Raw genomic sequence first — 72,089 nt, forward strand, 5'->3', positions numbered from 1 at the left:
ATAATAATAATAATCTTTTCTACTAAAGGTACAAGGCCTGAAGTTTTGGGAGAGGGGGCTAGTTGATTATACTGAGTCCAGCACGTAACTGGTGCTTATTTCATCGACACCAAAAGGACGAAAGGCAAAGCTGACCTCAGTGGAATTTGAACTCAGAACATAAAGACAGATGAAATGCTGCTAAGCATTTTGCCCCACATGCTGACGATTCTGTCAGCTTGCTGCCTAAATAACAACAACAATAATAATCCTTTCTACTGTAGGCACAAGGCCTGAAATTTGTGGGGAGGGGACTAGTTGATTACATTGACCCCAGTCTTTGACTGGAACTTAATTCATTGACCCCGAAAGGATGAAAGGCAATGTTGACCTCGGCAGAATTTGAACTCAGAACATAGCAACAGGTGAAATACCACTAAGTATTTTGTCCAACATACTAATGATTCTGCCAGCTCACCACCTTAATAATAATTAATAATAATCTTACTGTATACAGTGCTCAGTACAATTCATACGAAAAGGTTAAAAGAGGGGATAATTGACTATTTCTAGTCAAATTTAATCAATTGTCGCTGAATAAAAAAAAATCATCAATGTTATGACTTTAAAAAATAAAACCTATTCAAAACTGCATTCACTCAAGTTTTATAACAGATGTGCAAATAAGTTAAACAGAAGAAAAAGAAATAAGTTAAAAATTGCAACCAGAACACTTTTATTGAAAAGAATACAAACAGTTGGAATGCTAAAAGCAAGAAATTTCATGACAAAACGGCTGCACACACACACACACACACACACACACAAACACTTAAATATATTTTTGTATGTATATATGTATGTAGTTCTATTTATGTATAAAATAAGAAAACCACAGCGGTTTAGTTAGGAACTTATAAAAACTGGGCTTTTTATTGACAGTAACAACAGTGCTACAACATAGGATAGCTGCAAAGGAAAGAAATTGTCTAAAAGCACATTAAATTATTTAATTAAAACTATAATAATCAAAGCTCAATAACTACTTTTTGAAATTTAATGATTGCTTATTACACAGGTTACATACATAACAATTTAGCTGCATGTGTGCATATGCATATAAATATGTATTTACAAATGCACACCTATAAATATTTACAAAAAGATTTCAATCCAATATTTTGATGGGGTCATTTCATTATTTCACAACCAGAAATTACTTTACAAGGCAGGTTAAACTGTCTTTACAGCAAATTTTCGAAAGAGTTATATATATATATATATATATATATATATATATATATATATATGTGTGTGTGTGTGTGTGTATAGATATTATGTATGTTATATGTGATTCAATGAATAAAATTCTATGCCAAAAGTTAGTGATAAAAAGAACAAAGATAAAAAAAAAAGCATCAGAATACAGAATTCTCTACTCTACAGATGCTAAGTTTGACCATACTTAGTTGAATGAAAATTCAGATTATTAAAAATTCTTTGTATTAACTGATATTTTGGGGAAATTCCAAATATATACATATATATATATATATATATATATATATATATAGTAACAATAACATTGTGAAATAATTAAGAAACTACCTTGTTAAACAAAATTAAACTGAAATTATTAAGTAGTATGAAAGCAGATCAATGTTGCCTTTCATTTTTTTCAGGTGGGGTCAATAAATAAAGTCCCAAGTGCAGGGAGAAGGATTGGTGAAATTGTTAGAATAGTGAAGATGCCTTGAAGTATCTTGTTCCAACTCTTTACATTCTGAATTCAAATTTTGCCTAGATGTTGATCACTGCTGGAGTACTCTGTCTGACCCACAATTAGCCAGTGTGTGGACAAGTAGGCCTACAAGCAGCATAAAGAAGCCAGCAGTGGCATGCTGAGGTTTCATCCAGCAGTGGATTTAAAACAGCTGAATGGAAGTGAAAACGTAAGCAAGTATTGAAGTAATTTAACAGCATTACAATAACTCAAAGTTATTTTTTTTCCTAATCTTCACTTGCAGATATTTCAATCACTATGGAATGTCAACTTGCTGAAACGTTTTAGAAAATCTGTATAGAGAAAATAAATATCATATTCATCTTTCTCTTATTTAAAAAAATTAAAATAAATATACATACTTTTAGAAAATCATTTTTTTTTCCATGAAACAAAAATAAAATTAACAAAATAGAATATAAAGAAATATTTTATTATTAAACACTATTTTATTATTGAAAAGTACAATTTCTTTCAAAACTTGGAAAATAAAATATCTAAGAATCATTTCTAATGTTTATAATACAATATTTATGTAATCAGATGCACAGAACAAATCAATTTCCTCCAATGAATCATTAATAACGCATTGGCTATGATTATAAGCAAAAATATTAAAGAGAACCAAAACTCTACAATCAAATATACAAGGATTTATTCAGTGTACAAATAGAAAAAAAAAATTTTAGTACTTTTTATGGTAATATATCCTTAAATATTTTTATATCATTTGGTAAGAAAATTTAAAACAATTAGTGAAACAAAGAAAATATGACTGAAATGTATACATTGGAGAGAGAGAGAGTAAAACAGTAAGCTATCATTTTAGTTTATTTGCTCAATACTTTGACCTAATGTAATATAAAGTGTTTTGCATTATATGAGTATTGGTTAAAATACGTATTTAGGGTTATATGTCTAAACATCTAATAATTCGTTGCAAATATACACTGATGTAGGTTGATCATGATTAATAAACAGAATAAAACAGTAAAAACAAAAACTAGAGATTATGATTCACATAAAATTTTCACAGCATGTTGTTTATGTCCAAAACTTCCAACTTGTGCAAAAATGTTTTGTGATCATACAACCCATATGTAGGATCACTACCTGGTGGATGTCTGGCACGAACTGAAAAAGAACAGTGGAAAAATATAAGGGAAACATAAATATAACCTTTTTTAAACATTTTTTCTTTCATAATAAGTGGCTGACTTTTAAAAATCTAGATATTTTTAAAAAGTGGTTTGACTTATACTGGTTTTCACAACTGTCCATTTCTCAGTTTTCCAAAGACACTAATGTAAAATGTAGATTCAATTCCAGACAGCTTGACTAAGACAAATTAACTGGCCTTGCACATTGGGAATTGTATGAAAGTAGAATCTAAACCATAATTTACTCTTTAATACTTTTTTGACAACAGAACAAAATATTATTGTGGAGGTTAAAACATTAATATTTGTATGAAAGGTTGTGAAGTTGAAAACTGTCCGACGTGGGGAGAAAAGCAGAGAAAGCAACTGTGTTGGGACTGGTGTAATGAAAATTAACGTCAACACAAAGAAAAAACATTATGCAGGCAGTGGCAGTAACAACATGGTGTATGACAGACCTGTCAAATTCATGCTAGTAGAGGGGAAATAGAAATGATGATGATGAAAACATCTGACACTGGGCAAGTTATTTTTCTTCTTCTTTTATATGGATAGTTTAGAGAATACAAAATACTGTTACCTATCTACCTAATGAGCTCTGACATAAGTATTCATTTTACATGTTTTTCCATGCTGGCCTGGTTTAGACACACTTGAGGTAGTAGCTTACAACCAGATGCTTGTTCTGTTGGCAACCCTCTTCTGTTTTTTCAAATAAGAGATTTTGTTTGTTGCATACATTAATGACATAGATGCCAACTTAAAGAATGCCACAGTGCTGAAATATGCAGATGACATCAAGCTATACCTTGAGATAAAAAGGACAGATCCTGAATGCTATAGATCTTTCCTGCAATCAGACATGGACACAATGCAACAATGGATCATGGACTGGCAACTCAAGCTGGCTGTGGACAAGTGTATCATCATGCATTTGGAGAGGAAAAACCCAGAGTCCACATATTCTCAACACAACACTAGTATCAAGAAGTCTTCTTGTGAACGTGACCACAGCATTACTGTTAGCAGCTATATGCACTGGACAAAGCACATTTCTAAAATTGTCAAGAAGGCCGAAGGTGTCTTGGCATCACTCAGCAAGACCTTTGTCAGCCATTTTCCAGCTATGTATTTAAGGCTGTATATGGCTATGATGTGGCCACACTTGGAATTTGCATCACCAGTCTGGAACCCCCATCTTGCTCAGGACATTGACCTCCTGGAAACTGTTCAGAGATGTGCAACCAAGTGAATACTCTTCATCAGGCATCTGCTATACTCTGAATGCCGCCTTGCTTCCCTGGGCAGCTCCAACGCCTGGCAACTGACTTGGTAAACACTCACAAAATTACTAACCATTGTGCCAACAACCACCTTGAGTACCTTTTTGAGCTCCATGTATCTATCATTTTAGTTTATTTGCAAGCCCACAAAGTCAGAAAACAGCACAGCTCCCATAACTTCCAGAAACATTTTTTTCACAAGTAGAGTTGCATCAGTTGTTAGTTGCCGAGACATTGCATACTTTAAACCTCCATAGTTCCTGAAATATGCCAACACTACACTTGATATCCCTGCCTCCATATGCATGCACATATGCATATCATAACTCATACACTGTTCACTTTCCTGACTTTTGTACATAATTCTGTGTACTGTACATGCACCTTTGATGAATTGTAGTGCACCTGAGCAATATACACAATAATTTCATTATATCATTATATTGTGTATATATATATATATATATATATATATATGTGTGTGTGTGTGTGTGTATTTTACTTGCTTTAGTCATTTGACTGCAGCCATGCTTGGGTATCCTTTGCACTTATTTTTAGTAGAAAGTATTGACCCCAGTACTTAGTTTACACACACACACATAAATGCACAAGGACATAAGTGCAAAACAAGGTGGTGAAAATACTCAAATAAATGTTAGAGTAGAATGTTATTTTATTACCCCCCCCCCCCCCAAAAAAACCTCAAGTTTTAACGTGACTATTCACCAGACTTGTGATAATACAAACTAGTAAAGAAATTTTATAAATTGTGAAAATATATAAGCATTTATGGGTACCAGTTCAATGAATAAGCATTTAAAGCTGATTGGGCAACTATTTAAAAAAGTAGTGGTGTATGGTGGGGATTGACTGTAACAGATAAATATATATGAACACTAGTTGAATTGAAAAACTGTGTAAAAGATATGCTGTAGGTACAAGTGAAAAAATAATAATCAGAATGAGATAGACTATGTCAAGGGTATTGCAAGGATTAAACAGAATATAACAGAAGTGGGCCAAAACTTGTGTATGTGTATGTGTGCGTGCATGCAAGTAAATATATGTATTCATATGTTTTTTGTAAAAGGTATAAGCAAAAATAGATTACTCGTCTGCATTATCACAACTGTCTGAAGAAGGGTCATGTGATACTCTGAGAAACAGTTTGGGAAGATTTTTCTTAGCTTTAATAGAATAACGTGTGTGCACAGATATATATCTTTTATCTTTTACTTGTTTCAGTCATTAGACTATGGCCTCGAAAATTTTTTAGTCAAATGAATTGATCCCACTATGTTTTTTTTTAAAGTGTGGTACTTATTCTATTGATCTCCTTTGCCAAACCTCTAAGTTACAGGGATGTAAACAACCCAACACCACTTGTCAATCGGTGGTGGGAGAACAAACGGACCTAAAGACACATGTGTGTGTGTGTATATGTGTATATATATATATATATATATATATATATATATATATATGACAGGCTTCTTTTATATATATATATATATATATATATATATATATATATATATGACAGGCTTCTTTTATATATATATATATATATATATATATATATATATATGACAGGCTTCTTTTATATATATATATATATATATATATATATATATATATATATATATATATATATATATATATATATATACATACACACACACACATACACATACATACACGAACATCACCATTTGACAGGATTCAACAGGTCAGGGAGCTAGGTCTTGCTCCAATGTCTCAGTTTTGGCATGGTTCCCATAGTTGGATGCCCATCTAACTGAATGCATTAGTATTTATTTTTTATTATTATTTGTGGTATCTTCAGAGGTATCGTCTTGCTGTCAGCAAAACTAAAAAACCCTTTCAAGCTCTGCACTGTCTTGTTGCTGCTTGAATCAGTTACCAATCACTAAGAGTTAACTGAATGCTTTTTAATGGTACTGGCATGTTGGGGTTATATTGCAGCTTGCAATCTGAAAATGTCCCCTTGACAGAAAGAACAGGCTTATTGTTAGAGGATGATTATGGTACAAATAACAGAGGAAACAATGTGGGGTGGTAGTAAAAGAGATAATGGAGAGCAAGAGAAAAATAATGTGAGGGATTAGTGCGAAAATGATAGGCTGAAGAGGAGAACCCAGTAATTGGATGGGTCAGCCCATTTTATATGCCTAAATAGGTATAAAGTGGTTTGTTAGGATCCAAGACAATTCTTACAAAAGTTTATAGTTGAGAGAGCATAGGAACAATTATAGAGAAAGGGATAATAAGAGGGAAAGTGAAAAGTAGTATTAGGGATTGGTGAGAGAGTGATTCCACAGTAGGAGATGTAGTGCTAGCTCAGGCTGCATATGGGTGGGGATTAGTGAGAGCTTAAGGGTGATAAAGACAGTGAGAAGAGGAATGGGGTTGAGGAGGAGATGCAATGCTTCTCCACATAACAAATGGGTGGGTAGAGTGGTGTAGAGGAGAAATAGATATGATAAAAAGGGTGTTTTTGGACTAACAACACTTGCAAAAGGTTCAGTGTTTGCTCATTCTTCAGGTAATATTTAATCTGAGTGATGTCAGACATTGGGTGTGCATGAAAGAAACAGATACATTGCTCTGGTTACAATCTCTAAAACCTTACCTGCCATGAATTTTTTTAATTAAATCATCACATAAGCTATTGCTTAAAGTATGATTAGAGCCTATTTCTCAGAAAGTTTCAATACAAAAAATAACTCCAGAAAAAAAAAAAAAGGAGAAAATTCAATGATAATTAATTTGTTACAAGGTCAGCAATTTCAGGGGAAGGGATAAGTCGAATACATCAGCCCCAGTGTTTAACTGGTACTTATTTTATCGACCCTGAAAGGATGAAATGCTAGGTCAGCCTCAGTGGAACTTGAACACTAAATGTAAAGACAGACAAAATGCCAATGACTGTCAGCTCACCACCCAAATGACACTTTATATTAATAGCAAATGTTACAGAAGGTAATTAAATGATTGAGGAAGGGATTAAAGCTTTCCCCCTTAGATTAGAGAGTTCATAACTCCCTTTAAAACAAATGTAAACAAGGGAAGTTTGATTTGTCTGGTGGTATAGAACTGATAGATGCAGTGTGGTTGTGGATTCATGCTGTACAGCACAATAAGAGTTAAGATGGAGGGAGTGTACAATGATTTGTTGAGTGCAGAGTATGTAGCGGGATATGTGCAAATAAGTAGCAAAAATCAGTAGGTGAATATCAAAATCATTTTCCAATGTATGTGAAACAACTGACTGTAAAGATATGTGGTAAATATGCAATTTAGGGATTTAAAAAGTGAAAGTAAATTGATTGGCAGTAATGTTAATGGAATCTTATAATTTCATGAGCACAATCTAAAGTGAATTGACAGGAACACCACCACTGCTTCTCATCGGTTCTTTCTGAACAGCTCAGCAGTTGTGCAGGATTACTGCCTTGCTTACATGTATTGGCTATCACAGTAAGCCACTGAATTACCTTCTGAGAGGTATTTGTTGTTGGGTACAGCACATTGGAATAGTGTATCTCAGCTGTTATTTTTGAAATACTTAAAATATCACTAGAAGGCACTATACAAGTGGATGCTAGTGGACACATCATAACGAGAGAATTCAGTTAATACAGGGGTTTTCAAACTTTTTGACTTGCGGACCCCTTTATATTTCAGGCTTTACCTTTCATAAATGCTTATGAAATTTAAACATAAATATTTGCTTAAAATAACATATTTTTACATTTATTTACTTAACAGTATTTAACAAATAGGTTTATTGTCAATTAAAAAATTTCGATTAAAAAACATATATAAAATCAAATTGCCCATAAAAAGTATTTGCTGTCCACGAACCACAGTTTGAAAACCCCTGAGTTAATAGAGTTTAGGATTTATCAGTTTTCTCTACGCTGTCTATATGAAGTTAGGAAAATGTCACTGTTGTCAATTCTGGCCAATTTACTTTCATTGTTTGAAACTAATACACTGCATTTTAATTGGGTATGTAATATAACTAAAAAAAATAACATGGAATGGTTAACAGGAAGTACAAGAGCAAAAACTTATAACGAAACACTTAAACAAGACAGGGTTGGGTGTTATGACGTCAGGCAAAAAAATATTCTCAAGGGTGTCAGCATGTTAAAAAAAAAAAAAAAAGACAATTAATAAAACAAATGGCAGATGATGATAGTAATGACCAGCAAAACTTACACTTGTCAAGCTTTCTCAACATGTATGTATCAAATGTACCACATTCCTTTCTTACTTGCTGTCCCAGTATGCTCAGATCCTTGGTTGCTGGATGTACAATAGTGTAAGTCTGTCTTACAACAGTAGCACGAGGAACATAGTAGCCACTCTGCAACAACACAATAACAACACTCAGTTTAAAAATAAAATATAAAAGAATTGGTTCTTAAAGAATATACTCAATAACTAACTTTCACTGTCAACAAATATCTGAATGATTTAATCAAATATCTATACTAGAAAATGATACAAATGTATATTTTACTAACAAAGATTAAGGAATATATTTAAATTTAGAATTTAATACTTTAATTATTCTATAATTAAAATTTAGTTATTTTTCATATGCCTGCTTTCCATGGTTTATTTTTATAATTGCAGATATTACTTGTAAATATGCTAATTCTTAAAACTACTAAAAATCCAAACATTTATCAGACTGGTAAAGGCAAACATCAAGCAAAGGACAAAGAGCAAATGTAACCATCTGTTACTACAGTGACTAGGTATCTGGGTTTATTATATTCTCAATGGTCAAAATGAACCAAAATATACAGCAAATGTAACTATCTCCTGCTAAAGTGACTAGTTATCTGTTTCATTGACTGAACTGACAGGAAACAACAAGACTCCTGTTAGAACCAACAATGATAACAAAAATTTATTTGTGCCAGAATATACAAAGAATTTGAAAACAGCTTTGCTTAGTTATTTTTAAGAAGACACTAGACCTAGCCACAATCTTTCCAAGAAAACGAAACCATAAGATTATTATTTTTTAAAACTTTTTCCTTTGAAGCATTTACTGTGGAAACAAATCATTATACAGAACAAAAAACAAAAACAGGTAGTTTGAAGTTTCCCCACATATTTATAAGAAATCCAAATATTTTTAGGAACATTGTGTGTGTATGCATATATTTAATTTATATATATATATATATATATATATATATATATATATATGTGTGTGTGTGTAAATTTGATTTATAAATATATGTTTGCGCTTTTATGTATGTGTGTGAGTTTATTTCATTTAGCTGATGGCATGTATATTCTATTCTATAGTTTTCTTCAAAGATAAATTCCAGTATTTTGTTGTTTTATCTTTGTGGTACACTTGTCTTATATGAATTAAGTTCAACTGATAGATAATCCAGTAATTTAAAAAATCCTTCTATATTAAAATTTTGTTATATACTCAATGAATATTAGCTGATAGCTCATTTTCTATGGTGATGTTTGAACAGAATTTCAATAATTTTGTATTTTGCTGAATTTATCTATATCTACCAGAAATTAGATTCAATTTGAGATGAACATTATGCAATAGATTTGGTTAAGAACCTTGTTAAATTGTATTCTAAAAATCATATGATGATAAATAACAAAGTCAGAATTGTTTTACGAAACCAGTATAAATTCACAATTATTTTAAAATTTAATTGAAACTCATAAGGAATGTATTTTGGTAAGAAATTCAATAACAAAAGAGATAAGGTTAATCCTGGTAAGCAGTGTACCTTTGTGCAAAAGATGCAGCAGGAAACACTCATACTTTACAACTAACATTAAGAAATACAGTCAGTTATGAAAGTGTCTGTTCCATAAATATAGGTCAATTTTAAATAACACACAAACATGTTTGCATATCAAAACCAAAATCAAATGGAAATTGTGGTTGTGATCCCTGTGCTGGTGGCACATAAATAGCACCAACCGATCGTGGTCGTTGCCAGCCCCCTCTGGCCCATGCCAGTGGCACATAAAAGCACCCACTACACTCTCGGAGTGGTTGGCGCTAGGAAGGGCATCTAGCTGTAGAAACACTGCCAGATCAGACTGGAGCCTGGTGCAGCCTCCTGGCTTCCCAGACCCCAGTTGAACCGTCCAACCCGACATTAAATGATGATGATGATGACCTACCCATATATACATACACACATGTGTGTATCTATCTATCTATCTCTCTCTCTCTATATATATATATATAGTGTTTAAAGGATATATATATATATATATATCCTTTAAACACTAATGACTATATAGAAAATAACAAACTTAACAAATAGATGTAATCTTTAACCCCATACATACGCAATCATCACCTTAACCACTGTAACAGGGGTTCCCAACTTAGAATAAGATGGCATTTCAGGTGTAATGAAGAAACTATTAGAAAATCAATATTTTCATCTTCAAATGCAGAGAATGTAAAATTTTATCAAACATTTCCATGGCTGTGAAGTTAAGAAGCTTGCTTTTCAACCACAGAGTTTTGGGTTCCATCTCCTTCAACAAATCCAATGTAGGTCACATGGAATTTGTTGAAGGAGATTTTCCACAGCTTCATGCCCTTCTTGCTGCTAACCCTCACTCATTTCCAAGCAAAGTAATATTTCCCCATGGACAGACATGTTTTCGTGGAAGATGAGGAACAAGTGGGCCCCATTTCTCAAAGCCTTTTCATTAGTTTTAATTGATCAAGAAAAATCAAGATGAAATTTTTAAAATTCATCATCATCATCATCATCATCGTTTAACGTCCGCTTTCCATGCTAGCATGGGTTGGACGATTTGACTGAGGACTGGTGAAACCGGATGGCAACACCAGGCTCCAGTCTGATTTGGCAGAGTTTCTACAGCTGGATGCCCTTCCTAACGCCAACCACTCAGAGAGTGTAGTGGGTGCTTTTACGTGTCACCCGCACGAAAACGGCCACGCTCGAAATGGTGTCTTTTATGTGCCACCCGCACAAGCCAGTCCAGGGGCACTGGCAACGATCTCGCTCGAAAATCCTACAGGAGCCAGTCAGGCGGTACTGGCAACGGCCACGCTCAAAATGGTGCATCTCATGTGCCACCCGCACAAGAACCAGTCCAGGGGCACTGGCAACGATCTTACTTGGCTTGCCGGGTCTTCTCACGCACAGCCCATTTCCAAAGGTCTCGGTCCGTAGTCATCGCCTCGGTGAGGCCCAATGTACGAAGGTCTTGCCTCACCACCTCAGCCCAGGTCTTCCTGGGCCTACCTCTTCCACGGGTTCCCTCAACTGTTAGGGTGTGGCACTTTTTCACGCAGCTATCCTCCTCCATTCTCACCACATGTCCATACCAGCGCAATCGTCTCTCTTGCACGCCACAACTGATGCTTCTAATGTTCAGCTTTTCTCTCAAGATACTTACACTCTGACGGGTATTCACATTGACATTACACATCCAACGGAGCATACTGGCTTCATTCCTTGCGAGCTTACGTATGTCCTCAGCAGTTACAGCCCATGTTTCACTGCCATGTAGCATGGTTGTTCGTACGCATGCGTCATACAGTCTGCCTTTTACTCTGAGTGAGAGTCCCTTTGTCGCCAGCAGGGGTAAGAGCACTCTAAACTTTGCCCAGGCTATTCTTATTCTAGCAGCTACACTTTCAGCGCACCCACCCCCACTACTAACTTGGTCGCCCAGATAGCGGAAGCTATCGACTACCTCTAGTTTTTCACCCTTGTAAATTAAATTAAACCTACATTTAACTTAGTAAGCAAGTCCAGTAGGTTCTTGGGAGGAGCAATTACAGACTGGTTCAATTTCATAACAAAACACTTTTTAATGTCTTTGTCCACGATAGTAGTAAAGTTCTGAAAATAGAAATTAAGAAAAAAGTAATTTACAATTGAAAAATCAGAACATATCTAAATTTCATTTTCAATTCAATAATTTTACTTGATATATTGTGATATAAAATTCAAGCAAAAGAGTGAATGATATTTTTTTAATTGTATTTAGAATAGGTATTAGAAACTGGCAACAGATTTTACATTTATATATTATTTCCCCTACAACTTTTTCTTTCATGCTGTAGTCCTAAAAACTAAAATAAAAAAAAATAAAAACCGACCAAGTCAGAAACTAATGATGACAGTGTATTTGACTAGTGATTAAGAAATTCTTCAATCAGTCAAATTTTGAACAACTTGCTCCATCACCTAGTAAATAAAGGACAGGTTGCTAATATTTCAACTTCAAAGTATACAATGGCTAAATTACAAACACAAGTACTCACCCTTTCAAAATCATGAAAAATCACTGCATCCTTACAATCATCAAATTTGGGTATCTCAACTCTTTCAAAATAATTGTCAATTACTTCAACATTTTCTTCAAAAAATGAAATTGCACGAAGATTTGAGTCTGGGTGCCCATGAGTTCGAAGCTTGTTGGACACTGGGGAAGAATGCTTGTAATTCCTCATTACAAAATCCTGAACGTAGGTTACTCCACATCGCCCTCTGGTTACCTGTAAAAGATACAGATTTAAATTATTAACACATTCCATTTTCTTTACACTAAAGACAAATTTAGCTGTAACTGTTTAAAATGAAACAAAAGAAAACCATTTCTAAATAAATAACATGTTCTCAAAGAAGCTAATAGTAAAAACAAGTTTTTCACCAGAGATTGTAATTTTCTATCAGACAAATATATCTTTATGTAATTTTCATTAAATAATTTAATTCCTATGCAAGCTTGTAATATTGTATTTCATGTTTTATTCAGAAAATGTTACTCAAGTTTTTCCCTATCTCATCAACAGTGTGGCCTAATGGTTAGAGTGTTGCACTCATAATCTTACAATTGTGGTTTTAATTCTGAGACCAGGTGGTGCATGTGTTCATGAGCAAAAACTTCATTTCATGTTGCTCCTATCCACTCAGCTATGAGTTCCAGCAATGGCTAGGAAGTTAGCCCTGCAAAGGACTGGCATCTTGTTCAGGTGAAGGGGTCATGTATTGTCAGTTACTTATACACTATGGAAACCAGGTTACGGTCAGGCTTCATGAGTCCTAAATCATCAGATTAAGGAGACAGTCATGCTGTAAACATTATCTGGCAAGCAACATTGCACCTTTATAAATGCATTTTTGTTTTCATCAGTCACATTACACTGTGCAACAAAATTTTCATTTTTTTGTTTTTGTCTTTGGTCATTGTTATTTCCTATCAACTTCTATCTAGAAATCAAAGGAAATGACTACTATTCTCTTCAAACTTTGCTTTTGTGACCTGGACATCAATGTTTTGAAACTGATCTGTTTCCCATTACATTTCAGAAAGATTCAGCATTGAGTTGCTAAAACCAAAATATTGTTATAGCAAATATTCTGCTCAATACCACAGATTTGCTTGTCAATTGCTTGACCATGTCTCTTAGTGACTGATAATATGTGCATCACTGAACATGAGCAGCAGCAGAGGAGGAGAATCATAGCTATGTGTTCAGAAGAATCCTTTGAGGTTTGAATAAATGTAACAGAAGAAAGTTTAAAGGAAATATTGGCCTTTTTCTTACTTTCTAGGGGTAAGCAAATAGCAGTTGCTACCCAAGGGCAAAAATCGTGTTACACAGTGTTATATTTTGAAATACTTTCAATTTCTTTTTAGTTTTAGAGAAAATTTTTTCTGTACTATAACAGTAGTTTTCATCAAACTTATACATTTAGAAATTTCATTGCAAAAGATAAGTAAAACATTTTTATTTACCTTCTGTCTCAGGCGTGTATACAAGTAAATTCCACCTATAACACCAGCAGAAAGAACCAATAAAGAGAAGAAAAGCAAACTGAGATTCACACATGTCTTCGATCTCTTTGGAATGAATGTCACATGGATTGCTTTAGCAGCCTTTGAAGAGTCAGCATCTTTATCTTTGTCGCCAGTCTGAGAAGTGGAGAAGAAAAATATTTTTAGAAAATAAATAACCCTTCTTCAGACAATAAACATTCAACAACTTGCTATAACAATATTAAAAATTAAATAAATAGAATTGCTTGTTAAAATAACAAAAACAAAAAGAATAATGTAACAAAAATGTGTTGCTTAGACACAAGCATTTCCCTTTTCTTAGAAAAGGCTTAGAGCCCATTGACATATGCATCGAGTGGTTCAATTAGAAACTTGACAAAAAAAAAAAAAAACATACAGAATGAAGTTAGTTTTAATGCTTGTAATTCAGGAAAATCTTCAGCCTCTAGTTCAGTACACTTATTACTTACCAGCTTATTTCTTTTCCAAGGAAGGATACATCTACAATATGGAGACATTTCTACAGAACAGTTTTTAATGCCTGCAATATCCCTGGATACAGGATATTGTATCTTTTCTTAAATGATCACATTTTTATGAGATGCTTCCTAATTCATCTTTGACAATAGTCTTTCACTCTATTTTAACTCCTGCATTTGATTTTGCAGACGTGTATGCTTGTCAAGAGCAGGGCTCGTTAACCACTGTTCCTGAAGGCCAGCAACGGTCTTCCTCGATCACAAGTGAGCGGCCATCATGTATAAGTATATATACACACATATATATATATATATATATATATATATATATATATATATATATATGTATATATACATATATACACACATATACATGCATATACACATACACACACACACATATATATATATATATGATGATGGCCGTCCACTCGTGACTGAGGAAGACCATTGCCGACCTGCAGGAACATTGTGCGCTCTAGGACTAACTTATATTTTGCATTTGCGGCTCCGTTGGTGGCTAATGAGCCCTGCTCTTGACAAGCATACACGACTGCAAACATTGCAGACCCAGCTTCCCCCATTCACTACATGAGCTGTGCGCTTTCACGCTACTCACTTAAGTTCTTCACGCTGAATACGTGCTCTCTCAAAAGTGTCGATCCCCTCCTTAACCTGCTTCCTCCATCTGTGGCGATGACAGGCATTGTTCTCCCAGTCAGTGTCCTGCATATCACAGGCCTTTAATAAGGACTTGACACAGTCCTTAAATCGCAGCCTTAGTTTCTGCAAGAGTCTCCTTCCATTCACAAGTTCTCTATATAGCATCTGCTTAGGGATCCTGCTATCCTTCATTCTAATAAGGTGTCCAATCCAACGTAGCAATGGTGCTTGTGCACCATTGCCTCAATACTCATGATATCAGCTGTCCTCAGGACCTGTGTGTTTGGAATTTTTGAGGTCCAGCCAACATTGAGAATGTGTCTGAGACATCTCTGATGAAAACGTTCAAGGACTCTTACCTGACGTTTGTAAAGAGTTCATGTCTCACATGAGTAGAGGAGCAATACATATACATACACACATATATATATATACATACACACAGATATACATATATATATATACACACACATATATATATACATATACACACACATATATATATACATATACACACATATATATACACACATAAATACATATACATACATATATACATATATATATATATATATATATATATATAAATATATATACATTATATATAAATATATGTATGTGTATATATAAATATACATACCTATACACATACATATATATGTATACATATACACACACACATATATATACACACATACATATACACAGGGTGCATATGGTATTTGAGGACATACCTTTTATGGGTCATTGCTGCATTTTTTGCTAACTCTGTTTAATCTTTGTTTCAGAAAATAATAATCGCAGCCCCTCAGCTTACTCAGGAAAGGAAGAGACATGCCGTTATTGTGGTTATAAAGGCTGAGAATAACAATTTAGAAATATCTTCATTTCTAAAAGTTGGCAGATCTTTCGTCTACAAAGATGGAAATATATCAAAGCATAAAAAACATTCTAAACACTCTGAAATCTTCAGAACACCTGAATTTATCCAACAAGTTCAACAGACCATTGATTACAATCCCAGAAAGTCCATGAGGTCAATTGCAAGCTGGTTTCCATGTGCCAGAAGGAACAGTCAGAAATGTCCACAAAGACATCAGATATGTCTTATATGATGAGGAAAGGTCAATTTGTCAGAAAAAGAAAAAGAAAATCACTACATCAGATCTAAAAGGCTCTTAAACAAACTGAAAAATCCAGCAGAAGAAGCTTCTATTTCGTTTTTCTCAAATGAGAAAAACTTCGACCAAGATCAAAAAGTTCACAGAAGAAATCACAGTTCCAAGTATTATGCATACAAAATTTCCTGCAACTGTCATGGTTTTAGGGGTCGTCAGCAATGAAGGACATGTGATGCCTCCTTACTTCTTTCCACAAGGTTTTAGAGTTAACTCTGCTGTCTACATTGAAGTCCTGGAAATAATTGTTAAGCCCTGGATAGACAGTATATGCAAGAGCATATATATTTCAGTAAGACTCTTTACTATCACACATGGCTCTAGTAACATAGGAATGGATGGCTGAAAATTTTCATGATCACATAAACCCTAACATTTGGCCTCCTAATTCCCCAGATCTCAATCCTTTGGACTATTACATGTGGAATATTGTTGAGAGAGAGGTCAATGAACATGGCCAAAACACCAAAGATTCTTTGGAAGCTGCTATAGTCGGAGTAATGTCCAAAATGAACCAGGACCACTTGATTTGAGCTTGTAGATGATTTAGATCTCATATAGAAGCAGTTGTTGAAGCTGAAGGTGGCTTTATTGAATAACATTATAGAAAAGAAGGTTTATTTTTATTCTCATCACATTTTTTTTAATAAATAAATTTATTATCTGTTATTATACATGTTTTTTTATAAACATAAGTTTGTCCTCAAATAACTTACGCACCTTGTAAACATATATACATTCACATATATACACATATATATATATATATATACATACACAAACATATGGCAAATGAAAGACAGAAGATGGAATATACATACATATATATATATATGTGTACACACACATATATACACATGCATATATATATATATATACATACAAACACACATACACATAGTGAAACTATTTATAACTTACTCTGCTGAAGAATAAAATTATGAAGTTCTATTAATAATAATAAAAAAAGGTATGTTTACTTAAATATCCTAGCAGGTATAAATAGTTACACAGAACTGTAACAGTTCCCATCTGAAGACTGCAGAAGCATGAGACTAAACTCACAAAATAACCACTAAATTTAAATAGACCATAAACTCTACAACACCTCCCTCATTTGTTTGAAACAGTTGTGTGTGTGTATGTATATATATATATATATACAACTATAAAAGTGAGTTTGTATGTATGAGTGTGTGTATGCTCCTTATTCATTCCAAAACCAAGGTGCCGATTTTGAAGTATGGGGTATCAAAAGATTCAGTACTATTTCAGCTACCAATCAAACTTTATTTTAATTGACATATTTGCATTACAAAAATTTTAAATTATAATCTTTTCCTTAAGTCATCTATTGTAAACATTTTAGATGACATCACATTTTCTATGGGAGCGTGTACTTTAAAAGGTATCCATCATCACAACACACGTCTTTCACTTTCTCATCTCCTTCACTTCTGCTCTCTCTCCTCTTTCAATTTCTGCTCTCTTCAAAGAATAAAGAAATAAATTTGTTACAGAATGACCAAGAGAAATGCAGAATAAGAAAAAGACAGAGACAAGAGAAAGAAACAGACAAAAAACAGGTTTCTATAGGAGAAGTTGAAAGATGGAGAGCAAATGAGAGACAGACACTGATGTTCCATAGTTGAAAGTGAAAAAAGACGGCACAAAGAGCGAGGGAAAGAGGGAGAGAAGGGGACACTGATAACCCCAGAACTGGAAGTTTCAGGCCATTTTCACTTTCGTTCCATGTTTCACGTATGCGTAGAATTAGGCATCATCTCTCTCTTTCAATTTCTGATTATAATGTACAGAGAACTCATGCTGTCAACAAGTCACAACTTCCACTAATTAATTGGAATTAAGGTACGCAAAAATAACTTCCTTTGGCGCACACACACACAGTTAGTCCCCACTCTCTTATCTCTTTCCTCAATTTACTCACATTCCTGTTTTCCGAACAGGACATTTGCATTTCGCCCCAAAGTGGGTAACTGATAGGTGGCTGAGGTGGGGGAAGGGGCATCCAGCATTTCTTTCAGAAAAATTAAACTTTCAAAAACAAATTATATTTCTTATATTCATAATCTCTCTTTTTCCACGTGGATAACAAAATCCAAAAAACAGTTAAAAATTAAGAAATTTCGGTGGGGAGGGGGAAATTATAATTTTGAAAACGTGATTTCTGCACAAAATCATATTAAGCCATTTGGTGGATGAGTTACTACCCCCACAACTGATCCTTCCGATTCTTTGATTCCTTTGTTTTCGATGACAGATATTTCGAATATGCAAAAAAACACATTTTCAAACTTTTTAATTCCTCTCCACACCCAAGTTTTAAATTTTTAACATTTTTTTCGAAATATTTTTTTAATCTATGTGGAAAAGTATGGAGATTAAGAATATGGGGGGAAAAATACAAATTCTAATTTCAAATTTTTTATGAAAAACTCCAAAGTTGATCCACACCCCATCCCGCTGTCTAAAAGTGAAAATGAATGGCTGTTTGATCCGTTTCTGCATGCATAGATTTATAGTGAAAGAGCAAAAGGACCACGGCATGTGAAGCCCTCACCATGAAACTCGATATGCTAAAAATAACAGCTAAATGTCTGGACTTGGTCACCTAGGTAATGGAAGCTATCAACTACTTCTAGTTTTTCTCTGCACATTTTCAGTGTTTATTGCTCCTGAGCATCTGCCACATACAAAAACTATCTTCCCAGTTAACCTTCCTCTGACATTGCTGCACCTCTTACATGTCCATAGCTTACACTGGGTACATCTTATGGAGTTTCTACCTACACCTTTTCTACAGATCAAGCAGGGCCATCTACCTGAAGGGATTTGTGGTTTGTCTGCCTTCCTTGACTCTAAGGCCCTTCGATTCTAATCCTTGCTTCCACACCTGAAACTTTATATATATATATGTATATATATGTGTGTGTGTGTGTGACAGAGTGTACATATATATATACAAATGTATATATATATATATATATAGGTGCAAGTGTGACTGTGTGGTCAAGAAGTTCACTTGCCAACTGCATGGCTTCAGGTTCAGTCCTGAGTGGTCTGATAGAAGCTGAAAGAAACCTATTGTATACACATGTGTACATGTATAGGAGTGTGTGCATGCAAGTGCCTCTCCATCCTGACACTGCATGGCAGCAATAAATTAATGCCATTGTCACTTATATCCAACACTTCATGAAAATGCATCTGGCCACAGAGACTGAGAAATAACTTAGTAACAGTTTAGGGCTGGTGACAGAAAGGGCAATCTAGATGTAGAAAATCTGCCTCAACAAACTCCCATATAACTCATGCAAGCACATAAAAGTGAACGTAATGATGATGATAGTGAAATGTAGGTTAAAGAGCATATAACTTTCGATAATGTACTTTCTCTCATGAAATCTGCCTAAACAATAGTTAATTCTTTTCTATGTAATTAATTATAGAGAAAGCTTTTAATGTTTTTTTAATGTATATGATTAATTTTATGAGCCATAAAAATATGTTTCTGTAGAGTTGCTTCTCCAGTAAAATATACCATGTGACTTACTCCATCATGAAAAACTAAAATAGGTTTAAATTAGATGACATCATGGTTAAGAAGTTTGCTTCACAATTTCACAATTCCAGGTTTGGTCCTACTGTATGGCACCTTGGGAGTCTTCTACTACAGCCTTGGCTGACTAAAGCCTCGATAGTGAATATGGTAGGTGGTAAGTGTAGGAAGCCTGTTGTCTGTCTGTATGTGTAAGCATATGCGTGTAGCCTCTTTCCCAAGCATACATTGATCTACAGAAGACCTAGACAATCTCTAGTCAAGTGGTTACTTGGAAGACTAAAAGTTGAACAATGGTTGGTGAGAGCAGTGCAAGTTATGTATAATGATATATTCAGTAAAGTGAGTGTTGGAAACGAGTTCAACAAGAAATTTGGAGTGCAGGTAGGTGTCTACCAAGCTCAGTTATCAAACCCTCTCATCATCCTTTTAGGGCCATAACAGTGAACTTCAAGACCAGCTGCTCATGGGAGTCACTGTATATGCTGATGACTTAGTTTTGAGAGCAAAGATTATTGAAAATTTAAAGCACAAAAAAAAAAAAAAAAAAAAAATCCTGAAGTGGAATCAAAACCTAGAATTATGAAATCTCAATTCTGCTCTGACTAATCTCCTGAGACTACCTTTCCTTTCCATTACCTACTTCCATCTTATTTTTACTTCAAATACTATTTTATCCACCTATGTATAACGTGGGCTAGCACATCTCCCACTGTCCACTCACTCTCTAACCTCCAAATGCATGTTTTCACTTTCCCTCCCATTACCCCCTTATACTATCTCTACTCTCTCTCAACAATAAATCTGTGTAACTTTAGTAAGACCACAAGAAAACTGACCAATCCCAGTATTCAACCCACCCCATTATCAATACCAATACCACTTTATCCTTCTCCGTAATTGCTTCAAGCAGTGACAATACAGTGCTTGAGAAGGCTCTTTAATCTCAGACAGCAAGACAACATCTTTTGTGTCTGTCCACACACAAACACAAAGCACCCAGTACATTCTGTAAAGTAGTTGGTGTTAGGAAGGGTATCCAGCCATAAAAACATGCCACAAATGAGACATTGGAGCAAATCTTATTGAACCATCCTATCCATTCCAGCATGAAAAGCAGATGGAAAATAACATACATACAAATGATTCTGTGTGCTAAATTTCAAATCTCTTGTCAATAGTCTTGTGACCTACCATCATCATTATTGCCTGATTAATTCACACTTTATATACCTATGTTGTTGTTGTTGGCACTCCGTCGCTTACAACGTCGAGGATTCCAGTTGATCCGATCAACGGAACAGACTGCTCGTGAAATTAACGTGCAAGTGGCTGAGCACTCCACAGACACGTGTACCCTTAACATAGTTCTCAGGGAGATTCAGCGTGACAGTGTGACAAGGCTGACCCTTTGAATTACAGGCACAACAGAAACAGGAAGAAAGAGTGAGGGGAAAAACTGGTGAAAGAGTACAGCAGGGTTCGCCACCATCCCCTGCTGGAGCCTCGTGGAGCTTTAGGTGTTTTCACTCAATAAACACTCACAACGCCCAGTCTGGGAATTGAAACCACGAGTCCGCTGCCCTAACTACTGGGCTGTTGCGCCTCCACGTTTATACCTATATACAGCCACCTATCTACATTTCTCCAATGATAAGTTCTCAACAACATCAGACGCAAATTGTTATTGGTTTCCATGAACACTAGGTGTCTCAATTAGCTGAATTCTTAACTCAATTAACTAAATATCCATCTACCTATTTAACTGTTAAATATCATGCAGCTGGCACTCAGATTAATTTCATTTTATAGCACACTCTTACTCTACTGTAACAAATATGTATATATGTTCACTTAGCAATTCACCTGCTAATACTTTACATTACTGGGAGGCTGTAGTTTTGCTAAAAAGCTTCAATAGAAGTAAAACATTCTCAAAGTTATCTTCTGTATTATTGGTTTACTAATTATTTGAATAGTGTGGCTTTCTGATATTCTAAGCATTAAATATACTTTTATTTACTCACCAGATATCAGATTAATATAATTCAGTTTACAATCAGGTTTGAGTTTTCAGCCAGGAAATTTAAATGTTAATTGTACACAAAATACTACTAAATACTTTGTTCAGTTTACAGAATTTATGCATTGGGTTGGCCAAAAAGTCCATTTAGTATTTGTCAACACTAATCTTCAAGCACTCAAATCAGTCTGTCCCTTGTGTATATGCATTAGTTAGACACTTGACACTTCAAAGCAGTATTTTATGTTTGAGATCAAACTGGAAATGGAGGACCAACATGAATATTATCGACACCTCATGCTTTTTTTTAATTTAAAGAAGGCAGGAAAGCAGTGGAAACCTACAGGAAGATAAGCACTGTGTACAGTAAACATGTGTGCCAGAAGTGGTCTTCAAAATTTTGATGAAGGAGTTAGTCAATATGAGCCTATTTTATGACCAGAATGAATGCAGATATTCTGCAAACATCAAAATTGAATGAAGAAAACCATCTACACCAGCAAGGTTGATGTTTGGGTCCCACATCTGTTGAATGTGGCTAGCTCTACCCAATAGATTTCCATCTGTGAGTTGTGGCAGAAACATGGAGAAAACAATCCTTTTATTTGAAGAGAATGGTAACACAGGACAAACAAACAAACAAAACAAGAAGACTGTCTTTAACAATGTGAAACATAAACAATCATGGGAGAAGTGTGGTGAACCACCGCACACACCCACCAATGCAGGACTTCACCCAAAGAAGGTTGTGCTTTCAATTTGATAGGACTCATCTTCTTTCTGTGGACTGGACAAACTGGTCAGAGTGATCCACCAGAAGCATCCAGCACTTGGTAATTAATAGCATTATCTTTCATCATGACAGTGCCAGACTGCACACTTTTTTGCAGACAGCAGAAGTTACTGGGCTTAGATGAGAAGTTTTGCTGCACCCTCTATAACTGCCCAACCTTGTGCAATTGAAAACTCATTGAATGGACAGACCTTCAATTCTGAAGAGGATGTAAAATTCACCTGGTGAAGCTTTTCACCAGTAAAGACAGGAAATTCTTTGAGCAGGGATAATAGTTACCAGGGTAGCAAAAATTCACACAAGTGCCAAGGAATGTTACTGCCTACTTATAAAGGTAGAAATTCCAGGGTTAAGTGAAATGTTTTTGTATAACACAGATAAATTAAGAAATGGAGTTAAACACAGATGTTATTCAAATCTTTATACTTCCGACATATGTTTCGAAGAAAACATTGATATTATTCCGGAGGGAATAAAATGATGTAAAACGATGCAATCATCTCGTCAGGATAGTGGGGGAAACAACACACACACATCAATAAGCCATTTTAACTGAATGTGATTACTGTGTATATGATGAAGGGGAATGCTGGCAAGTTATTTTTTAAAAAACCATTAATAGATCTATTAACAGTTTTTTAAAAAATAACTTGCCAGCGTTCCCCTTCATTATATATGCAGTAATCACATTCGGTTAAAATGGCTTAGTGATGTGTTTAGATGATTGCATTGTTTTACATCGTTCTGTTCTCTCCAGAATAATATCAATGTTTTCTTCGAAACATGTCGGAAGTATAGAGGTCTGAATAATACCTGCATTTAACTCCATTTCTTAATATATATATATATATATATATGTATACAGAGAGAGAGAGAGAGAGAGAGAGAGAGAGAGAGAGAGAGAGAGAGAGAGAGAGAGAGAGAGAGAGAGAGAGAGAGAGAGAGAGAGTGGTCTAAAGTTGACAATATTTTGTTTCTTTTTTTCAGGAATAGTTACATCTATTGGTGAACATTCAATGGCATTGGAGAGCAGAAGATTAAAGTTGGAGTTGAGAGGTTAGCAGATACGGAGGAATGGAAGCCATCTCAATATTGGAAAAGAGTTACCTGTATCATGATGATTCACACTAGGCATCAAAATGCTGACATCATGACTGTTGCTCAATGCTCTGTGAACACTGTAAAGGCTGCAAGATGTGACATGGGTAGCTGCAATGGAGACTATGAAGCCATGGCCAGCAGGAGGGGAGACAGTGGGCCTTCTGTGCCCACATGAACAAGGTGATGGGAGATCGGGGCAAGGGAATTCATGCTTTGGTAAGAGAGATGGGTGCTGCAGTTGCAGCTGACCCTAAGTGAGAACTTTCACTATCACTTGTACAAAAGGTGCAAGGAATCAACTCTGAAAGCCAATGAGAACTGCTTGATGAAGGTAAAGAAGCTCCTGAACTGAAGTATGTTGTTGAGCTGAGGATGATCTGATTCTTCTCAGATGAAAAGAACTTCTGCCAGGACCAGTTGCACAACCAGAACAACAGGTAGCTTGCCTACATTCCATGTGATGTCTCATGTATTATGAAAACCAAGTTCTCCCAAATTGTGACGACCTATGGGCGTGTCTCCAGTGACAGTGACATAATGTCATTCCCCATCTTAGAACAGGGCCTTAAGCTCAATTCAAACAGCTATGTGAAGCTGCTGGAAGGGCATATGTTTGGCAACAGGATTTGGCACCTTGTCATATCTCTGGAAAGAGTTATAAGTGGTTGTCAGAGAATTTCTATGACTTCATCAACCCCAATTTCTGGCCTCCTAATTCTTCCAAATGTAATCCAATGGGTTATTACATATGGGGTACAATTGAGACTGACACCAACCATACAGCCTGCAACACCAAGGCCAAGCTGGTGGCCAAGATCAAGGTGGTGCTGAAAGATCTTTCCAAGGACAGTGAGGAACAGATATGCCAGGTTCCATAGCCATTTTAAGGCTGTGGTGGAAGCTGAGGGTGTCTACTTTAAGTAAATTGTAATCTCCCAGCCACAACCTACTTGGAATTGTTTGATTTTTAAAAAATACTTTTATTTTTAGATGGGAGATAGCGTTTTCTTTTCCTTTTATGAAGGCTACAAATATTTATATACAAATTAAATTCCCACACATTTTCTTTCCATGTAAATTTTATCTCTTGTTCCTTAGGTTTTAGCATTAACTTGGGAAAGTAAGAAAGCATTGCAAGATTTGTGTAGTTCACCAAAATATAGAACTGTACATGTACTTTTTGATATTCAGATGTTTATATATTCTTCAGAGTTGAAAGTTCAAATTTTCTTAACTTCATCACATAGCTGGCTTACAAAGTCAGTGCAATCAGGATACATACATATATTCAACAGATAAATAATAAAATTAATTAAATCATATAGTAAGGGCTCAGATGTTGGTTACTGTGGGAAAATTAATAATTAGAATAGAGAGGAGAAATATTGCCAAGATCCAAAAAGCCATAGGATGTGCTAATATTGAACTGAGGCTTGAAAGTAAACCAATTAAGTGGGCACACATATGGCTGTGTGGTTGTGCCTGCTTTGTAACCACATGAATCCAGATTCAATCCCACTGCATAGAATCTTAGGCTGATCAATGCTTAGTGAAGTTAGCAGAAGGAAAGATTGCACACACACACATGTATACAAATACCCAAAAGTAACTTGTTTTAGTTGTTGCTTTATTGCTCTGTCTACTTGTGTATATTTTCCAACAAAATACCTTGTGGTAACACTATATAAATAAATGTCTAGGACTATGGATTATGTGAACAGTATTCATAACTTTAGTTTGGATGTTGCTTAACCCTTTTGATACCAACTTGCCCTGGACCCCCTGTATTAATGTGATCTAAATTTAAACTTTCCATCAATATTTCACATTAATTTATGTTTCAAACTCCAGCTTAATAATGGTGTTATTTTATTAAATTCTTCATCATCATTGTTTAATGTCCGTTTTCCATGCTGGCATGGGTTGGACAGTTTGACTGAGGTCTGGAGAGCCAACGGCTGCACAAGGCTCCAATCTGATCTGGCAATGGTTCTACAGCTTGATGCCCTTCCTAACGCCAACCACTCCGAACGTGCAGTGGGTGCTTTTTATATGCCACCGGCACAAGAGCCAGTCAGGTGGGCCTGGCATTGATCACGTTCGGATAGTGCTTTTTACGTGCCACTGGCATGGGGGGTGGCAGTCAGGGGTTAGAGCAGAATGTAATATTGGTCACTTTACAAGTGTCTTTTCCTTCTACATTATCCCTTTCTTTCTTTTCTTTTTAATTATGAAACTAATAAAAGTAAAATCACATCCTTTATAACTTCCAGAATAACATTTTAAGTGATCAAATTTGTTGATCACTATTTTTAAATTTCTCAGACCACAAGAAACCACTCTCTTAACTAGCAGACCATTTTCGTCTTAATTGCTGTACGTCTGCTCTAAATACTGCCAATAATGATGATTGTCCTTGAAAATCTAAATTTAAACTTAATAGAAGAAATTGCTTTTCACAGGGAACATTTTTCATTCTCAAGAGACTATTAGCATGATATTTAGTATATAAATTTCAGCCACATATTTTCATAAATTTTAATAATCTTATTCATATATTTCTTAATATTTATTATGTTATTTTTTGAAAGTAAATTAATTAAATTTTGTAGTTTTTCTTTTAAATATAAATCTAATGTACAAAGACCTAAATCCTGGAATGTATATAATTGCTATGTATGGAATTTCTGTGTCTTATCATATATATCATTACAGAAATGTCAGTGGAGTCATTAACAATAATTAAATCATGTTTCAGCTGGTTTATAAAATTAACTCTATTGTAAAGAAAAAAAGTATTTCTTATAATATTTAAGAGCAGCACAACACATTAATGTTTCAAATGTCAGGGTTTTGTAAATTCACTTGTCATTCAAGATAATATGTTGTTTTTAAATAGGTACAAGGTTCTTTTAGTAGAAAATTGTTTATTATATGATAACTAGATATAGCACCTGACTTGATAAAAAGTCAGGCCATTACCATCTATAATAACAGTTTGTTAAAAAAAAAAAAAAGACAGACAAAACAAAGCAAAAAAGTATGCAGATCCTTTAAGTTCAAGTTACAGTCAATTGAATGGCCACTACATTTTAGTAAAAGCCACTTTAAATAAACCCAATCACATACAAGAATCTCATATCACCTGGAAACAAATTGGGTTTCAGTCCTTTTGTTATCTGAGAACTGGATCTGTCACCATTTGTTATGTGTATCCCTGTATCAGTTGTCAAGTCTCAATCTTTATTAATAGTCTAGAATGTCATTATAAACTTCAGTTGTAAAGTTTGTATTTTGTTCACTATCACTATCTATGTCAGTGTTTATTTGATCTGCATGAGCTAAATCTATTTTGTCCACCCTTTAGTATTACAGCTGTACCATATTCTGCTGCTCGAGAAGACCCTGCCCACCACAACGGAATTGAGAACCTAAAAACTAAGCTAACACATAAAAACAACTGACACTGGTGTCTCATAAAAAGCACCCAGTACACTCTGTGAAGTGGTTGCCTTTAGGAAGAGCATCCAGCCAGAGAAACCAAATCAAAATAGATGATGGAACCTGGTGCACACCTCGCCCTTGCCAGTTCCTATTAAGCTGTCCAACCCATGCCAGCATGAAAAGTGGACGTTAAATGATGATGATGGTTATATTCGAAATCTAGTTTATTGCAGCTCGCAATTCCTTTTGCAGCGGTACCAAATTAGGTAGACCACCTGTGCAACAATGTCATGTCTCATGGGAATGTAGTATCTTACAGATATTTTTGGACAACTACTGATATGATATAACACTTTCTATCACAACATGGAAGTTTAGAGGCATTCTTACCATTTTGTCAATCAGGTATTTAGTAAACCTCTCTTGTTCTTGTATACCATAGGCATAATCATCTAGGTGAGATGTGAACTTCTCACAAGTCCAGAAAAGGTTGCTATTTCTGGCTTTCTCTAACTTGTGGTATGACGTGTGTGTGTGTGTACTATATGTTCACGTCCACTATCCAACAAGTGGTGTCATTTGTTTGCTATTTTCCATGAAAATATACCCGGCTATTGAGTGGTTCATGCTCAAAAGACAAGGGGAAGCAGATGAGAGCTGCTAACAAAAAATATTGAGTTGTAGAAAAATTTCCACAACAAATTTCATCTGACCTTTGTAAACAGGGAAATGTGAACTTAAAATGATATTTCACACTGATTACTGCAGTGTTTTTTGAGGCCAATTCCATAAATACTTGCAGAATAATTCTTTTAATTTCTTCAACCTGTAGTAATAGATTTACATACTTTCTCAGTGATTATTTCTCCAGATTTCAACTTTTCCCAATGTAGGATATTTAAATGGTGCATGTTTATATTCACAAAAGCACCATTTAGGATCAAACTTCTACTTATTACTACCAATATGTGATAGTATGATCAAGATCTTTGTCGCTGTCTTGCTTGTTTCATTCAAATAAAATTTAGAAAACATTTAAAGCAGCTGTTGAATGAATTCAATGCATGTATGGAGATATTCTGAGGCTTTCTTCACATGAGGCTCACATAGTTGTATGGAGTCTATAAGACTCATTTAAATCATGTCTTCTGCACTATTTAGTCCTTTAGTTTCAATTTTATCAAATTCATCAAAATCAGGTTGATCCGTGTAATCATTGAGAACAATCTTAGATTCAGTCAGATTTTGGTGCTCTATGATAGGAATCAGACTCTTTCAGCATTTATTAATTTCTTTGGGATACAAGCAGATTTTAAATTGATAAAACTTTCAAGTTTCAGAGGTTTTGTTGTTACCAAAACAATATGGCTTTCATACCTTTAATAGATAAAAACAAACATTTTATTAAATCATTAGTGTCCAGATGTTTCATTCTTGCTGTAGAACATTGCAGAAGTAAACAAAATCTGCTGTATCCAGTTCATCAAATACAAGTTTGTTATTATTGTTTAGGTTGGTGTCTACAGTGTTTATCCAAATACACCCCTGTTTCCAAGGTATCCTTTTACATCTAGAATGTTTATTCAAATGATGGCTCAAATTATTACATCAAACCTTAAATAGATTCATGTCAACAGGCAAACGTGGAAAAGCATCATAAATTGGACAATGTATGATGAATATAGAGGAAAAATTGTTTGGAAGTGACTAAACCGATACTGAGAAATATATTAAAAGATTAAAATTATTGATTTAAATCAAATGTTTCTTATGCAAGATGGTATATTTTAGCAATACATTTGGATGATTTGAACTTAATATATAATTAGTAAATATTTAATCAACTTGTGAAAATAGCAGCCAAATCTCTCTCAAACTGTAACAGTCTAGGTTATATTGAATTATGAGGTCCTAGATACACTATAACTGAATAAAAGACGAGGTGGTCATGGCTGGAGCATCTCTGATTATAAGATGGCTGTATCAGGACTAGTTTAAGATTACATGAAAAACAATCCCAGAAGGATTAAATACAAAGTCAATCTTTACAGGATTTGAAGTCAGAAGAAAGAAGGATAAAACTAGGTACTACAAAGCACTATCATTTTAAGAAGACAATAAGTGTACAATCTCAAAATTAGTGGCTTGCAATTTAGAATTACACAAATATCAGTCATTCATTCAAGCTTTAAGATTAAATTCTCCACATCAATAGAGAGAATTGGCACATTTTCCTTGCTTCAAGGAAGAAATAGAGACAGAGGTACAAAAAAAAAAAAAAAAAGAAGTTCAAAATCCCTCTAAGATCTTCAGAACCTGACGGAGAATAAAAGTACACGTAATAGATTCCAAAGTTTACTAAATCAGTGCCAGCCTGTTTGGTACATCTCAAACAGTCATCATGTACAATCACTGACTTTACACAATGCCTTGTCATTTCTTTCACTAAGACAATATTTCTGAACAGTAGCACTTTGTAGCACAATAATATACTATAATGGTGAATCTTGTTTAGAGCTTAACATGTTGGTTAAAGAGAGAGCTATGTTCCATGAACAGTTGTAAGGTTGTGACAAATTTGATAGTCGTACGTGCATTTAATGTTCACTGGTTGAATCAACGGGGTGACAAGATATAACATAATATTTTAATGTACAAAGAAAAATAAGCAGTGAAACATTCAAAAATATACTGCAAGTTAATGGTGAGAAAAGATGGAATTTTTCCGTAGCTTTTTTTTTTTTATTATTCATCATATAGAAATTTATTTTGATAACTTTGCATAAATTATACTACTACTACTACTACTACAGATACACACACACACACACATATATATACATATATATATATATATATATATATATATATATATATATAAAGGAAAGAAATAGAAAGAAAAGTGAACCTTACAATATTTTGATAATTTATCTGGCAGACCTTTAAGATAAGCTTTGATATTCTGTATGATGTTACGTAGTAAAATAATAAATGTAAAATTGGCTACAAGGAAACATTGTATAGAAATAATGAATTACGAAAAATAGATCTAAAGCTAAATGATCATTTCTAAAATATTGGAGTAGATTTCTATATTATAAACAACGACTGGCCAGTTATAATAAACATACTGATAAAATAATGTCCAATAGTAAAACAGAATGACGGAACTGATAAAATGTAGAGTGTGAGAGAGAGAGGATATTATGATATATATACAGACTGATAAAATAGTGTCCAGTGGTAGAATACAGAATGATGGAACTATTTAAAAGTAGAGAATATATAATGGAGAGGATGTTTTGATGGCTGCTAGTATTGATTTCACCAATCTCAACAAAATAAAATATAACTCATCCACGCAATAACAGCAATAAAGTAAAATAATAACCTCTCTGAGGCACGCACAAATACATACATTATATGCATGTATGCCTATGTATGCAAATATGAAATAATATTGAGAGAGAGCACAAAGAAGATATTATTTTCTTAGTTACAAAATATTTTTATGAAACAATCCTTTTTACATTAATAATAATGTTATTATATAATTAGCAATACATTAGGAGAGCAATGCGTGTTTGTTTTGGCTGTTTAATGTACACTGCAGTATCTAATTGAGACTTGCTGAAAAACCAAATACTGTTTATTGAAATAAACTAAACAGAAAATTTGACATCTTTCAATTAGCAAAACATTACTATCAAAGATATCAGCCTTCTCCTTCGACTGTCAAAACACGAAGCTCATTTATATAACGCACAGCTCACTATATATATACATATACCCCAGTCACACAAGCACGAAGGCAGAATAAAACAGGATATATATACATACACACGAGCTATATTATAAGTTAAATATAGATTCTTTACAAAAACCGTCACGATCGACTTTTCAACGAAAATCACAACCAGCACTGTTCTATAAAAAGAGACAGACGGAAGGATTGCAATAATTCATAACACCATATATATATATATATATATATATATATATATATATGGTCGATCTAATCGACAACCCGTCTCCATAAATTGAAGGCGTTGTCCCAGAATCATTAGCGCGTTGGGCAAAACGCTTAGCGGCATTTCTTCGGGCTTTGCATTCGGAGTTCAAATTCCACCGAGGTCGACTTTGCCTTTCATTCTTTCGAGATCAATAAAGCAAAATTGCTGGCCTTGTGCCAAAATTTGAAGCAATTATCATTATTATTGCCTTTCATCTTTTCAGGGTCGATGAAATAAGTACCAGTTAAGCACTGAACCCCGCTCCCCAAATTTCAGGCCTTGTGCCTATAGTAGGAAGGATTATCGTTATTAGGATAATGAATTGGCTGAATCACTAGTGTCTGACCAAAAGCTTTGCGGTATTTCTGACTCTTTACGTTCCGGGTTCAATTCCCGCTGAGGTCCATTTTGCCTTTTATTCTTTCGGGGTCGATCAAAATAAGTACCAGTTTAACATTGGGGTCAATGTAATCGACTAGTCCCCTCCCTTGAAAAAATTCAGTCCTTGTGCCTATAGTAAAGGATTATTATTATTGAATTGATTTCAGGAAAATGGCTGGTCACTTCATGGAAACATTATAATATAGCAACAGTTGAGAGCCAATTCTTACTTAAATAATTAGGTACATTAGTGTTTTAACACAAAATCTATAGAATGCCATTGAAAAAAAAAAAAAAAGAAAAGAAATTAAAGAGATCGAGATATTATTTACCAGACAGACAGTACAAACAGCAACAAAATGCAAACGAAATACAAAAATGCAGGCTTGTTAGTTCCAGACATTTAAAAACAACGCAATATACACATACATTATATATATATATATATATATATATATATATATACGCAGCAGGCAAGGTAATTATTAAAATGTCATTTTGAACAGCTAACACAGATCTGACGGAAGCAAAAAAAAAAAAAAAAGAAAAAGAAAAAAAAAAACCTACATTTGGAATTCGAAGGAAAAACTGAAGGAGGAAGGATTTGAGAATATAAGAAAATTATATGTAAAATACTTTTAAAGAATTAATGCGGCAACAATTTTAGATGTAGATTATTGATGTCTACTGTTTTTGTTACTGCCATTTGTTTTCCCTGATTGCATGCATAGGAAGAACATGAATGAGTATATACACACCCGTATATGTGTGTATACAGACAAGAGAGCAACGTAGAGGGAGGCGTGCTGCTCGTTTAGTGTGGAGCTGTTTACATAATATATGAAAACAAATAATATTGATAGAGCAAATAACATGGATGCTGAGTAGAAAAAGACTACTAAATGTACATCCTCTCTCTCTCTCTGTCATATCATATAGTTATATATATGCAAGATACACACACATTTATAAATGTCTCAGATATTCAACACTGCCTTGGCTTTGTTGTCTCGTTTTATTGAACATAATAAACACACACACACGTGTGTGTGAATATATATAATCTCACACTCGTTGAGGTTTACGTTATATATATATATATATATTTATATATATTTTTAAAGAAAACTAAATGGTTTATATACGTGCTGTTAAATGAGGTCAAATAAACGCCATTGGTGAATTAAACCAAAACAGAAAGCTTCTATAAACATCAACAACCATCTCCATGTTGTCTCCTATGTACATTGCTTATTTTAAATCTACCAAAATTAAATCTGACTTACCAACGACTCATTCAGAATATCAGGCTGTTCTTCGTCTGCTTTGGGCTTTTTGCCTATCGGCTGGAATTTATAGATAGTCATATTTGTCGGAGAAGTTCTGTCTTTTTTGTTGTTTTTCTTTTTTTGGAAGAGAAGAAAGGACAGAGCTAATGATTAGACACCGCTGCTGTAGTCTCACACAACATACACACACACAATAGAGTCACGACGTCATCGGAACATTTCCGTGAAACTTCGTAACACTTCGGACAACTACGTCAATACCTCCTCCCCTCTTTCCGCTTTCATGTTACATATATGCTTCTTATCTTTTTTTTTCTTCTTTTTCACATCTTTGTTAATATCTCATAAACAATATTAAATTGACCCTCACAGCTAATTTCGTTTTGTTTTACGGGTTCAGCTGATGACATGTCTATTAGATGATGCTGGTAAATGGGTACTTTAGCTATTTCAGTGCCTCAGCCTTACTCTCACCCGCGGAAATGGTATGAATGTTTTGGGTTACCTTACAGTTTATTAAAAGTCGTCCCTGCTGTTAATAAGGGAGAGAATGTGTATGTCTTTTTGACTAAATTACTATTGTCCACCTCTATATATACTGCTCTATTAAAGAAATCCTACGCTCCGTTAATTCTTTTTCTAATCCTCCTCTGCTTAACATCAGGCAATTTGCTTCTTGTATTTCGTCAGTCAAACTGCCGAAAACAGCCGTATCATCTTCAGACTACACCCTATTACCTTTCAAAGAAATGACACACTAAATAATGTAGTTAGGGACACATTCATGAACAATATAGTGGTCCTGAAAGCAATTCGTCATAATTAGTTTGTTCGCTTCCCTTAATAAGCCATACTATATATAATACTGTATAAAAGCCACATCCCTCTACACTTTACGCTGAACACTTTTGCTCTCTAGTATTTCCTTAGGAACTGCAGTCCCATCGAACTCTCTTTCTGCAGACCTCCAGCTAATGATGCTGAAACACCAACATCGATCTCAGTTGTCAGGGTACTAACTGCACTTCCTCAAGCAAATCAACAACAACAACAAAAAGAAAGAAACATGTTAATATTATGTAAACGAAATAAATGAAATTAATAAATCGAATGGAAGTTAAACAATTGGAATACTCCAATTGGCAAAATTAAATGAATAAAAGTTAACAAAATCTAATAGTTGTAAGTTTTGAACTTCCACGATTCGAATAGGACCTTGGTTGACAGCAACAGCTATAGAGTAAGCTACAGTTAGAGAACGCAGTATGATCTTCAACTAAGTGTACCCTGTATAAAAGGATCAGTGATTCACGCCTAAGATGTTGAACTGATTACTTCTATGCAACTTGTAGCTCGATGAGGGCAGATTAAGGACCACACAGCAAAATGAAACAAGCTTCTGAAATTACTGTCATCCAGTTTCTTTTTCTCTCTTGTACTTTATTTCTTTGTCATTTTCTATCGTTATTGTAAATTGATTACACACGCTCACATTGTATATATATATATATTAAAAATGGGGAAGACCAGTTTATGGGATTACCTTAGGTTTCCCGTCCATAAAGGATCTTTATGGCCGGGAAACCTAAGGTAATCCCATAAACCGGCCTTCCCCATTTTTAATGTACACTGTTCTATATCTAAGAGTGTGCTTCTTTCGGATTTATGTTTTTTTTTACAGACGATATATACATACACACACACACACACACACACACACACACACACATATATATATATATTATATATATATATATATATATATATATATATATATATATATATATATACATATTCCACTCGTGCGGTACCTTACAACTTTACTTTGTTATATATATATATATATAATATATTTATATGTATGTACAAAAGCATATCCATACATAATGCATGTATAGATAGATGTTGAATTATATAAACATGTTCAACAAAGCCATTTATCCAAGGACAAGTATTTAATTAAGAAAGATGTTTTTTTTATAAAAATAATGTCTTCTTTATCATATTTCCTATCAAATGTCCCCCCCCCCCAACAGATTAAATTATTTTAAAACAGACAATACTACAAATAAGCTCTTGAAATACGATGAGAGACAAAAAAAGATAATACAATATAGACACCAAAGTGGAGCAACGATTAATACTATAATATTCTTTAGATAAGGAGGTCTGTGGTAATTATCTAAAAGGAAAGTAATATAAAACTATTGCGCATGAATAAATAACTTCGTTAAATTTACAACGTATCTAAGTTCACGTAACTAGGTCGAGACAGTCTGTGTAGGATTATTAGATAAAATATTTCCAAACAAACACCAAATATTTGTTTCTGAGTGAAGTACATTATCTCTTTGTCATGGGAATGTGCACGGAATTGTTTCAATAGAGCAATTAGGTCTGTTAAAAGACCTATCCCTCTATGACCCTACCGTCCTTTCTTCTGAAATAGTCTACTCCGGACAACACTGTCCATTATGTTATTTCATTAAACGATAAGGTGTGGTTTCAGGAATATTTGGCTGTTATTTCCAGCAGGTAGAGTTATTTGTTTCGCTGGAGAGCATCCAGCAAATAGCTAACTCCATCCACCAGAGTATTAAAGTTACAATAGACTACCCTACTAAACACCCTAACCATAGATTACCTGTATTAGATACTGAACTCTGGCTAGAAACTAAGAACAATAAAACCAGAATCCTCCATTCACACTATACAAAACCTATGGCCTCCAAATACCTGATCCACCGGAACTCGGCTATTGCGGACAATGCCAAATTCAACATATTGATGGCAGACCTCGTCAGAGTAATGCGAAATGTCTCCTACATGTGCGACCCTACAGAATTAAAGAGACATATACAACATTTCGTCCACCGCATGCAGTTCTCAGGTTACAGCCATAAAGAAAGGATCAGGGTATACAAAGGAGCTATGAAGAAGTTTGAAACAATCAAAAGCAACGATAGGAATGGGATTTGCCCACTCTATAGGAGCAAATCATGGAACACCATAGAAAGGACTAAGAAGAAAATAGGGAAGGCAAGCTCATGGTACGATAGCCACAAGTACCAGAGCGTCATGTTCGTCGACACCACCCCTAGAGGCGAACTGGCGTACCGCTTTAGAAGGGCCCTAGACAAACTTAAGCTAAGAATTAAGGTTGTTGAAAGGCCAGGCAACCCTATTAAATCCCTTATCAGTAGAACATACCCTTTCAGTAGAACCCCCTGCACTGATAGGAACTGTATCGTATGTAGATTTAGCTCACAAACGAACTGCAAAACCAGAAATGTGGTCTATAGTATAAGATGTACAGAGGGACGATGCAGAAATAAGACAATGACATATGTAGGCGAAACAGCAAGGAGTATAGGGGAGCGGGCAAACGAACATTGGAGGGAACTTAAGGAAGGGAAGAACTCATCAGTTCTGTACCAGCACGCTGAGCAAGAACATAGAGGCTCAATCAACAACATAGAAATTAAAATCTTATCTACACATAGCAGTGATGCAGCACTTAACTGAAGCTACACACATAATAGAAGAGAAACCTAGCCTGAATAGGAAACTAGAATGGAACACTAACACACACCACTAACAAACCACAAACCACATGTGACATGTTACCCATAAACCAATAATAATATGAACAAAATATAATACAATACATAGATAAACAAATAGAATTAAATACTACATACGTTAACAAAATTTAATTAACCACAAAAAAAAACAGTAGATAAAAAAACAAAAAAAACAAACACACATGAACAAATAAATAAATAAGAACAAATACAAATGAACACGTATTAACAGAGAATATAGGTGATACAGACACTCCCCATACACACATGCACTTACAAAAGACACAGACACATTGAAGGACACGCATGCGTAGACACAAACAATAGGAATACAAAATACAAAATGGCTGATAGTTAGCAAGGTGAGACACACATAAGAAAGAAGGAAACAAAGGACCACTGATGATGTCACAGAAGTGTGACGAAAGAACTCTAGCCGAAATAAGATTAAGATTAATGTAATATAAAGCTGAAGCAAATTAACACCAAATATACAGTGCGTGTGTTTTTATTAAACTGGCAATATGACCATCCCCAAGTACAACAACATCTGTTTCAACACACGATTTCACATCAAAAATCTTGCAAAACAAATATATATATATATTTATATATATATATCATCAACATTATTTTACTCCTACTTTCTATGTTGTACACACAAACATAGAAACAGAACTGAATATTTATATGATTTTATCATAGCTGAGAATCTACATTTGTTTTCACATGATCTCTAATTATATTCAAATTTCACTCACTTAGCTGACGGAAATGAAATTATATAGGCAATGTAGTTATATAGTTTTCAGTTCAGTCACATTTCATGGCACCTGGGGAGTGTCTTTTACTATATCCTTGGGCCAATCAAAGCTTTGTGAGTAGATTTGGCAGACAGAAATTGAAGGAATCTTCACTTACGTATGCATGTTTACATTTTCTCTTCTTAATTTAGAATTAATTTTCACCAACCACTTGTTTGCTAGCAAGATTGTAAAGGAAAGCATCTTGTTTCATTGATCATCTTTTAAAAGGTCTTGTAGATTTTTATTGTTCCAGATAACGCGATCATTTATAGTGTATGAGTTAAGGAATTGCATTCTCTCCCCAAAACCCAAGTTCAGCCATACTTGGGTTGATATGTATCCTATTGCTCTTATAATACACTTAAGTTGTATCTTGGGTACTGGATTTGAAAACTTCTTATCAATAATCCTTTCTCTCTTCTGTATTTTCTGATCACAGTAGTGTTCAGATGGCAACTGATTTTCACAACACTATCATGGTGAATGTTTTAATTTTTAAGGTCCACCACTATTCTTTTGATCCAACATTGTTGGTGTTTTCTTCTTTTTTTGTGTTCTGTCCCAGACTGTTCTGGCTACTGCATTTAGAAGACATTCTTTTGCAGTTGGCAATAATGTAGTTGTTGTCTTCAGTTGCACATCCTACACTTGTTGTCTGTCAATATTTTCTACCTTTTATGCTGCAAGTAATTAGTGGGGATCCCTTGTTATTAAATTACATGGAGGTAGCTTTCAACATAAGGTATCATAAACTTGAGAGTACTCCATGTCAAGCTTTTGATATGATTTATTCTCTTTATGGCTTGCATGTTTTGTGCCTAATACCCATGCACTTTCTTCTTAAGGAATTGATCCATTTTTGTTGTTGTTGTTCTGATGAAAGAAAACTTAAGAGTGCTCTTTGGGAGGAGATATACATCAGCTCTTAGTTCATGCCTCTCCATAAGTTCATTAGCTATCCTAATGATGTTGTTTTCATGGTTGCAAGTTTGAGCAAGATAGTTACTGGCCTCTTTCATCTGCTGCAGATATTACTTCAGTGACACAATATGTATTCTATATGGAATCAATACAGATTTGAGACCACAGCCACCATCCTAGTGTGGGATCTCAAGCAAACAATCTATTTAGTTATATTTCAGGATGGTCATTTAGTTTTTTTAATTTTCTTGCCAAATAAACACACACTATATATTTGTTCTTCACTTCAAATTTATTATTGTTCTTATTTTAAGCCCTTTGTCCTGAAACCTTTTGTCACACATCCTGTGATCTCTTCAATGACTCTTCATCCTATGTGTCTCTTCCTGTTCTGTTTAGTCCATTCTGTCTTTCTGTGTTTATTTGACAAGAAAAAAAAAATGACCATCCTGAAATATAACAATATTTGTTTCAATACACGATTTCACATAAAGAATTTTGCAAAATAAGTACATAAAAAAAAAAATCTATTTAGTATTTTCCATTTATACTCTGCAGATTTATATTTTAATTTCTTAGTATGTGTGTGTGTGTGCTTGTGTGTGTGTGTGTGTGTGTGTGTGTGTTTGTGTGTGTGTATGTAGGTTTGTGTGCATATGTGTGTGTGCATGTGAATGCATATGCTGATGTGTCTCCTTGTTTTAACACTGTGCAATAGTTGTATCATTGTCATACAAGCAGTGGTCGGTCATTCCCAATCTTCCATGAAATGTGTCCAGCCCTGAAGATGGACTTAAAAACAAAGTGATGAGGTGGTGACAGAAAGAGCATAGAGAAGAAACTGCTTCAGTGAACTCCATGCAATCATGGTAAGGTGGACATTAAAATGATGATGATGTGGAGGGGGAAGAGGAAGATAGCACAGCCAGTAACAATTTTATCTCCCACATGAAGACTATTGCTCCAACTGATACGGGCATATTTGCAGAAGCTTGATGGAAATGGCATAAATTCATTTACAACTTATCCCCAAGTAAGTTACCTTAGCACTTTTCCATATTTTGAAAATACACACACACACACACACACACATATACATACATACATACATGTGTATGTATATACATATGTATATATATATATATATATATATATATATATATATATATATATATATATATATATATATATATATATACATTTAGTGTTTTGTCGGGGGAGAGTCATTCTCTTTTAGTGCCTTATAATTTAACACACTCACCGGTGAAAAGGTTGCAAGATGCAACGAAAATTTTAGAAAAATAAAGAAGGAAATAAACGGAAATTTTACCAGTGAGTGTGTTAAATTATAAGGCACTAAAAGAGAATGACTCTCCCCAGACACAACAGTATATGCTTCAACACACAAACTCACATAAAGAATCTTGTAAACCAAATCCAAAAATGAAGTATAATATACATGTATACGTGCATACACACATACATTCTCATGCCTCCCCAAATGTAACTGGGTCAACAGAGACAAGTGTAGAACATATTTAACTTAGAAATATCCTGGAACCAGAGTTTGCAGAAAACTTTTCTACTTTTTTGAAACTGTTGTGAAGTGACAAACCATTCTTAAGATTAAGAAAAATTCTCACAACACTAAGGTTGAAAGTTATTGGTGATGTCATTGGAGAGCAAATGGAATCATTTGATGTTAATTACTGGAATATTAATACCCTCACATATACAGCTGCTATCACTCTTCTAGAATACCTAGGAGAAATCTACAGTATACATGGTAAAGAAACTACTAAACAGAAGCAACTTAGATGGAAAACAAAACCTGAAGAAAACATCAACAATCTGTGCCACCATATTAGATGGTTAACCATGATAATAAAATGTAAGAGGTATAATAAGTTTACACATTGTCAATTACATCTTATGAATAAATTAACAAAAGTCTATGGTGACTCTTCACACCAAGCTCTTGAGAGAAGGTTAATTACTCTAAAATAGTGGTTCTCAACCCTTTTATTGAAATGAGTTTTCCCACAGACCCCTTTTAATATGTTTATCCTTATGTGTGTGTCCCCTGTTGTTATGTCCTGTTAATTGCATTTGTATTTGTGTAACATTTCTCTGAGGTTTTTTTTTTTCCATCCTTGTTTTCATATACATTTGCTGCTTTTTTCCAAGGAATCTAATGCTCTTAGCTTAGTTTTTCCTTGGGGCTGGCCAGATTGGAGCAATCTCAAGTATAACCAGCCGAAATTGCAAAGATAATCTAGAACTCAACTGAGGAAAGAAAACTCTGAATGACCTGTCCTTGTTTTCTTTGTATTGTCTGTCTGGATGTTTTGTTGTCCCCTTTTTTGTATCACCTAACTGTCTGGGTGTTTTGCATTCTTGTCCCATTTTTGTATTTTATATCATCATCATCATCATCATCGTTTAACGTCCGCTTTCCATGCTAGCATGGGTTGGACGATTTGACTGAGGACTGGTGAAACCGGATGGCAACACCAGGCTCCAATCTAAATTTGGCAGAGTTTCTACAGCTGGATGCCCTTCCTAACGCCAACCACCCAGAGAGTGTAGTAGGTGCTTTTACGCGTCACCTGCACGAAGGCCAGTCAGGCAATACTGGCAACGGCCACGCTCAAAATGGTGTCTTTTATGTGCCACCCGCACAAGCCAGTCCAGGGGCACTGGCAACGATCTCGCTCGAAAATCCTACGGGAGCCAGTCAGGCGGTACTGGCAACGGCCACGCTCAAAATGGTGCATCTTATGTGCCACCTGCACAAGAGCCAGTCCAGGGGCACTGGCAACGATCTTACTTGGCTTGCCGGGTCTTCTCACGCACAGCACACTTCCAAAGGTCTCTGTCAGTAGTCATCGCCTCAGTGAGGCCCAATGTACGAAGGTCTTTTATATATATATATAAATGATTTCTAGACAAAGACAGAGGCAAACAGAGTCTCAGCAAAATGAAACCTTTGGTGAGCATCAAGAAAGATAGGAGCAAGATATATTTCACCATATAGTTGCAAGAAGAAATGAGTCTAAAGAAGAGAGACAACAGCCTTTGATGGCTAATAGAAACAGGTATCAAAATTTAAGACAATGTGAGATTCAAAATGCTAAACGTTCTGCATAACTGTATGACAAAAATGACCCATGTAACAAAGCTGCAGTTGGAGAAATGACCAAACTTTGTCAGTGTGGTGTAAAGAAATTTACTGGAGAACCACCAGGAATGTGCTGTGGAAATGGAAAGGTTACACTGGATCTGCCTTAGTTATTTCAAGAACTGTTCGCTGGGGAAAGTCAATTCAGCAAACACTTTTTGTCAAGGCTCAAGGAGTACAACTCTCTGTTTGCAGTGACCAGCTTTGATCATAAAGATGCATCTGTACCAGATTGGAATCCATCTGTAAGAATTCAAGGTCAAATTTACCATCAACTTTGGGAAAATAAGTATGCTAAGGGAAGATATGCCCAGTGTTTTAATGCACCAACAAGGGCTGAAGTTGGAATTTTCATGTCAAGTGAGCCTACAGATGATAGAGATATTGTTCTTCAGTTGAAACAAGGTGGATTGAGAATTTCAGAGTTACATCAAGCCTCTGATCCTTTGATGTATCCATTGTTTTTTCCATATGGAACAGATGGCTACCACATATATTTGCAAGGGAGAAATTACCACCAAGGAAAGGTGAAATATCGCGATTGGAGGATTTCCTGACTCACCAAATATGTTACTTAATCCCAAACAATGCTGGGTATGCCTGCTAGTACGTAAATAAATATGCATACATCATTTTTGTATGTATGTGTGCATGTGTGTGTGTGTATGTGTGAGAGAGAGAGAGAGAGAAGTCATATATATATATATATACACAAATACACATACATATATATTATATATATATATATATATCATCATCGTTTAACGTCCGCTTTCCATGCTAGCATGGGTTGGACGATTTGACTGAGGACTGGTGAACCAGATGGCTACACCAGGCTCCAATCTGATTTGGCAGAGTTTCTACAGCTGGATGCCCTACAAACTCTGCCAAATCAGATTGGTGCCTGGTGTAGCCATCTGGCTTCACCAGTCCTCAGTCAAATCATCCAACCCACACTAGCATGGAAAGCGGATGTTAAACGACGACGATGATGATGATGATGATAGATATATATATATAATATATATGTATATGTATTTGTGTGTGTATGTGTGTGTGTGTGTCTTTGTGTCTGTGTTTATGTCCCTATAACTTAGTGGTTTGGCAAAAAAGACCGATAGAATAAATATCAGGCTTAAAAAATAAGTCCTGGGGTCGATTTGTTCAACTAAAAAACCCCTTCAAAATGGTGCTCCAGCATGGCTGAAGTCAAATGACTGAAACAAGTAAAAGAATATATAAATATATATATATATATATATATATATATATATATACACACACACACATATGTATGTATGTATATAGATATAGATATGAATATAGAGAGAAAGATAGGACCCTTCTGGTGTTCTGGGGGTGTGATAATCTCTTTAGTGTTATTGGCCCATGATAAAATGTATGCAGTACACTATAAAAGTGTTGGTAACAGCAAGGGCATCCTCCAGCTGTAGAAAGTATGCCAAGTATACCAAAAATGTATCCTACAAGGGAGTCACAGTTCTCTGACCCATTTAGGAGACTGGTAACTCTAAATAAGGACTCAAATTATGATAATTTGTCTAACCCATCCCAACATGGAAAGTCAATTAAAATAATGAAAATGACATGTATTGACTATGCACTTGTAAAACAAGTAAACAAGAGAAAAAGAAAATGATGTATTATAAAGAAGTTGTAAAATAAAATTAATTCAATGTATTCATATAAACTTTTTTTTTATTTTTCAGTGTAAAGTATTTCCATGAAAATATCAGTAACAGAAAAGCAAACGGTGTCTTTTGTAAATGTATCACTGAATAAGACAGTTGTTGAACTTTTTACATCTGCTATTAATATACTCAACACTGAATTAAAAAGTTAACTAGAAGTAATTATGTGGTTAGTGAATAAACAATATTAGGAACTGGCTACTTTTACTTCAGATATTTCAACAAATATGCAAGAGAATTCTAAACATGTTTTGGTTTTATTCAAGCCTTATTTTCAAAGCATTGATTTCACTGTACTAGTAAAGGTATGTGACTAAGTGGTTATGGTGTTTGGCTCATGATCACAAGGTTGTGGATTCAGTTTTTGGTATGGGTTGCGTGTTGTGTCCTTGAACAATGCATTTCGGTTCACATTACTCCAGTCTGCTCATCTTTGGAGACAGTATTCTCTACTGCCAACTGTTACATCCTGGATGATGTATTGAGTCATGAGTGTGAGGGCCAAGATGGCGCCTATGTTTGTTTGTGACAACATAAGAACCTAAAGCAATTAGAGAAAGCATGGTAATAAGTCATACTCACTCATGAGTGATATCTGCCTATATGTATGCCAAAATATTATTTTCAAATTTTAGCACAAGGCCAGCAATCTCAGGGGAGGGAGTAAGTTAATTACATCAATACCAGTGCTCAACTAGTACTTATTTTATCAACCCTGAAAGAATGAAAGGCAAAGTCAACCTTGGCAGAATTTGAATGCAGAGCATAAAAATGGATGAAATGCTGCTAAGCATTTTGCCCAATGTGCTAATGATTCTGCCACTTTGCTGCCTTAGTGTATGCCAAAAATATTGATAATATTTTTTGCTAACAAATATACAATGATGAAGATTTGTAGGTCTGGGAAAGTAGAATTGTTCAATAAATAAACTGTTCAGAGACACTATTTGCATGAAAATCAGTAAGTAAATTACTATTGGAGTATGATGCTTCTTTGGACCCATCAGATCCTGTCAAACAATCCAGTTCATGCCATCATGGAAGAAGAATGTTAAAATATCATGATGACGACAATGTAAATGAAGCTGATGATCATGATGCTAACCATTGTATACTTAATCTCAGTGAATGCTCCATCACCACTTTTGTATGGTGAAGACTATAGTTCATGGTTGAAGTGATAAGACTGTAACTATCTACAGTTGTCTTCTTTACTTGCAAAAACAATATTGGTTCCAAATTTTGGCACAAGGCCAGCCATTTCAAGGGAATGGGTAAGTCAATTACATCGACCCCCAATGTTCAACTGGTATTATTTTATCGACTCCAAAAAGATGAAAAGCAAAGTTGACCTCAGCGGAATTTGAACTCAGAACATAAAGATGGACAAAATGTTGCCAAGTATTTTGCTACGTGCACTAAATAATTAACAAATGATTTTTAAACTTCATGGCATATTTATTTCAAATTACCTATTTAATTGTTCAATCATTAACCTCTCAGTTCTAACTTTTTGTATTTCCAATGTTGTATGCAGAGAAGAAGGGGCCTCAGGTGCAAAGTCTGATCTGAATGTTTGCAACAAAGTGGAATCTACTAAAAGCAAGGCAGGGACCAAGTGGTTAGGTTAAATCTAGCAACTGATTAAGACTACTACTCAAGAACAAGAATAATACTTCTAATAGGCTTCCACTCACTTCCTGCCTGTCTATTTCACTCACAAGATTTTAGTTAACTCAAGGCTTTTATAGAAGACATTCCAACATGCTGTGCTGTGAGATTGAACCTGGAGCCACAAATGCATTTGTAAGCAGTGTTATACATATAACAATGTCTTCTGATTTCCTGATGGTTTTCATTCAGTTACTGCATTGGTAGGTGACTTCCTCTTGATGTTGATGGTGGGTAATTTTCTCCAGGACACAGGGGCAGTTTTTTTTTCCCAGTACACCTGCAAATGAAGCACTTGAAGGTTTGGAGGTTGTGTGAGGGATACGAAGGGTCAAAACTTAGAGGATAGTTTTGATGACTCACTAAATAGTCCAGGAAGGCTTAGAATAAAAGAAAAAATACATACAAGTGGCAGAGTTCCAACCAGCTAGCTGATTTAAAATACCACTCTTGGTCAGAGTTGAGGGGTAGTGTACAAAATGTGAGGTATGCAGAAAGCATGAGGGCTTGGTAATAACTGGGTCTAGTTGTGACAAAAGTCAAAAAGATTTTGAGAGTTAATGAGTTAGCCAGGTGATGGTACCAACAAATGCAGACAATTCAGATATCACCTCTGTATCAGCAATGTTGGAATAAGTGGAGTATGAGATGGAGATATTGTGTACATTGAAGTCATTGAAGAGAATGTGTTGACAGAGGTGAGAAAAGGTAAACGTATTTGATGTAAGATAACTGTTGGTATTTGAAGGCACTTGGGACAGCAAATGACTTAGAGAATGGAGAATGGAACTATGGTAATTGAAAGTATTTGTTGCTGATACTTAGATGACAGCAATGAGGGCAGAATGTGTGCATAAATGCAGGCTTCAGCTTTTAGAACAGAACTTTAAATATAGCACGATAAGAAATAGAGGATATATATCTCAGAAAGGAACAATATTTATGAGTAAGGTTTTTCTTGTTTTTATCACATTTGATTAAGTATATGTGCATACATATGTAGGGGAATCTTATCACTGGTATTGTGTATTGGTAAGTAATTTAACCTGAGATATTATTTTTTAGTAATATTCTATTCAAAGAAAAGTTCTGTTTACTTTATTAAAAACAGAAATAATCATGTTGATGCTTGCAGAGTTACTATGAAAACTTTGGCACTAATGCTAAATTCATTCATTGTCTTCAAAGAGATAAATTTACTAAATTTAGATTGTTGCTACAAGTGCCATAAAAATATTCAGTCATGATTAGCTCTGTCTTAAATATAATTTTCAAACCTAGTTGAAGGAGCATTTGTGTCTTGAGTAGTTTCACTTATTGCTGTAATCATGTACCCACAGATGAAGGCGTTCCCAAATCATCTTGTTATTGTAATAATCATATATTATCACTTTTGTCACCTGAGGCTAGAATATTATGTTGGTTTCAGATTTTGGCACAAGACCAGCAAGTACTAGGGAGGGGCTAAGTTGATAATATCAACCTCAGTGATCAACTGGTACATATTTCACTGAGCCCAAAGGGTTGAAAGGCAAAGTTGGCCTCAGCAGCATTTGAACTCAGAACGTAAAGACAAGGCAAACTGCTGCTAAGCATTTTCCCCAGTGCACTAACAATTCTGCCAACTTGCTGCTTTGGGCTAAAAATATCATATTGGTTTCAAACTTTGGCACAAGGCCAGCAATTTCAGAGGAGGAGTAAGACAATTACATCAACCTCAGTGTTCAACTGGTACTTATTTTATTGACCCCCCTAAAGGATGAAAGGCAAAGTTAACCTCAGCAGAATTTGAACTCAGAACATAAAAGCAGATGAAAAGGTGCTAAGCATTTTGCCTGACATGCTAACTGTTCTGTTAGCTTGCTGCCTTGGACTAGAATATTATATTGCTATGTAATATATATTGTGAGCACAAATATAAGTAAACCAAGTAGTTATATGAGTCTTGCCTTTCAATCAACATTTTGGCAGACAGAGAAATGCACATCCAACAGAAATATAGGTAGAAGATCCCTTCATTTGGAGTAAAAATGTTTCTTTACACCAGTGGGTCTCAGCAAGTTGTAGCTAAGTGCTTCCTTTCACCAAGTATTATCTTGCTTAAAAAACAATAACCCCCCCTCCACAAAAAAAAAAAAAAGAATTTCAGAATCAAACAAAGTTAATTTTGTGCACTGGTTTATTGACCCTATTTTCTTCTATCATCTCATTTATTATGTACCCCTGTTTAGATATTAGATATTTGCATGGATTAGGGTCTCCCATCTTAAATCTTTCATGGAAGTTACTAAAGAAGATAAGAACTTATATCATGAAATTACATTGTACCTTGGCACATCAGTTATGTTTTCTATGCACAATGGCCTTCTTATATATGAATTCCAACAAAGGCATTTTTTAAAATAATATTTTATTTGTAAAATAAACCATAACTCCTCTAAATACCCAGTGCTCCTTATAGTACCTCATTGACATTTTCCACCTCCCTGTAAGCTCACTACAACATGAGTGTTACAGCTCATGTTAAGTGCCACTCATATTCAAAAGGGAGTGTTACAGCTCAAGTTAAGTGCCACTCATATTCAAAAATATAATTCTTTTTACTTAACCACCCTCAATACCATGGACTTGACACCATTTGGTTGCTTGCCTTGCTGTAACTGGCTTTATCACTACCATACTTTTTATGCATGTTTTACTATGAGTAGTTGGGTCTTTTGCAATACTGTATATTGTTAATTCGTGGCCTGTTCACCTAGCTAGTGAGGTGAAATCTAAAATGATACAAAGCACATTATGACCAGTGATGTATAACAAAATCCAATAGTTTGGCCAACCGCATGATCATGTGATATCATTAATCCATATTTCATAATTCCATAATTCATAGGATCCCTTATCATCTCTTTCTTGAGAAGAAACATCTTTAGGTCAGCTTTCATCACATTATCCCAAGACTTTCCTCTTCTACAGATTCCACTAACCTGACACTTCACTGTGCAGCAATCATCCTTCAAGATATTGCTGGATCAGGACCTGGAACTACATAACAACAACTACCTGTGCACCATTGGATTGGTGGATCAGGAATGACCTAGAGCCACACAATAATAAGACCTCTGAATACTTTAGCCCTAATGAAACTCATCCAAACAGTAACCCTTCTCTTTTCCTCCGGTTATGCTTTCTACTCCACTTCACTCTTACTCTCCCATAAACGATATTGCAAAACTCAGTGCTTGTGTAAGTTTTCCACGCAATCAGTTAAATTATCAGCTAAAAACAAACACTTACTAAGCAGTAACAAAGTGTGCGTGCACGCACGCACGCTCACACAATTTATAAATGCACTTATATGTTTATAGCATTCATATCTCGTGAAGATTCCTTATTGTCATCCCTTTGGAACAAACCTTTTTCAATAACAGTTACTGGCTGATAACATGTAATAAATTTACAATTTGACTTCCACTAATTTTAATAGCAATAGCAGGTTAACGATAACACGGCAATTGATTAAAAAAATTAGAGATATGTACATAGGTGCAGGAGTGGCTGCATGGTAAGTAGTTTGTTTATCAACCACACAGTTCCAGGTTCAGTCCTATTGCATGGCATCTTGGGCAAGTGTCTTTTACTATAGCCTCAGGCTGACCAAAGCCTTGTGAGTGAATTTGGTAGACAGAAACTGAAAGAAGCCCGTTGTATATATATATATATATATGTGTGTGTGTGTGTGTATGGTTATGTGTCTGTGTTTGTCTGCTCACCATCGCTTGACAACTGATACTAGTGTGTTTACATCCCTGTAACTTAGTGGTTCGGTAAAAGAGACTGATAGAATGTATAAATGCACTTATATATTTATAGCTTACAACGAATAAGTCCTGGAGTCGATTTGTTTGATTAAAGGCGGTGCTCCAGCATGGCTGCAGTCAACTGACTGAAACAAATAAAAGAATACAAGAATAAAGGATATGCACACATGCACACACCACACACACATATATATACATAAAATTTTGAAATAGAAGAAATATATAAATATATACATAGATAATGTGTGCGTATGTGTTTATGTGTGTGTGTGTGTGTGTATATATATATCATCATCATCATCATCATCGTTTAACGTCCGCTTTCCATGCTAGCATGGGTTGGACGATTTGACTGAGGACTGGTGAAACCGGATGGCAACACCAGGCTCCAATCTAATTTGGCAGAGTTTCTACAGCTGGATGCCCTTCCTAATGCCAACCACTCAGAGAGTGTAGTGGGTGCTTTTACGTGTAGCATGGCTGTTCGTACACATGCGTCATACAGTCTACCTTTTACTCTGAGTGAGAGTCCCTTTGTCGCCAGCAGAGGTAAGAGCTCTCTAAACTTGGCCCAGGCTATTCTTATTCTAGCAGCTACACTTTCAGCGCACCCACCCCCACTACTAACTTGGTCACCCAGATAGCAGAAGCTATCGATTACCTCTAGTTTTTCTTCCTGAAATGAGATAGAAGTTGTTTCCTGTTTGTTTACAGTGTTTATTGCACCTGAACATCTGCCACATACAAAAACTAACTTTCTTAGTTAATCTGCCTTTGATATTGCTGCACCTCTTATGTGTCCATAGCTTGCACCGGGTACATCTTATAGAGTTACTACCTACTCCTTTTCTGCGTACTGAGCAGGGCCATCTACCTGAAGGGGTTTGTGTTTTATCTACCTTCCTACTTATTAGGATTTTGGTTTTTGCTAGGTTGACTCTAAGGCCCTTCGATTCTAGTCCTTGCTTCCACACCTGAAACTTCTCCTCTAGTTCTGATAGTGACTCCGCAATTAGTGCAAGGTCATCAGCATAGAGGAGCTCCCAGGGGCAACCTGTCTTGAATTCCTCTGTGATCGCCTGGAGGACTATGATAAATAGGAGGGGGTTGAGGACGGAACCTTAGTGGACCCCTACCTCTACCCAGAATTCATTACTGTACTCATTTCCAACCCTCACCTTACTGACAGCATCTCTGTACATGGCTCGCACAGCTCTCACTAACCATTCTTCTATCCCAAGTTTCCTCATTGACCACCAGATAAGGGATCGGGGGACCCTGTCAAAGGCTTTCTCCATGTCAACAAAGGCCAGGTACAGAGGTTTATCCTTGGCTAGATATTTCTCCTGCAGCTGTCTCACTAGAAATATGGCATCAGTGGTGCTTTTACCTGGCACGAACCCAAACTGCATCTCATCTAAATTGATTCGCTCCCTAATTAGTTGGGCTATGACCCTCTCCGTAACTTTCATAACCTGATCTAACAGCTTGATGCCTCTGTAATTATTTGTATCTAAAGCGTGACCTTTACCTTTGTAGCAGTTTACTATGGTGTTGCTACACCAGTCATTGGGTATGACTCCTTCGTGTATCACCTGGTTCGTAATACGGGTGACTAGGCTGTAGCCAACATTGCCAGATATTTTGAGCATCTCTGCAGTGATTCCTGATGGGCCGGGGGCTTTCCCTGTCTTCATACTCTTAATTGCTTTATCTACCCTGGTACTGTCAACTCGGATAGCTGGTCCCTCTGTTGGGTCGACATACAGCAGGCTCTCTTTCTCCCATTTATTCTCTTTATTAAGCAATCTATCGTAGTGGCATCTCCAGACCTCTTTCTTTGCAGCCTCATTTAGTGCAAGCGTACCATCATCCATGCGAACACATTTCTCTCCTACAACATCACTATTCTCTCTCCTACACTGTCTTGCAACACGAAATACCTCGAGTCTTTGGTCCTCACGGCGCAGAACATTGGCAAATCTTTTCTTATCTGCTTCCCCTCTGGCTAAATAAACCTGTCACCTAGCTTCCCTTCTGGCAGATTGGTACAATTCCCTGCTACCACCGTTCTTCCAGTCCTTCCAAGCCTGTTTCTTTTGTCTAATAGCCCCGTCTACCTCCTTGTTCCACCACCACGTTACTCTGGGTCGAGAGGGGACTTTACACCAGCCACAGATCTGGTCTGTGGCTCTCAACAGGTTGTCCCGCAGAAATCTCCAATTGTCTTCCACGTTGTATGATGCTATATCCCCTTCTATTTCATCAAATGCTTCAAGTAACTTGTCTCTAAGTCTCTGTCCATTTGCAGGGTCTTTAAGTTTCCATACCCTTCTCCTCCAAGCCGGTCTACTTCTGGGCACCCATATTGCCTTGATCTCGAAGTCGCTAACTACTAATCTGTATTGGGGTGTACATTCTTCGCCAGGGAGGGTTTTGGCATTTATAAGCCTCCCTCTTTCTCTATTTCTGGTGAGGATGTAGTCGATTTGGCTAGAGTGTCTGCCGGATTGGTAGGTGACTAGGTGACAGGCAGGTTTCCTGAAGTTGGTATTGCAAACCATAAGATCGGTTACATCACAGAACTCCAGCAGTCTGGTTCCCTCCTCGTTGCGGGAACCGAAGCCATAGCCTCCATGTATGCCATGGAAGCCTCCAGCACGACGTCCGACATGACCATTGAAGTCACCAGCCACAAAGAGAAGGTCTCTGTCTCTTGTCGACGAGGTAGTTTGCAAGAGGGTGTCATAGAATTGGTCTTTCAGCCCATCCGGGAGCCCCGGTTGAGGGGCATAGGCTGAGATGACAGTAGCTAATCTATGATGAAGCACTAGTCTAATCTTATATATAAATGAGTAGTATAATTTATGGATTCAGAGAAACGTGTGGCTATGACAGACAGCATCTTATATGGATTCGGCTATCACTTCACATTGTAATCAATTTCTAAGTAGTGAAATGTAATGTGGCCATGTAACTGAAAACCTAGAAAATCTGATCAATAAAAATTATTCTGTGATAAATATATAAAAACATAAATTCAAGCGATATGAGAGGTGAGTATATTTAGCAATGTGACTTTTGCAGAGTTACAGCCATTTTACAACCTTCTTCATGCAGTATTAATTTTGTAATGCAAGAAATTATGCATGCACATCTGCATTAATATGTTTGCTCAGTGTTATACAATACCATTGTATATTCACAAATTAATGCAAATAAAGAAACTTAGTTTATCAGATCACCAGAACATTATAGTTACATCAACAGTTCAATGCCAAATATAAAACAAAATTTATTCTTTATATATGCAGTGCATGGAAGGCCACAACTGGACAAAATTACATTGATTTGGTCAGTAAAAGGTAAGCATCACAGTAAAGATATATTGTGTTACTATCATTAGGGAAGAAATTTTCTTTACATATGAACCCCCTCGTATCAATTAATTTAAAGTGTTAGATAGAAATTAAGGAATTCATTCATATTAATTTAAGCAAAATAACAAGGGATAAAGTAAAAATAAAATAAGGTAAAACTATAGAAAAATACAAGAAAATAATATAAAAGAATTTTTATCAGAGTAATTACACTGACAGGTAAGTGTGTCTGTGGGTCATTGGGTCAATAGCCATTACTATAGTAAAGCAGAGAGTATAAATAATAACCAAATTGCTTTAGATCCTACTACATTTAATTAAAATAAGTTTCAAAGCAAAAATAAATTATATAAGCATATTTTGTGGTTCACTCCACCACACTTTCATCCAGTCCATATTATAAAATTTAATAGACATAGTTAAACTAGCTTACTCTACCATGCCAAATATTGCGGAATATATTAGCAAGATTTAACTGTGGTAAATTAAACTGTAAAACAAATAATTCTATAATTACTGACCACATCTATGTAATAGCACCTCTTAGCCATCCAAATAACCACAACATCACAATTACTAATGCATTTAATTCTAATAATAGGTCTACTAAGGATAGCAAGCTGGATTCAGTATATCTACAATAACCAAACTAACCTTACTTTATGTAACTGTCATGATAAATCACCATATTCAGTTAATAATCAATGCCTCAAGAAAAATATAGTGTTTAAGTGCTCTATTACTATATTTTGTGAAGAACCTGTTTATATTGGTATGTCCTCTTCTTCATTCAAACTTCACTGGAATAGTCACAAATCTACTTTTAGACATAAAAATAAGGGTTGTAGTACTTCTTTAGCTAAATTTTAACAATCTTTCACTGATAATAACATTGAATATAAAATGCATTGTATGTAATGCACAGCTATATAAAGGTGGTGCTGGTTGATGTGAGCTCTATGTATCTGAGGCATTCCATATCAATAGAATTAAATATTACACTGTGTAACACGACTTTTATCCTTGGGTAGCAACTGATATTTCCTATTTGCTTACTTTAAGAAAGTATGAAAAATAGCTAATATTTCCTTCAAACTTTGCTTTTGTTCCATTTACTCAAACCCCAAAGAATCCCTCTGAACACATGGCTATGATGCTCCCCACATTGCACCTGCTCATGATCAGAGATGCACATATTGTCAGTCACTAAGGAACAAGCTCAAGTGATTATGGTCAAGCAAGTGACCAGCAAATCTGTGCTACTGAGCAGAATATTTGCTATAATGATATGCCAGCATCTTAGAAATAAATCATTCCTATATGTTATGTAAACCTAACTTTAAATTAACTTATCAGACCAACACAAGCATACCGTATGACTTTGATGAATGTGAATGACAGTTTTTCTATCCAACGAGGATCATAACTCACTTACTCTTGGTAATATATATTATATATGATCATATTGTCATACTACTATTATGTAAAACTACTTAATGGCTTATAGATATTTAGCATTCAACGTCCTCCACAACCTTACATTTTATACCCTAAACTATTCTATTTAAGTATTACTTAAGTTGTTACTCTTTGATGACACTATATTTCTGTCAGTCTTCATTAACAAATATTTTTATTCCAGATATTAATATGCTGAAAAGTATATTGAGGTGTAGTTGCTGTGTGAGTAAAATTCTTGAAAACTCAAAAACTTTCTGTGATGCTTTTGTGACGTTGTTGACTTTTTATAGCAGTTTATTGTTGCAGAACCCAAATTCTTTGTAGAACCTTCAAATCACCAGCTATTTTGTTCCCCTCTTACCCATCTGTATAATTACTTTGGTAAAAAATTCTTTTATACTATTCTCTTATATTTTTATATATTTCTACATTATTTTATTCTTATTTTGTCTCTTATTGTTTCTTCTTGTTATATTGCTTAAATTAAGGATATGAATTTCTTAATTTCTACCTAACACTTTAAATTAATTGATACGAGGGGGTTCATGTGTAAAGAAAATTTCTTCCCTAATAATAGTAACACAATATATCTTTACTGTGATGCTTACCTTTTACTGACCAAATCAATGAAATTTTGTCCAGTTGTGGCCTTCCATGCACTGCATATACAAAGAATAAATTTTGTTTTATATTTGGCATTGAACTGTTGATGTAACTATAATGTTCTGGTGATCTGATAAACTAAGTTTCTTTATTTGCATTAATTTGTGAATATACAATGGTATTGTATAATGCTGAGCAAACATGTACACAATTTCTTGCATACGGCATGAAAGAAGTTGTAAAATGGCTGTAATCCTATGTTAAGTGGTTAAATAAATATATATTCATCTATCATATCTCCTGACTTTATATATGTGCGTGTGCATGCGTGAGTGTGTGTGTGTGTGTGTGTGTGTGTGTGTGTGTGTGTGTGTGTGTGTGTGTTTTATCTTTTGCTTGTTTCAGTCATTAGACTGCAGCCATGATATGGCACAATCTTGAAGAATTTAGGTTAAATGTATTGACCTCCAGTGCTTATTTCTTTTAAGTCTGATATTTATTCTATCGGTTTCTTTTGCTGAACAGCTAAGTTATGGAAACATAAAGACACTAACACCAGTTATTAAGAGGTGGTGAGGGACAAACACACATGCAAAAACACACACATAGACATAAATATATCTCTATCTATCTAGCTAACTATACAAACATACACACACACACACACACACATGCATATATATACACGTATACATATAAGAGAACTCTGTTGGTTATAACGACGAGGGTTCCAGCTGGTACGATCAATAGAACAGCTTCCTCGGGAAATTAACGTGAAAATGGCTGTGTGTGCTATATTTGTTGTGTGTATACACACACACAAACACAATATGCCCATTCCCCAGTAAAAACACACACATGCACTCAAAGAAAAAACACACACACAGACACATACACACTCATATAAAATGTCCTGTACAATAGTTGACTATAGAAAGATTATGTCTATGAAATGTTATATCGTTTTAATGGAAATAGAAACAAATTACATGTTGACTGTCATGGGGTGTAATACTATATAGTCAGAGACACACACAGACATATATTCACACATGTCAGTCATTACATATGTATATGTATGTGTAGATGTGTATGTGTTGAATAACGTGCCTAATGTGGAAACACACGCACACTCAGACACATACATATTCATACACTCACACACATATAGACACTCATATACAAAATGTGACGTTGTTGTTGAACATAGAAATACACTGACAGACACATACACACTCATATACTGACAGACACATACACACTCATATACAAAATATGACGTCATGGTTGTGGTATAAAATATCCTCTACTGCACGTGTGAGTATGTGTAGATATGAGTATGTGTAGATATATCTATGTGTGGTATGTGTATGTGTGAAAAAAAAAAAGATTATAATAAAAAACAATAAAAAAAATATAAAAAATGCCTATTTGAATTTTAACCGTTGTCCTTGTATTAGCGTCATATATATTTGTATATATGTATGTGTGTATGTGTGTGTGTGTGTGTGTGTGTGTGTGTGTGTGTATGTATATATGTGAATATATGTATACTAGCAGTATAACCTGACCTTGTCTGGGGGTGACTTATTACGCCATCTACGATAAGTCTTGCTAGGTGAAAATCAACTAAAAAAGAAAGCCTTACAACGAAAAAACCCTTATGATGTAAATATGTTCATAATTCAAAAGATGATGAAATTAATAGGGAAAGTCTGAAGGCTGTTTTGTGTAACATTATTAAGCGTACGTAAATTTCATCTGTCTAATTGGCTATACAAATGCTTGTGCAAAACAACTTTTTGCACTGCCCCGATTATACATAGCAGGGTAATCCTTTTAGCAGGAGGTAGGATGGCAATTTCTGATGAAGCAATTGCTGATGATCTGTTGCGACACAGTTTTGCTAGAATTCTATCAGATTAAATAGAAGATGTTGATGCACCATTTTGCATTATGTTCAAAGTAGCTTCTGGAATGTGGTGAATTGCTGCAGTCTGTTGCTGTCATTTTAAACCGGTTGCTTTCTTTCCCCAGCAAACTCTCTTCTTTGGAGGCATAATCTAAGTATATATTAAACAGAACAGCAAAAGTTATAATAGATGGCAGGGTCTGTAATCTCTGTAATTTTTCAGATTAACACCTGCACGATTACTCAACCCTAACCCCAAAACCCTAAACCTAACCCTAACACTAGCCCTTAACCCTAAACCCTAACCCTAACCGTAACCCTAAAACCCTAACCCCGACCTTAAAACCGTAACCCTAACACCCTAGTGAAAATCGTGGTATATTTACCAAACATTGACAAACATGAGTTATATTGTAGTCAATGATTGTGTGTACAGGTAGAAGGGAAGAAATATAAAAGTTGCTAGAAACAACAGCCAAATCTCCCTTAAATTACACAAAGTAAACGGAATTTTAAAATTTTTACATCAATGGAATTTTTTCGATGTGAACTTTCCAGTGCAGTAATTACGTGCTCAACATATAATATAGAGAGTAAGAGTAAAAGAGGGGGAAAGAGAGAGAGAGAGAGAGAGACATAAACCCTAACACTAACACCCTAGTGAAAATCGTGGTATATTTACCAAACATTGATGAACATGAGTTATATTGTAGTGAATGTTTTGTGAGAGAGAAGAGGGAGAGAGAGGGGGGAGAAAGGAATAGAGATGGTAGCAATGAAGAGAGAGAAAGAGAGAATGGAAGACAGTTATAAAATAGCAATGCGTGCACGTGTTTATATAAAAAACACAGAAACTAAATCTTATATCTATAATGTTGATGTGTGTATGTGTTTATGTGTATGTTGGCACAGATCACGTATGTGTGGTTGTGTGTGCTTTTACGTATCTTATGAAAAATAGGTAAAGAATACTGAGAGGAAAGTTTAATCTATGACTTTGTATGTATCACTTTCTCTCTCTCTCTCTCTCTCTCTCTCCCTCTTTTACACTTACTCTCTATATTATATGTTGAATGCATGTGTAAGAACGCCGTTCCAGGTAGAAGGGAAGAAATATAACAGCCAAATCTCCCTTAAATCACACAAGTAAACAGAATTTTAAAAATCTAATTACTGCACTGGAAAGTTCACATCAAGAAAATTCCATTGATGTAAAAATGTTTATGAAAAAGTGGAAAATGTGGATTTCTATACACTTTTAAAAAGGCTTCACACAGACACACAACTTCAGCTTTATATATTAAGATAAGCAAGGTTATATGTGCATATATGTATCTAAGATGTTGTATCCATTCACTGTTAGACGGTGGTGAGAGGGACAAACGCACACACACACATATATATATGTGTGTGTCTACATATATGTATATTCATATGTATGTGTGTGTATGTGTGTGTCTACATATATGTATATTCATATGTATGTGTGTGTATGTGTGTGTGTGTGTGTGTATACAACCTTCAACAAAGTAACAGTCATGTATACGACTTGAACTGACACAAATATCAGTACATAAACATACGTTCACATGTACAAACACATGTGCACGCACACACAAACACGTCTACACACTTACCCTATTATTCACGTACATGCATAAGTACATATGTGCATACTTACATACATACATACATACATACATACATGCGTATAGGCATGCACACATGCATACGCATGTACACAGATGCATACGTGCACACATGTACACACACATACATACATACATACATACATACATACACACACACATACATACATGCATACATACATACATGCATACATACGTATGTACATATATATCATGAACTAACTGTTACTTTCTCAGATGCAGCACAGAATTTTGTCGGTGAACAGGTCGCGGTCTCAATTCGACGAAAATATTTTGACAAATTAAATTTAAATGTTGAAGTGAATCTAACGGTTTTTGTGTGTTATTTTAAATGGCTTATAAACACCTTCCACACTGCAATTGTAAAGGTTATATTGTTTTAATGGAAATGGAAAAAAAAAATTACATTTTGACACTTGTTGGGTGTGATACTATTATCTTGTAAAATTTGATATGATTTGGTGGAGCCCTTTGAGAATACATTGGGAACAGACTGTCAGAGAGACAAAGAATTTTATATATACAGATGACAATAATAAGTGAATTGCATGTGTTATTTTATATATCAATACAGTAATGGCAATTATTTAATACACAAGGCTTTGGTCTGTACAGAGCTGTAATGAAAGAGAACTGCCCAATGTACCACACAGTGGGATTGAACCAAAGATGACATGGTTGGAAAGCAAGCTTCTCAATCACAGTCACACCTATAAAGGAGAGATACATTTTGGAGTATATACTCTTTGATACAATATGCTTAACAAAAAGATGGGATGTTTACGGCAAGAAGACCTTTGATTTTAATATTTACTCAACCAATGCAACAACTAACAATGCTACACCATACAGGGTATTCCAGAATGAACTATCTGTTTCAATGGAATTGAGCAAATTTTAAAAAAACTGACAAAAATTATAAAATCATAAACAAAATTCAAAATTTATACACTTTTAACACATATTAAACTTGATAAACATAAATAAAGTGAGTTGAAAAAGAAATTATACATTAGTCTCTATTTTTGTAAGCAGTTGTATGTCCTTATTTTTGTATGTAGTGTAAATGAACCGACTATAAGCAAATTAACCAAATAGAATCACATGTACGAACTTTTAATTTAATGGTAAATGCTACGATAATTATTATAGATAAATTTCTTAGTACACACACACACACACACATATATATGTATGTGTATATATATATATATATATATATATATATATATATATATATATATATATATAAAATATATATATTATATATATATATATATATATATATATATATATATATATATATATATATATATATATATATATATATTAGATTGGAGCCTGGTGTAGCCATCCGGTTGCACCAGTCCTCAGTCAAATCGTCCAACCCATGCTAGCATGGAAAGCGGATGTTAAACGATGATGATGATGATGATGATGATATATATTAAGCACATATATTAAATGTTAGTTTAAGGGTTAATATGTAACTGTAAATACCTTGCAATCTTGCAACTGCTGTGATAATTATTAACTGCTAATTGAATGGTAAATGTATAAAATAAGATGATCTTAGTGTTATCACATTAGAATTAAATGTGAAAGAATAAAAGTGAAACAATATTATAGTCTTATCACATTAGAATTGTAAGTGAAAGCATAAAGGTGAAACAACATCGGATCACACAAGATTAATCACTGGCTATGTTTGCGTCACCTATGCTTGTATTCTTCATTCCAAAATAATATAAACTTTCACGCACTTCCAAACTGGGGCTTTGTTCAGGTGTATCCACATGCGTATATGTGCAGGGGTGTGTGTGTGGGAGGGGGTTAGTGAGCAAGAAAAACATTTACGTAAATGTTCTCATAAAAATTCTATTAAACTAAGTTATCTTTATATGCCATGTTTGCAATTCTCCATACAAATGATAGGAAAGTGTGTATCAAATGAAATTAAAATCCTGGTTCAGTGACAGGTCGATGAAATTAGTACAGTTTACGTTTTTGATAACAACATATTCTCTCTTCTAATTAAATATTAAAAAAGAGAGAAAATTCCACCCTCTCTTTTGCAAGAGAAATTAATTTTGGCAGTAAGGATTAAACCCCTTGTTTCATTATCATAATCAAAAAGCGCTTATTTTTAGTTTAAAAAAATAAGTGGTGGAGTCGTAGACATATGACTGAAAATTTATTCAATATCGCGTTTGCTTCTATAAGGATAATTTACCTTTAAAGCGAAAAAAACATAACCGATGTATCAGGTCATCCCATAAGTTCTGTCCAAATTTTGAATAAAGAAAACAAGTGATGAAATGTTATATTTAATCGAAAGTTAATCATCATTGTACTTTCCCTGATTATCTATGACTTCCTTCCATTTATTTGCAAGCTTTTTAACCCCATCAATGTAAAACTCTTTTGGTTTCAAATTGAAGAACTCTGAAATGTCAGTTTCGACCTCCTCCTGGCTTGTGAAAGTTATTTCCCCCAAATGATTTTGTAAACTGCGAAACAAATGGTAGTCTGAAGGAGCAAGGTCGGGAGAATAAGGCGGATGAAGAATTTTTTCCCAACCAAGCTTTTCGATCTTCTGTGATGTAATCTTTGCCGTGTGGGGTCACGCATTGTCTTGATGAAACATCACTCCTTTTCGATACACTAAAGTGGGTCTTTTTTTTTTCAAAGCTTGGTTCAAACACTCTAATTGCTGACAGTAGACTTAAGCATTGATTGTTGCATTAGGTGGTAACAATTCAAAGTGAATTACTCCTTTGCAATCCCACCAGATTGAGAGAAGAACCTTTTTTCCATGAAGTTCCCTTCTTGGTTGTGGTTGAGCTTTTTCCCTTTTACCAAGCCACTGTTTACAACGTTTAACATTTCGATAGAAGATTCATTTTTCATCACCAGTCACAAGTCTATCCAAAAAGTTTGCAAGAATGGAGAGAAGAGCAGATGTCAACTTGGGATTTGTGGTTGCTTTCGGACAATTCATGAGGCACCCATTTTCCAAGTTTAGGAACCTTTCCAAGTTGTTGAAGATGACGATGAACAGTTGTATTGTTTGAACTAAGCTTTATTGCCAATTCTTCAACTGATAATGCAGGATTTTCTTCAAGTAATGCCTCAAGGAGCCTATCATCAAACTGAACTAGATGTCCTGTTCGATCTTCATTTTCAAGGCTGAAATCTGCACTTCTGAATTTTGCAAACCATCTTCTGCAAGTTCTTTCATTCAAGCATTCTTTCCCATAAACTGAGTGTATGTTTCGAGCCGCTTTGGCTGCAGAGTTTCTTTTTATGTACTCATAAAGCATTATGTGCCTTAAATGCTCTTTGGATACTTCCATGTTAAAAGGGTTTTAATCAAAGAAATTTTAATTCTATTATTCTGTAAAATAATATTTAATTAGTTTAAATGTACACAAATGTATGAAAATAATTTTTAATTCCATTAGACATTCTAAAATACTGTTAAATTTCATTCAATTTTAAAAAAGGTAAAATCGGACAGAACTTATGAGATAACCTGATATACAACAGGTATGTAAAACATATTTCTGTTTACTTTCTCTGTTCATTGGCATCAGCTGTAGAAGTCATTGCGCACACACACAAACATAGAAATTTTCCAGACATTTAGCTGTTATTTTTAGCAGTTCATGTTCAGTTTTAGACAACAGGATGGGGTGGCGAGGGATGTATGGATCAATTTTGGAGTTCTTCATTGAAAATTTGAAATTAAAAATTGTTTTTTCCCATAGTCTTAATCTCCGTATTTTCCCACATAGATTGAAAAAAGAATATGAAAAAAGTTACAAATTTAAAATTTGGTGGGAGTGGGGAATTTAGAATTTTGAAAACATGGTTTTTTGCTTGTTCAGAATCTCTCACATCAAAAACATAGGAATATGCTGAAAAAAAAAAAAAAATTGGAAGGGTTGTATGCCCATATACTCTTTTATTTGTTTCAGTCACTTAACTGTGGTCATGCTGGAGCACCGCCTTTAGTCCAGCAAATTGACCCCAGGACTTATTCTTTGTAAGCCTAGTACTTGTTCTATCGGTCTCTTTTGCCGAACTGCTAAGTTACGGGGACATAAACACACCAGCATTGGTTGTCAAGCTATGTTGGGTGGACAAACACAGATACACAAACACACACACACACACACACACACACACACACACACACACACACACACATATGACGAGATTCTTTCAGTTTCCCTCAACCAAATCCACTCGCAAGGCTTTGGTCAGCCCAAGGCTATAGTAGAAGACACTTGCCCAAGGTGCCATGCAATGGGACTGAACCCAGAACCATGTGGTTCGTAAGCAAGCTACTTATCACATAACCACTCCTACACTTGGGCAAAATTGGAAAGGTTGTATGCCCATATGGGCAAGGGCCAAAATGTGACTCCCCTAGAACTTTTCCTGGGTAATGAAAAACCTTCATGCCAAATTTGGTACAGCTTGATGTAACGGTTTGACTGTGCATAGAGGAAACACACATACATAGACAGACAGCGAATTTTATAGACATAGATATGTATATTCATCATCATCTTTATCATCATTTAGCATTCAATTTTCATTCTGGTATGGGTTTGATGTCCTTCATTTCCAGTCTTCCATGGAAACATGTCTGGCCATGGAGGAATATTACTTTATTTGGAAACAGGTGAAGGTTGGTGACAAGAAGGGCATCTCACTGTAGAAAACCCACCTTAGCAACTTCTGTCTAACCCATGCAGGCATAGAAAAGTGGATGCTAAGTGATGATTAATAACACATACACACATCTAATAACACACACACACACATTTAATAGTGATTAAATAACCACGCAACTTCATTGACGGCGTCTCAGTAACCAAAGGGCGAAGTGCTGATGAATTCTATTGTAATAAATATTGTTGTGCTGTGATAGTTCAGAATCTGCGTTCCATTGTTTCTTCAAGAAATTTAATGTACGGAAGCGGAGTACACCTAATGGTGTATAACCACTTCCCTACACCCATATTCCATTCACTGTATTCAGCTCAAATCCTATCTCTAACAATCTGTCACTCTCCTCTCACACTACTATGAACTTGTTCACCCACATGTCTCCATCCTCAGTCCATATTCTTTCTCATACTCACCTTGAGAATACATTCTGACATCTTATCACTGACATCTTGCCATTGACATCTTTATTTACATTTCAGCTACTCCCATCCATTCCTATATAATGCCTTCTGTGTAATTCCAACCCCACCTGCCCACAAAGGGTTAAAGGAAGTAATTCCAGGGGGATAGGAGGTCACTGATAGCACAAATGGGATGAAATCTGTGCAGATTTTGTTCTCACAAGATTACAGCAGCTAAATAGTATCATTGTGAGAAAGAGTGATGGTAAGATGAGTGTTGGAAATATGAGAGAGAAAGCTTGAAGTGGACAGACTGGGTCTGATGAGTCAATAAGCATAAACATTATTGTTTAACCTCTCAACAACTCGTATAAAGCTACCTCTACTTCTACTATAACTCCACTTGGTTGAGGGAGCTTATCTTTTTTCTTTGTCTTGTGAGCTACTTGACAACCTCACTAGTGCTGGTGCCACAAAAAAGCACCCAGTACACTCAATGTAGTCTTCTGTCTTATTAGATCTTTTCAAACTGTCAAATTCATGCCAGCATGGAAGATGGATGTTAAATGATGACAATGATGGCAAAAACAGTGACAATGATAATGTAAGGGACGACCGTGCGAACTTAAAAAAGGAGATATGGTGACAAATGGAAAAACAGAGGACTCCTTTTATTTATACGCGTCGCACGGTCGAACACAAAATAATATATATCAAAGGATGATATACATGATATGTTATGCGACGATAACATAGATGACCAGTAATGAAAGACCACAACCGTATTAGATGAATAACAGAGATATTTATTGTAGCGTTAAAGATGTATGTCTGTGTGAGAGTGTGAATGTGACATAAAATAACATAATCAAAGACAGGCCGTCGTACAAAGAAAAGTATGTATGTGAGTGATACATGTATGTGTATGTGAGTTATTACAGCAAATAGAAAGAGTCAATAACACGTGAGCAATTATACCAGTTCTTTAGTACACTCTAGGAAAAGTTCTGTATGTGAAGTTGGGGAGGCTGAGTGTGGAAGAGCTGATCACTAGTTGTGATGTCGTGGCATCGATGCCGGGCCGTGATTCTTGTTATACAGATGTTCGTCGCTGGCTGAGAACTCTTGTCTGTTTGTTATCGTGGTGAAGCTAAGTCACCTAACAGAATCGAAGAGAGAGAGGTGCCGCGGTGGTTTAGTGTACATAGTAAGTCGTGTAGACGCTGGTGGTGAAAAGGCTGCTTGGTAGTAATCGTGTTGGTCATGACAATGGTGCTGGTTAGTAGTCGTAGACTCATGCTGCTGATGTGGTGACGGCGGTGGTCATCGTTGGCTGGACGAAGCTGTTGAAGTGGTCGCTGGCTGATTGTTGCTACTGCTGTCGTGTGGTACATGGAACAGATCTCAAAGAGAAACTGGACTGAGACCAATTATTGGGTATGAGTTGATCTATTTAAGGCGTTTTATCACCTCCCGAATGCTTCAGTTTAATACTTTATCACGTGACCTTATTAGGGGCCGTGATTGGTCAGTTTGCGTTCTGGCGGGAAAGGTTCGAAGAATTTGCCGCTTCGAATATTAATCAGTCACGTGATGACAAGGTTGATGTTTTCCGCTACATCCGCGTTTGTTTATATTTAAATGAGAAGAATGGCGATAGTAGTTTTGTATCTAATGGCGGTAGGTAGTTTCACTACAATAATGTATATACACACACCAGGTGTATTCATTCTTCCTAAGTTAAAGGCCATGGTAAGGTCATGTCTAACCTTTTAGTGTTTACATTGGTCATATCCAACCTCTCCTAGCTATCCTACAATGTCATTCTAAAAATAAAATAACCATATCATTGAAATGTCAGAGCTACAAGATTCATTAATTCAAAGCAATGTGAATAAATAAGTTTTACATGTGACAGAATAATCTGAATTCTAAAAGAGTTAAAGATGAATGCACTCATATATTTCTGTACAATCACTTGAAATATTTATTGCATTTATTGTTATGCAATGCTCTTCGTAAGTTTGTGAAGTGTTTACTTGGCTGATATTTCAACAATATTGACCTCAATAAGTTGTTGAACAGGAATATATTTAAATTAGTCATATTCACATTGTCAGTTATACAAATAAATAGTTTTTTTCTATATCCATTGGCTACTCTACTAGTAACTTGGTTGGTTTCAGTAAATCATCTTATTAGATAAACTCAAACATAAACTTTTCTCTAAAATGTGGATCTTCTCATTTGTTTTAGATGTGTTATAAATACTCAAATAGCTAGTTTACAATTTCTTACAATAGCAACAGCACATCCTCAATTGAATGATTATCAATTTCAAGTATTATTTGATACTAACTTCGCAAAAAGAAAACAAAATAAATAAAAGAGAAAAAATTCTCTCACCAAAAAGTCACATATTGAATTATATAACACTTTTATAACATGATTTTTGTCTTTGGATAGCAACTGTTATTTCCTATTTGCTTACCCTTAGAAAGTATGAAAATTGGCTAATATTTCCTTCAAACTTTGCTTTTGTTACATTTATTCAAACCCCACCAAAATCTCTCTCAACACATGGTTATGATGTTGCCCACTACTCCTGCTCATGATCAGAGATGCACATATTGTCAGTCACTAAGGGACATGCTCAAGTCGTTAAGGTCAAGCAACTGACAAACAGATCTGTGGTATTGAGCAGAATATTTGCTATAACAATATTTCTGCTTCAGCAATTCAGCGCTGAATCTGTCTTAAATGTAATGGAAAATAGGTCAGTTTCAAAGCATTGATGTCCAGGTCACAAAAGCAAAGGTTGAAGAGAATAGTAGTCATTTCCTTTGATTTCTAGATAGAAGCAAATAGGAAATAACACTGACAAAAGGCAAAAAAAAAAAAAAAAAGAATTGTTACACAGTGTAATCAATTTCTTCCTTCTCACTAGCTCTCTGACTCACCCATCTCTCCTTTCATCACTTTTTCTATTCAACTACTACCCCCAAACTCACCAGTTCTCCCAGTCCTTACTCTCCAGAGCATCAATCTTCTTAAATTTATCTGCAAGGTTGTTCAAACTAGACATTAAATGTATTAATCTCCTTTGTCATGGCGGTCCTATAAAGAACATAAGTATTGACTCTTCTTGGATAAGCTATAAAATCAGAAGAGGACAATAAAACCTTGCAACTGTGTAGATTTGTAAATGTGTTTGGTTATCTTTGGGTCGTTATCTTTGAGATTCTTCACAGTTCTTCTTCATCACAGAATTCAAATTTAGCCATTAAGAAAGAGACAAGGCTTTTTTGTTTGAGTTAAGACTGTTCTAATGGCTTATGAATGTGTGAGTGAAAGTATGTATGTATGTATGTGTATATATATATATATATATGCAGGTGAATGTGTTGATATACTTGTGAAGTGTGTGTGTGTGTGTGTGTGTGTGTGTGTGTGTGTGTATGTATGTATGTATGTATGTATGTACATTTGTACATACGTATGTATGTATATATGTATGTATGCATGTATGTAGGTGCATGTGTTCAAGTGGTTTGTGATTAGGTAAACAAATTAGTGTGTGCATATATGCAGCATGTGTTGATCTATTTGTGGCAATGTGAGCTAGTTCATGAATATATGTAACTGTATGCCTCAATATATTTGTGCTCATACCATAGATGAACATGTGTCTATTCAAGTTTTATTTTTCGAATTTCTCACCAATAAATAAAACTGGTTTTTATGTCAGTAACAAAGTTCTTTCATTAAAATTGAGTCAACAACAATGGGGTAGTCATATATGATAGAATACATGTATGTATGTATATAATTATGTGGCTATGTATGTGTGTGTATGTACATATGGATGTATGTGTGTGTGTGTGTTTGATAATTTAGTTTTATTTCAAGATTTATTGCCAATAGGGAAAGAGCTGGTTTCTAACCTAGATCCAAGGCTCCTTCATTGGAATTTCAACAATATCAACAGGGTACTTTTGCATGTATGTATGTATGTATGTATGTATGTACGTACGTATGTGTGCAGATTTGTATATTTTGTTTTATGTATGCCTTCTCATGCATATATTTATTTATTTATTTATTTATTTATGTGTTTCAGCCAAGTGGCTGCGGTCAGGCATGTTCATATATACTTAAATGATAAACTTCTGGAAAGTTTTACAGATTTTTACAGTTCCAGTGATGCATTGGATCTATAGTCTTCAAATCAGCTTTCTCCTTTCTGGTTTTGAGTAGCCTAATTTCTCAAGATTGGTATTTAGGCAGTGTGTTACATATTCCAGTGCCCCCATAATTACAGGTATAAACCTGAACTTATAATCTGGATAGAGTAACTGCAAATTTCTCAATAGTTCAGTTTAAATATTTTGTTATATTAACATCCGCTGAGCAGTTAATTTTCACAACTGTACATAGTTTCCCTTCTTTTTCCCAAATTATTATGTCAGGTCTATTGTGTTTACATTATACTGAGGTTTTCACTGGAACATTACACTAGTGTTCCTGTATGTGAGACAGGAAAAATCGCATGCCTTACTATATACACAATGGTTTATATGAAGGAGAGTGGAGGCCTACACAGATGCTAATATCCTGGAGCCACATACACCCCACATGCATACTGTTCCACACACTGCTCCACATATATAGAAACCCCTACACACACTGCCCCACAAACATCTCCCCCACCTTCACCAAAATACATTATGACAACTCGCAGCGGTCGTCATGTCCATTGGCCTGAGAGATTTTGTGAAACTATTTGTTTATGAACTGGCCCTAAGTGCATTTAACTGCCTTCTATTTGTATGCTTGTTTTTTTTCTTAACGCATTCATGCTGTTTTCTTTTTCCAGTGTTTGAACATTTGGTGACTTCTCATGTATGCAATGTATTTTTTCTTTTGCCACTGTTTGGAATATATTGCGTTGTATTTTTTCCTTCCTTTGCTTTGCATTTTTCTCCTTCCTCTTTCTTGTTTATATTGACTTGCTGTCTGCAGTGGGGTAGAATAGCAAGACAGGAATGATCTATTTTGTTACTGTGACATAGTTCAGTTGTGCTGTGGAAGATTCCATCCAATCAGAGCTGGAGGCATATGAATAAAACAGCAGTGATCTGCTTTATCTGAAGGAACTCACTACAGTAGCAAAGTGGCAGTTGCAAACTAGTTGCAGATTTGACAGCATAGAAGCAGCATTGCTTTCTTTGACTTGTCACATTTTCTGTGTCCATTACGTATGTGTTGATATGTTGGCTTTCTTTTGAAATCTATTTTTCCCAGAATTCAAGCCAGTCATAACAAAATGACAAAGTTTTTGTGCTTTAACCATGACAGTTCCAAGTATTTATGAATAACTGAACTGTACAGTCAGATACTAGTTATGTGTGCCTATACTTGCATATATGTGGTGGGATGCATGTCTCTATACTACACAAGTATTTGTGTTTCACTACTCTTTATGTATATATATGTGCCATATGCATATATATTAACTGTGTACATATGTTCATTCTGTCAAACTGAGATAGAGAAACCTTGGAATGTTTTAAGATAATTTTGCCATAGAACAAACCAGTCAGATTTGTAGGATGCAATTCAGTTTTCTTTGTTCCTCTTGGTAAAACCTTGGCATTTTCAGGCTTTTTAGCAAATCTGTTAATAAGCACAGAGGAAAAATTTATAGCCTAGATACAAATTCATTAAGTTCCTCACTAGTTCACAATAGATGTTCTTTTTTTCTGCAAGTTTAGATGAGGCATCCACATCTTACAAGCAGCTGACCTCTACATCAGTGCATGGTTATTGTTCCCTGTTCAATAGAATAATATTAGGTGGGTTGTATTTGCACTTGGTGGCTGTTATTATTGGAATATTCCACTTGTATTCCTTAATATTAAAAGTATGGAAACATTATACTTCTGTTGTAATTTTTGTATGACTATTGGTGTTGCAGATCTTCAAGTCATTTGCCTCACAGAATTCCATGAATCTTGTTCCTTTCTCATTTCTTTCATTGAAGCCTTGACATCCATACACCCCCTGGGATCCATCAAGAGTAATACCCAACATGTTCATTGAAGTCACCAATCATGAAAATGAAATCACTGTCATCAAGGTAACCTGTAAGAGGACTTCATAAACTAGGTCCTTCTGATCATCTGCTAGTACAGATTGAGGAGCATAGGCAGAATAAATGCAATTGTTGATTTATCTTAGTGTAGTCATCACTTAACTATGCTATCACACACTCTGACAAATTCAATTACTTTAGCTACCCATTTTTTAATACTAAAAGTATGCTTATGCCATCTACTCTGTCACTATCACCTACCCACCAAAATTTGTACTGATGTTTTTTACCAGTTAGGTATCTAACTGAGGTACCCCTTCATTTTACCTCTGTCACACAGCACATGTCTCTGTGTCTTTCCCCTTATATTTGAATAATCTCACCAGTGTTACTTTCATGTGGTCACAGTAAGAAAGGTTGACATGATGTTTCCACTCTGATCATTTGTTGTGTAGCAATGTTCAAGCAAGGCCTGCAATTGAGCATTGCTCTTATACGTCTACTGCTACTACCACTTCACACAAACATTCTGAAGCACACCCAAAAGATAACCAATCAACTGATTGACAATAACTCACCAATTCATATTTTATTACTTAATGCTGATGGTGTTCATCTCAACACAGTGTTTGGGACCAGTTTGGCTATTTCTGTGTGTTGTATGTTCTTTATGTTTGCCTAGCAGAAATAGTGTTTACAGGATGTGGTTATAATAATATTCTGGAGTATTGTATATGTGTCTGGTTGTTTGTATGAAGTTTTTCCTGAAACGACAGAGTGTGTGAGATTTATAATTTACTGTGGCAACACCCTCACGTGTCTAATAAGTGTTTCATATATTACATTATTGTATTGGTTGTGGCATGTGTACAACTTTTATAGTAAGAAATACTGTGTTGATCTTTTGTAGTTTATTGTGATTTGTTGGCATTGTCTATGTTAATCAAATGTGAAAGTTGGTAGACTTTTGTCATTTCTGTTTGTCAAATGTGGGAGTTGTAATTGTTCTAAGCAGGTTTTTGTAAACTTTTCCTCTTTGGTGGTGGCAATTGTGTTGTTGCTGCTGTTGTTGTTGTGTATTCCCGAATTCCACCACCACTATTCTGTTATAAGGGAATATATCCACAGGAAAAAGTAAGCTGTAGTTATTATTGCTGTTTAGCCTCAGGTCAACTCTGATCCAGTGGAGTTAAGATCAAAGAGATATTCCAGCTATAATCATCTCTTTTTCTGACTGTTAATTTATAACTATAGTATCCAAAGTATCCTTCCTGCTTTTATGATGTTAGGGTGATATCTGAGGGAGATTTGGCTGCTGTTTCTAGCTTGTTATGAAACCAAAATGGTTCCTATTTTGAGTGAAAGGTCGCAATATCGGAAGGTGTGTGCAAGACAGGTCTCATGAATTCTCACAGAAGACCATAAACAGCAACTCACCTTATAGTCTGGACTTGGCACCCAGTGACTACCACCTCTTCCCTAAGTTGAAAGAATATTTGGCCAGAACGCGCTTCAGAAAAATGACAAGGTCAAAGATGAAGTTCAACACTTCCTCAATGACATGGCAGTGAGCTGGTATGACATGGGCATACAAAAACTGCCCCAGCGCCTACAAGAATGCATTGACCGAAATGGCGATTACATAGAAAAATAGATAAATGTTCAAACTTTAAAATGATGTAAACATCATTCACAATAAACGTTTCTGTGATTTCTAAATATTCTTGGAGAACTTACTTTTGGGATCACCCTTGTATAAAAGACTTCTAATCTTTATGGGTCATTTAAGGGCTGGTATTTGGCTGCATCTTATATGACGATAAGGGCTGTACTTGGAGTTGAAACAATTTTAAACTATGGAATAAACGTAATGTCACATGCTCCACTCTTCACTTATCATTTATACTCCCCAATGGAAGTTAACCTTACAGATTTTCTGTTTGTTTGAAACCTAAGTTCCTATGGGAGATATTCTTTATACAATTTCAGATAACAGCCAATAATGTATATGCCACCTGAAGCAAACATCAGAATAATGTTATCCCTCCTTGTTTACTATTTGTATGCATAACTATATGTATACCACCACCACCACCACCACCATTTTAATGTTCCCTTTTCCATCTCTCATGAGTTGGTTAGAATTTATTACGGGAGATTTTTTACACTTGGATGCTCTTGCTGTTACCAACATTTACTTGTCTCAAAGTAAAGTAAATTCTCACATGACATGATTTCATAGATGATTAGGAATGAACTTGTGATGTTAAGACAAGGAGACACTAACGCACATATACACGCATGCACAAACACCCGACACACCAAAGCACATATATACATATTTAGTTTTATTTAACCACATTTTTCCGAGTTCAGTCCCATTTGCATGCCACCTTGGACAAATGTCTTGTACTATAACTTCAGGTTGACCAAAGCCTTGTGAATGGATTTGGGAGACAGAAATTGAAGGAAGGTAGCCATGTGTGTGTGTGTATATATATATATATATATATATATATATATATATATATGCATATATCATCATCATCATCACTATCATCATTTAATGTCTGCTTTCCATGCTAGCATAGGTTAGACGGTTTGACTGGAACTGGTAAGCCAGAGGGCTGCACCAGGTTCCAGTCTGATATAGCATGGTTTCAATGGTTGGATGCCCTTTCTAACATCAACCACTCAAGAAAGTAATGGGTTCTTTTCATATGCCACTGGCACAGGTTCCATTTGCATGACTACCATTTCACTTGGCTTGATGAGTCTTCTCAAGCACAGCATATTGTCAAAGGTTTCGGTCACTTGTCAGTGCCTCCATGGGGCCTGTCATTTGAAGATTATAGTTCACAACCTTGTCCTATTTCTTTTTGGGTTTACCTCATCTACAGGTTCCCTCCACAGTTAGAGTTCAGCTCTTCTTTATACAGCTGTTCTCGTCCATATGCATTACATGACCATACCAATGCATTCATCTCTCTTGCACACCACATCTGATGCCTCTTATGCTCAGTTTTTCTCTCATGACATTTACGCTCCGTTGTACATGCACACTGACATTGCACATTCAGCAAAGCAAACTGGCTTCATTTCTTTCAAGCCTTCTC

General features: G+C 35.2%; 1 protein-coding gene and 1 long non-coding RNA gene across 2 annotated transcripts; one reads left to right on the forward strand and one right to left on the reverse strand.

The window, feature by feature from the left end:
- Positions 1 to 2,176: 2,176 nt before the first annotated feature.
- Positions 2,177 to 33,206, reverse strand: LOC106872434 (integral membrane protein 2B). The gene is made up of 6 exons (XM_014919437.3): positions 33,014 to 33,206; positions 14,031 to 14,207; positions 12,553 to 12,786; positions 12,017 to 12,127; positions 8,454 to 8,601; positions 2,177 to 2,896 (listed from the first exon to the last, which is right to left on the reverse strand). The coding sequence occupies exons 1-6, from the start codon at positions 33,092 to 33,094 to the stop codon at positions 2,793 to 2,795; spliced, it is 855 nt and encodes a 284-aa protein (XP_014774923.1). The 5' UTR covers positions 33,095 to 33,206; the 3' UTR covers positions 2,177 to 2,792.
- A 5,368-nt stretch (positions 33,207 to 38,574) lies between these two features.
- Positions 38,575 to 43,414, forward strand: LOC149134481 (uncharacterized). The gene is made up of 2 exons (XR_016242927.1): positions 38,575 to 39,360; positions 43,239 to 43,414. It is a non-coding gene; the product is annotated as an uncharacterized LOC149134481 (long non-coding RNA).
- The last annotated feature ends 28,675 nt before the right edge of the window (positions 43,415 to 72,089 follow it).

Source organism: Octopus bimaculoides, chromosome 8 (genome assembly GCF_046866305.1).
Source record: "Octopus bimaculoides isolate indiv1 chromosome 8, ASM4686630v1, whole genome shotgun sequence".
NCBI classification, from domain to species: domain Eukaryota; kingdom Metazoa; phylum Mollusca; class Cephalopoda; order Octopoda; family Octopodidae; genus Octopus; species Octopus bimaculoides.

Coding starts and splice junctions, on each gene's coding strand:
- LOC106872434 (XM_014919437.3), bottom strand. CDS start 33,094: ATGACTATCTATAAATTCCAGCCGATAGGCAAAAAGCCCAAAGCAGAC. Junction 8,602..12,016: donor ACTTGCTTACTAAGTTAAAT/GTAGGTTTAATT, acceptor GTGTTGTTGCAG/AGTGGCTACTATGTTCCTCG. Junction 2,897..8,453: donor GTTGAGAAAGCTTGACAAGT/GTAAGTTTTGCT, acceptor GTTCTTTTTCAG/TTCGTGCCAGACATCCACCA.